At 43.3% G+C, this 72,089-nt stretch overlaps 1 protein-coding gene across 1 annotated transcript; it reads left to right on the top strand.

Moving 5' to 3' along the window:
* Positions 1–35,495: 35,495 nt before the first annotated feature.
* LOC308169311 (uncharacterized protein) lies at positions 35,496–69,951 on the top strand (the record flags this gene model as incomplete). The annotated part of the gene is made up of 3 exons (XM_080543997.1): positions 35,496–35,772; positions 37,560–37,679; positions 69,932–69,951. 3 exons carry the CDS (start codon positions 35,496–35,498, stop codon positions 69,949–69,951), a joined length of 417 nt encoding a protein of 138 aa, XP_080400123.1.
* Positions 69,952–72,089: the final 2,138 nt, after the last annotated feature.

Here is a 72,089-nt window from a genome sequence, read left to right as displayed (position 1 = left end):
CAGACATTTTACCCTTTAGTATGCCCCTTTGAATTAATGTATTCTGTAAAGCCTCTACTACGTCCTGTTACTTTGCTCTGCCTTTCACCACCTCAAGCTTAACCTCATAATGTTCAACAACCTTCCACAGTTGTTCCTTTGTTAATCGTACCAACCCATCAACCGACGGAGCTTCCACAAACTCCTCAAAAACATCCATAACTCAATATAATCAAATAACCAATATTAACCAACCCTAACAAACGGGAATCTCCCCTCCTATTACAAACTCCTCCTATAAACTACTCCCATATCAGCCATAATCTTCAGCCCATTTAAAGCGAGTAACTGTGCACACATACAAAACAGAAAAGTAACTAACATACTTCGTAAGAGCTGCCCCGCATCTAACTCAGCAATGACTGACTAACCACTCAGCTAGTCTTCAGTGCGTTCACATGCAACTCTTCCACCGGGCAAATGCCTGGTGGCGCCCCCGCGTTCAACACACCAAAAATAACAAACAAAAACAATAAACAAGCGTTAAGCGCTTCTCCTCCTCGCACGGGGGTTCACGTATAGCTCTGATGGTATCTAAACCACCCGCCCTACCTATCCTTCTCTGCTTTGCATAGAACACAGCACTCACCAAACTCTATCCGAAGATCACAGCCAAGACCAAGAGTTACGTCCTTGTCAGCACAGTCGGACGGCCAGCTCCCCCTCGTCACCAGCACCCAAACCAACATACCAAATACACTAAACAATACATTACATCCAATCCAACCAAAACCCAATAACTATAACAAATAACCATGCGAGTCTCCCAATATAGAGTTGGACACATCCAACAATCCAATCCCGAATATCAACTATGAAAAGGGAGAGAATATTGCTCTCACCAAATTCACTCCCGGACGAGCACCCAATTTGTTACGCTTGCCTGGCTCTTGACAAGGTGACAAAAAGGGAGACGACACATGGATAACAATAATAGGAGATTTATTAAAGAATATAATGTTTAAATGGAAATAATGATAAAGAAAATAGTAACAACAACCAAAAACGGCTGCTGGTCGACAAAGGAAGAGAGAGAGCGAGTCCATCAATTTGACCCACTCTTAAAGTTCCTGGGACAATTAGGATGATCACCCCCACCTGTGCCCATCTGGAACAAAGAGAGAAGGTCAACAGGACAACAGATGTATAGCGCCCACTATTGGTTCAAGTGTGGATCGTCACAATTACAATTACCAATTGTGGGATTTCTATAATCATCAAACTGAACAAAGGGGATCTGTGCTGTCTTTTAATTTAAAATCCGTACCAATGTTAAAACACAATTGTCCATAATTACTTGCTCTTTCACACTCCCTAATCAATACAAATGATCATGTTAGAAAATAATTAAAGAAGTTATTATTGCAATAAAGAATGGCAATGAAATAAACCCAATTATTTTTTATTAGCCTACATTCTGGTGAAGAGGGAAGTTTTACTGCTCTTCTCTGTTGGAGGAGAGGAGTCATCTTTCCCTTTGAAATAAACCCAATTCTTTTCTATTAGCCTACATATGCTGGTGATTATCATTATCATCCAGAGCATTTGAACAGGCTGGATATAACTTCGGAGCCTGTTCTCTTCATCCTGGTGAAGAGGGAAGTTTTACTGCTCTTCTCTGTTGGAGGAGAGGAGTCATCTTTCCCTTTGAAGGATGAGAAAGGAGGATGGTATCATCCACTGCATTTGAACAGGCTGGATATAACTTCGGAGCCTGTTCTCTTCATCCTGGTGAAGAGGGACGTTTTACTGCTCTTCTCTGTTCGAGGAGAGGAGTCATCTTTCCCTTTGAAGGAAGAGAAAGGAGGATGGTATAGGTGTGCAGCTTCTTTTCTTTTTTTAAAACATCAATTCAGTTGAATGTGCAACATTTTTAATGGAATAGCACATGGGGCTATATTTATAATCTTGACAGAGCAGTGGTTTACTTACCTGTAGAGGATACAGGCCTGGAAGAGCTTTGAGGTTTGCTCTTCATCGATTTCGGAGGACTGCCGTCTATTTTCTTGGAGCCCTGAATGTTGAGAAAAGGTGCAAATGGAAATGCCATACCTGTTGCAGCTTATCAATCCCAATAAAGCAATGCAATTATACAAACTAAAATACTACACATATGAATATAAATGTGTAATTCTGTATCAATTAGTTAAAGACAAGGCAGTGTTATCAATTGACATTTTGAAAGATATACATTCAGTATGTGTAATATACCTTCCAGCGAGAGAATAGTCTTCCCTTCCTTCCTTTCTTGGCTGCCTGTGCTGCACCACACGCACCAAGAAGCTCCGTCGTCAATGACGTCTCCAAAACATTGACAATTGCTGGATCTTTGGACTCAGCCGCCATCTTGAGGCCTTCCTCACCACCGAACTGTTGCACAAGCTCCTTGTGAACATCCATGTAGATCTTGTGGATGTCCAGACCCCGAGGGTAGGCCTGAGTCCGTGGGATGCGTGACGCTGCGCAGAAGTCTGAGAGGACCGACGCTGTGACACCTCTGCTCTTCTCACTCACGTCTCTCGCAGATGTGGCGGGAAATATATTCACCAGCAGTTTGGTGCAGATCCCTCGCACCAAGCAGCCATAATCCTCCTTGTCAAAGTTTGGCAAGACATGGGAAGGGGAGGGGCCACATACCCTCATATCTGGTGACACATAGGCAAGGCGAGGTGAGTTTATTTGTAGCACATTTCATACAATAGAGGCAATTCAAAGTGCTTTACATACAGCATTGAACAATACCAAGAGGAGGATAGTAAGAAAATATATATATGTGTTACGGTACATGTGGGAATACGGTACATGTGGGAAAACTAGGGTTAGGGTTAGGGGCGGAAGTGAATCGGTGCCTCCTGGAAGCCTTTAAAGATAGTGCCTAGAGCAAAAATAGATCATAGAAGACTTCCTTTTGTGTACACAATACACAATGCCGGTCGAGAGAGGACACTGGCGTTTCGCGGCTTCTCCGCACGAAATCTAGATATACTTGCCGTATACAGAGTACATTGTCCTACAAAGACACTTAGATTTAGATTTAGTCATCTAAAAATGAATTAGACCCCTATACTTTCTTTTATTTATTTTTTTATTTTTATTTCACTACTCTTTTCAGTTTGTAAAGCGTCTTTGAGTGTCTAGAAAAGCGCTATATAAGTCTAATGTATTATTATTATTATTAGAATGCATTTTAAGTTATCATTCTCCATCTAATATCTTGAACCTTAAAACACATTTGGGTCCTTTTTTAGTGTTAGCATGTTGCAAGTTGTAGCTGTAGTGTAGATGTATATAAACATACCATCCTTCATCTCCTGAGAGAGTTGGTCGTGCTGGAGCAGTGCAGACATGTCTGGGCCTTCAGTCTTGTCCAGAATGTTCATCACCCCTACACGGTCTTTACTGAGGCGGAAATTGAAGTCCCCGAACCAGAAGACCTCATCAAAGTGGGTGGTCACATCAGCTGAGAGACATAGAACACAGTCGGACATTAACACTGATGTTTCCACGCAAATACCTTGTTGTTAAAGGTTGTTCAGAGAACAAACAGAGCAGTCCCCCTGACTTAATTAGCCATGGACTATGACATTGCAGTAAGAGTAATACATTAGCACTCCCTTTCCCTGTAAAGAAACACCAGAACACAGTTTAGTCTGTTTATTTATTTTGTGTTGTTTCAATATTAAGAATGGAAAATTATGTTTATTTATTTATTTTGTGTTGTTTCAATATTAAGAATGGAAAATGATTAGTACTGTGGATACTGTAATTTATGTATTAATTCATGGATTATATAATGTAAGTATTATTGTTCTCACTTGGAAGTGAGGGATAGGGGTAGGACAGGATAAGCTGAGGCTTCATCCTACTCCCTTTCCAACAGTGATACCTGTACTTTTCCTTATTAGTTTTTTTTATTTTTAAACCATTGTTCGAAATAAAGATTCATTCATTCATTCAGTCTGGTCTACTTACAGGCTGTGGAGAGGTCAGGGTGTGTGTCAGGGCGGCATTTGGGAAGAGCAAGTGTTTTAATGATCTTCTTGTACTCCCGGATCCTCTTAGACACTTTGGATTTTCCGGCTGGAACACATGGACATGAAAACAAAAAAAAGCTCAACAATGCTACAATGCTACATCATCTAAAGACAAATCACTTAATCAGTACAATCATACTTAGGGCAGCACTCATCATGGCTGGATGACACATACTGGCTCCAGAACAGCTTCTTTCACAGCTTCTTTCAGCACCCCACCCCCACACCCCATGGGGTAAACTGACTATCAGTACCCCCCCCCCCCCCCCCTCCACACACACACACACACACACACACTGCGGACAACCATTTTAGCCTTGAGACTACTGCTGGTTGCACCACACACCTGGTCAATGTGAACACTCAATTACCCTTTGCACTACTGTTGTTTACAAGTACTACCATTGCACATACCATTTTTTTTGTTGCACAGTGCACATACTCTTTTTGATATAGCCTTATACACCATACTGTACATAGCTACCATAACTGTATATAGCTTACTACTATCCTCTCCTGTCTATACCTCTAACTACCGTACTGTACCTATCACTATGACTATCATGTTTTATCTATTAGATGCAAATTTCGGTCGCATTTTGTTGTCTGGTACTTGACAGTACCAGACAGTATGACAGTAAAGTTGAATCTAATCTATAAAAAAAAAAAGGAATGGGCTTTCTGTTCCCTGTTTAGAATCCCATGTCATGCAATGGCATCTCTTCCTGAGCAGAACTGCATTTCCCAGAGGCCTCTCTTACAGGTAAAATGGGAGGCGATGAAGAGGAACGAAGTTCCGAAGAAAGTGAGACCAATCCCCAGAGCCCCTTTGGTCTTGATCAGAGGGACGACCCGCGTAGTGACTGTGGCATGCTCCGCCTCTGCCAGGGACACACACACACACACACACACACGCAGACGCAGACGCACACACACACACACACGCACATACACACACACACACATGCAAACACACATGCAGACACACATACACGCACACGCATTCACGCACGCACACACACACACACACGCAGACGCACACGCACATACATACACACACACACACGCACAGTCAGACTATGACACTAAACAAATGTGCATTGTAGCTTGATAAACGTGTATGCACAGTAGTAGCTAGACAGATCATGTTATATAACATCTGCAATGTCAATGACACTCAATGAAACATTCTATCTGACACAACATTCTCTGGACCGGACCTGTGCAGAGCCAGGCGATGTCCCTCCTGATGAACACGGTGAGGTACAGAACTCCGTGGGCGGCGTCGTGGAGCAGCTCGTAGCACGACCCCAGAACCTCCTGGAGACGGGCCTCCCACTGCCGCCTGTGACACACACACACACACACACACGCAAACACACACACACACACACATACACACACACAGGCCCACACACGGACACACACACACAAACACACACAAACACACACACACATACACACACACACACGCAGACGCACACACACGCACATACACACACACACACATGCAGACGCACATACACACACGCATTCACGCACACACACACACACGCAGACGCACACACACGCACATACACACACACACACACATGCAAACACACATGCAGACACACATACACACACACGCATTCACGCACACACACACACACACACACATGCAAACACACGCAGACACACATACACACACACACACGCCCACACACGGACACACACACACACAAACACACACACACAAACACACACACACACATACACACACACACACACACGCAGACGCACACACACGCACATACACACACACACACACATGCAGACGCACATACACACACGCATTCACGCACACACACACACACACACACACACACGCAGACGCACACACACGCACATACACACACACACACATGCAAACACACATGCAGACACACATACACGCACACGCATTCACGCACACACACACACACACACACACACATGCAAACACACGCAGACACACATACACACATGCACATGCACACCTCAGTTTTCACAACACTTAACCTCATTGTTATGACGTTATAACTCATTAACATAATCATGCCATCTCATACACACCTGTTTGGACATCCCTCCTGGACTCCAATGATGTACAAGTCTTGAGACTCAGACTCAAACAAAAGATCCTCTAGGTTGTTTGGAAGTCCCTGAAAATGACACATGATTTACTGTTGGTTTGGTAAATGGACCTCTCATGTCTACCTAGTGCCAAAACTGTGGGACGAGTAGCCGAGTCCAATTTTGCTCGAATAATAAATAAAGAAGAAAATGTACAATACTAATAAGCGCTGCTTGCTACTGCAAGCACACTTAATAACACATTGACCCTTCACCTTCTCTCCCTGCATGTTCCACGTGGCGATGTAGACGCCCAGCCTCCTCTCTGGGAGGTAGCGGTCCAGCACGTCCGCCCCCAGCAGCGCACCACCGCCCTGCACACTGCGATGGGGGAAGTATAGAGAGCAGATTTGCATGACCTGTCTAGCCATACACTCAGTGAAGCTGTTTACCAACTTCAAATACTCATCAATTAATCCAAGGTGGTTGACAACTTTTATTAAGGCCTACTCCTGATTAAGACAATAATAATAATAATAATACATTAGACTTTTCTAGACACTCAAAGACGCTTTACAAACTGAAAAGATCGAGTAGTAAAAATAAAAATAAACAAAAAATAAATGTGATGTTTATGTTCCCTCTCAGAAGGTAAACAGAGGCGATTCTCAAATGGACAGTGCTTTATCTACAAACTCCAATTCATGACTGTGAATCCTACAGTATTCTGGTGAACATATTGGATGACTGAGTTTATGTGTAACCAAATGACTTACCTCACTGTCCCTGTGCCATCACCTGGCTTGCCAATGCTCTTCAGATATCTTGTAGATATCATCTTCACTTCAAGTAGATATGCATGTATACAAAGAGCATGCGTTTTATTGGTTATTTCGTTTTGTGTTTACAAATGACATATCGAGTTATCCTGAGGTTCACGGACCATGGTGACGTCAAAACTGTCTTGCGCCTTTGTGATGTCATAGGCGGATGACGGCATACTAGCATTGGTAGACTATACATAGAGGTGAAACCTGGGATCACGTCAGTTAGAAAATAACATTTGATGCCTGTTTATAAGCTTCCAGCTAGTAGTTGATGGCGATTAATGCGGGGTACACACATAAGGATTTTCCGATTTTCGGATCTCTGAAAACGACAGAAAACGCCCAATTATCAGACGGATCTTAACATTTTCCTATAACAAAATCCTGTGGTGTGAGGTGTGTTAAGAGTCAATTCTCTTATTTGTGCAATCAACTCTCAATTAATTGTGCGATCAACTCTCCCGACAACCTGCTCGGAAAATGGGCTTGGGGAACGACAGATTCCAAACTCTCTAGAGCCAAGTCAGAAATCTCACGTGAACCCATCCTTTTAATATTGCCTTTAAATTACAAAATAATTAAATTAAGATTATATAATGATTAAAGCACTTTGAGCCGCAACGTTTGCAGGAAAAGCGCTATACAAATAAAGTTATTATTATTATTATTATTATTATTATTATTATTATTATTATCTAACGTAGTACCCTGACTGACCTGTACGAGACAACCATGTGCGACAGGGCAAATAAAGTGCTGAATAACGAAAAGAAGAAGTCAGCTTGCTTCTTGATTGGCGAGCAGGGTTGCCAGATGGGAATGACATTTTCCACCCTAACCACAGTCTAAAACCGCAAATTCCACCAAACAATCTGGCAACCCTATGGTTTCTGGTCGGAAGTATTGAAAACATTTCACATTTACGATTGCCGGCCACGCCCATTTTCCGAGCAGGTTGTCGGGAGAGTTGATTGCACAATTGAAGAGAATTGTCTCTTAACACACCTCACACCCCAGGATTCTGTTATAAGAAAATGTTAAGAGCCATCTGATAACCGGGCGTTTTCTGTTGTTTTCAGCCATCCGAAAATCGCTGAAATCGCAGAAAATCCTTATGTGTGTACCACAAGCCGGTTTTTCATGTTTTTATTTATTTATTTATTACATTTATATAAATATATCAAATAGAAATACAATTAAACGGTATGGAACAGTATGAAAACTTCACATTTTCAGGATGAAGTGTGTTTTTGTCCTGTCCTGTCCGGTTATTAAAGTGGGATGAAAAGATTCAGCGAGGCAGATCGGGTCGGAGAGGGGGGGGTGTAGAGTTGGAGTTGTTGAGAGATGTGACACTTAACGTGACACTTAATGCTGCGGCCAAAAAATACCAAGGTTTACAGTTGCACATAATAACAGTGTAGTATTTTCTCTTCTGATTCCTTCATTTTATAAGAAATGTTTTAATCTCAAGGTTCACATACGGTGATCCATGCCAGAGAAAGACTTCACTCTGTAGAAACCTTAGTCCAGTTCACAAATATTATTCTGATTACAGTTTATATTGACTGGAAACAATATGATGATTGGAAATGATAGGTAAGAAGAGAGTATCTGTAAAAGCACATGTTAGAAACAGATCAGCCCTGTAAAGGGTTAACTGTTCCAGGGAGAAGAGCTATATTGGGTGGGGAGGAGCATTTCAACGTCGTTTGCTGAAATGAAACTAAACTGTGGAGACACCTAAAGTGTATTGTGGACGAGAGCAGACTGTCAAACTCCTGAGAAATCGTCCTCAAACAGGCATCTATCACACTTACAGTATAAAGGAGAGAGAGACAGCATCTACACTCTCACAGAATCACAGACAGGTGAGTTGAGAGACTTACATGGACATGTCATCATAAACTATTGTGTTCATGCTCTCACGTGTTGTGTTCCCGCCTAGTTTTGTTTATATAGTCATGGACAAAAATATTGGCACCCCTGCACGTCTGTCAGATAATGCACCACTTCTCCCAGAAAATTGCTGCAATTACATGCTTTGGTATTCACATGTTTATTTCTTTAGTGGTATTCCGCCCTGCAGCTGTGCTGCGACATTCCAACACTGCACAAGATGCTTACAGTTATTGCTGTAGAACTTGTTACCTTTCAGAAGGACGCAACAAGGTGACCTCACTGACAACTACAAATAGTCTGTTTTAGTGAGGAATCAAGGAAAAGAAGCAAACATACGATTTTTATGTAATTTTCTCTCGACTAAAAGAGAATAGTAAGGTTAGCTGCTAAATGACTTTTTGTAATAGTTGGGATGTTTGCTCAGAGATGTTCCATTTACGTAGAGACATTGTTTGAGCAGATCCTCAAACACACGGCCCCAATTAAATGAAACTTGTCAAATTAAAAAAGCAAACATGATTGTGTGGGGCAAGTGTCCAAACAAATCTGGACCCTACTGCCTAGCATACTGCCCTCTGCCAATCCTACCCCAATATGAAGATAAATGGCATCAGTGTAGGTAGGCAGATGACAGCCCACTGACACTGCTGGATCATAATAGACCACAGGCTCCATCATGGTGGAACGCTCAGAAAACAGGTGCCAAAGCGGTCCGTCATAGGATTCAATTTCTATGAGTTTTTTTTCTTCTTTTTAATAAGCGACTTCTTACCTTGTGAGTTTCCTAGACTAGAACTTTACATTTGAAATGAGTACTATTAGTAACGGTTAGTTAGGATCTATGAGAGCTCATTATTTCAGACACTACCCCATCCCTTCATCCAAGTGAATTAGGAGCACTATCATTGCTAAAGGAAAATCCAGGCTTATTTTTGTTAACTCTCGTGAGATTTATCAGAATAAGCCTGGATTTTCCTTTAGCGATGTTGATGGAACGCCCCCCTGGAGGAAGAACAACACAGACATCTCCCTCATACATCAACATGGATTTTAATATCATTTAGTTTCAGATGAACATTCCACATTTTATACAAAATCATTAGAAAAACGTCATGACAACCTCTGAACCCCGTCCTTCTTCAGCGGCTCCCGCCGCCTCACACCAGAGGATCATGGGAAATCATGCATCTGGACGAGACCCAGCGGACCTGCCCCGGCCTGAGTGGCCAACCAAACTAGAACCCAGAGTTAAAGCTAACCCCGAGTTTGCTTTTTTTAACGGTTAAATCCAGCTGCATGGCGTGATAAGACGATTAGTATTGAGAAATAATCAAGATAATATTCAAATTATCAAGCGTTGTGATGATTTCGAGTAGGACTCTCAAGCACACCTTCTTTCTGATTATTTTCATCTGTATATCTGACGAGACTATTGACAACCAGGTGCCACCTGAACATACACAGTACCATGTCAGAACACCATGCATGTTTCTCACAGTACGGATCAGACGCAAGTCTGATTGGTTACGTAGATTAAAATAGTGATATTGTTGTTAAATCAACCAATGACTGCAGGCCTCAGAGAGAAGGGGGGGGTGGGGGTGGGGCGTGTCCACTGAGCCTCTATCTGATTGGATAAAGTGAGCGAGGAGGAAGCTAATGCTAACATATGCTAATGTACATGCCCTGCATTCACACAGTCGGTAGCTCAGCCGCTCCCCCCTCAGCCTGATGTCAGAAGCAGAAGAAAGAACATTCTCTCAGAAACAACATCAGAACACGACTGATGGAACACACCAGCATTCTCACAGGGAGGACAGAGAGAGAGAGAGAGTGTGTGTGTGTGTGTGTGTGTGTGTGTGTGTGTGTGTGTAGGGGGGGCAGAAGGGACAGACAGTCTCTCTCTCTCTCTCTCTCTCTCTCTCACACACACTCACACACTCACACACACACACACACACACACACACACACACACACACACACACACACACAGCTTTAAGATCAAATAACTCAAAATCGACAGCTTTAATTAAGCTAGCGGAGGGGTCGGCTCTCTCTTACAGCCGTAACCATGACGATGAGCAGAGAGGCACTTACACGTTCATCATCACTTCCATAAAACACAGAGGGGGGTATGTATGCATGTATGCGTGTGTGTGTGTGTATCTATGGTGTGTAACTGAATAAAGCGGTAAGCTTCTGACAGGAGACCCGACACGCACGCTTGAGCGGGCATACAAACACACACACACACACACACACTTCAAGCATGTTTTCTAGCGGTCTACTCTTGGCACATGTACATGCAAAGCTACAGGTTGGCCTGCACAGGTGGCCTGGGGGGGGGAGAGAGAGTTAAACTGGGTAGAAGGAGAGAGAGGGAGAGAGGGGGGGGGGAGATAAGAAACATACATGTATACGTACAAACGGACAGAGACGCAGAGAGAGGCTAGGACGCTGAGCGTTTAAATAGCCCCTCGCCCCCCCCCCCCCCGTCTTTAATCCCGCCCCCCCCCACACACCACTCGCGTCACATGTTCATAGCAGCACCAGAGGAGCCCTCTGATTGGTTGCCGCGGGCGTCAGTCGGTCTCCAGGATGAGGGGCGGCTGCTCGTTCTCCTCGTCCAGCCGGAGGTCGCTGAGGTCGTCCTCCAGGCGGGCCCCGCCCACCGCCCCCTGCTCCTCACAGTAACCTAGCAACAGAAGGTCAGGGGGTCACCTTCGCCTCCGTCCATCGAACCAATGGAATTCACCATCAAAAATGGGGGGAAATGATGACGGAAATGCTGGATTTCATTTATTTATTTCCCCCTCGAATGAGATGAGAAACTACGACTATGTGACCGTACAAGTACTTTGGAGTGTGTGTGTGTGTGTGTGTTTACCTTTAGTCACGGCAGTGCTGTAGTTCTGTGCCACCAGTGGGCGGTCATGTGACCCCTGCTCCAGGATCTCATTGGGCGGCTCAGTGCTGCCATCTAATCTGAGGACAGAGACACAGACAGGAGAGAGAGAGAGAGAGAGAGAGAGACAGGAGAGAGAGAGAGAGAGACAGGAGAGAGAGGGAGAGAGACGAGAGAGAGACACAGACAGGAGAGAGACAGGAGGGAGATACAGACAGGAGAGAGACAGGAGAGAGATACAGACAGGAGAGAGACACAGACAGGAGAGAGAGAGACAGGAGAGAGACACAGACAGGAGAGAGACACAGACAGGAGAGACACAGACAGGAGAGAGACACAGACAGGAGAGAGAGAGGAGAGAGATACAGACAGGAGAGAGATACAGACAGGAGAGAGAGAGACAGGAGAGAGATACAGACAGGAGAGAGACACAGACAGGAGAGAGAGCGACAGGAGAGAGACACAGACAGGAGAGAGCGAGACAGGAGAGAGACACAGACAGGAGAGAGAGAGACAGGAGAGAGAGTCAGGAGAGAGACACAGACAGGAGAGAGAGAGAGAGAGAGACGGGGAGAGAGAGAGACACAGACATGAGAGAGAGACAGACAGACAGGAGAGAGAGACACACACAGACAGAGAGACACAGACAAGAGAGAGAGAGAGACAGACAGGAAGGAGAGAGAGATGAGAGAGTAGAGAGAAACAGACAGACAGAGAGTGAGTGAGTGTGTGGTAGGGGTCTTACAAGAATTGTTGAGATTCACTCCAATATTAGAGGTGTAACAATATACACAAAGTGAGCATGTGGTGAGTGTGTTACCTGTGCTGTTTCATGAGTGTGTGTGTGTGTGGTGAGTGTGTTACCTGTGCTGTTTCATGTGTGTGTGCAGGGGCGCCGCTAGGGGGTGGTAAGTTAGGACGATTCTAAGGGCCCAGCACTGACAGGGGCCCATGAGAATCATTTATTTTTATTTTTATATATATTATATTTATAAATAATATTATTATTATTATTATTATTATTATTATTATTATTATTATTATTATCATAAGGACGTTAATGTAGCCGACTTCAAATTATAATTCTATGTATTAAAAAAAAGTCACAAAAGAAACAAATTATGAGTTTAACAAAATGAAGCCTTATTATTTATTTATTTATTTATGGAGGACAGCCAGATTGGAAATGCATCAAATGTACGTGTGCGTGCGTGGACGATGTCGTGAAAGGCAAAGCCAACGTCAGGGTCTCAAAAGAGAAAAGTAAAAAAAATCACTAAAAACAGTGGTTTAGTGATCTAATCACTGCGCGGATGATCTAGTTAGCTCGCTATAGCTAATTAACATTAACTTCAAGTATAGTTAACTTACAGTGCACTGTCAGTATAATTTCAGTTAAATGTATGAGATGAGTGCAATTTTGGTCCAAATATAGGTTATTAGAGCTCAGTGAATTTGTATCCAGCAGCTATGCACTCTTGCTATAACTAGCTAGCTAACTAGTATAATGTTACATGCTAATGACGTCATGCACAGATGCACCTCCCAGTTGAAGGAGAAGGAGGTGAGCGGTAGGAGTTTGGGGTTAACAAACATATTTTGAATATTTTAATGTATGCTGCATTACCATGCAAGCATTGAATACAACTTTAGCTAATATTCATATTTAGTTAATAGTTCTTCCAGTAATTGCAATAACATTGACCACTGGCATCTTAATAATATTGTTTGCTAGCTAGATAACATTTAAGTTAGCTAATCTAGTGTAATGTATGCATTACTATGTTAATACTATTATAGGACATCTTATGAATTATGTACCTATGGATACTCCATGCCAGGGCCCTCTTCAAGCAAGGCAGCCAGAGAGGAGAGCAGAGGTGGGGGGGTAGTGGTGGTCTAGTAGTGGATAGTGAGTTGGACTTGTGATCGGAAGGTTGCGAGTTCAAATCCCGCCTGAAACCACACCACTACTAGTGTGCCCTTGAGTAAGGCACTTAGCCTTCAGTTACTCCAGGGGGAATGTCCCTGTAATTCGTAATTGTTTGGATTAAAAGTGTCTGCTAAATGGCAAAATTAATTAAAATTAAAAAAAATAAAAGGTAAAGAGGCAGAAGAAGAAGAGCAAGAAGTAACAAAGGACAATGACAGCCGCACAGCAAGTTGGCTTCATCACTAGATTTCAAGGATCTTATTAAAGATTTAGCTACTAAGAAGGCCCCGCGTTTAGCTTTGATTTGATTTGATCTCTTTACTCCTATCTTGAATCGTTGTGCATTAGGCTAGATATAGTTTTTAGCTCTCCAGGTATACTATTCCACAGTACTGCCGCAGTGTAAAAATAAAAATCTTCCCATTTCACTATTCAATTTCGCTGGCACCATGTCTGTGTTGCTCCCTCTTGTATAAGACACGTTTGTCTTTGTGTGAAACAAGCAATGCTGAGTCAGTAAATATCTCTGCTGTAATTCTTCATTGATCTAATCCTGACAGTATTATGGCCAACTGATCTTTACAAGATCTACATTTATTTAGACACAATACCACCCCATTAAAATTATATATTTTACTTTTTGTGTGATTTATACTTTTATAATTGGGTTCCAATCTTCATTTAATTATACTTTTGTCCTTGTGTTGTTCATGTCTTAATTTAATAAGTTAAAGAATGTTGAGATTTCTTTGCTGAATTGTTGATTCCTGTATTAACTGTAATTTTAAATTACATTTACAAAAGATGTCCATCATTGGATTTCTTGCAGTGCATCAATAATTCATCAACTTCAACTGGGTTTAGGTTGATGGGTGGTTTAGGTGGGGGGGGCCCAAAATGATATTCTGTCATGGGGCCCAGAATCTCTAGCGGCGCCCCTGTGTGTGTGTGTGTGTGTGTGTGTGTGTGTGTGTGTGTGTGTGAGTGTTACCTGTGCTGTTTCATGTGTGTGTGAGTGTGAGTGTTACCTGTGCTGTTTCATGTGTGTGTGTGTGTGTGTGTGTGTGTGTGTGTGTGTGTGTGGTGAGTGTGAGTGTTACCTGTGCTGTTTCATGAGTGTGTGTGTGTGTGTGTGTGTGTGAGAGTGTTACCTGTGCTGTTTCATGAGTGTGTGTGTGTGTGTGTGTGTGTGTGTGTGTGTGTGTGTATGAGTGTGTGTGTGTGTGTGTGTTACCTGTGCTGTTTCATGAGTGTGTGTGTGTGTGTGTGTGAGTGTGTGTGTGTGAGTGTTACTACCTGTGCTGTTTCATGAGTGTGTGTGTGTGTGTGTGTGTGGTGAGTGTGTTACCTGTGCTGTTTCATGAGTGTGTGTGTGTGTGTGTGTGTTTCTGTGCATGGGTGCATGTGTGTGCATATGTGTGTGTGTGTGTGTGTGTGTGTGTGTGTGTGTGTGTGAGTGTGTGTGTGTGTGTGTGTGTGTGTGTGTGTGTGTGTGAACATTTGTTAGGTTGCCAATGTGTTCCCTCTTTCACCAGCTGCTGTCCTAGGTGTATGTTATAGCCTAGCTCTACTGCATAATGACCCTATGGGTGGGGTTTAGACACATCTATAAGACATCTCTTTTTGCTCAAATTCAATGGGTTGCTAGGGACTGTGCTGAGTATTTCCCACCCACTGTCATTGAGACACTCAGTTGTGTTTTGTCTGTATATCCAATGTATACATGGCAGATTAGAATAATATCCAGTCTTGTTAATTTGAGGAAACATTTAATTTAAAAAGTGTCTTTAGTTTGCAATGAATGTATTGTGATTACTGCATCAATATCAGTGGAAAACGGTCCAATAGTATCTATATCCGCGTTTTAATAGACATTTTATATTTCGAGCTTTTATTTTGAAATCTCCGAAAAACCGGAAGTTCATTTAAGTCTTCTAGTGACTGCATCCTGGTCGTGAGGAAGTTGAGCAGGTTAGATTTGAACGGTAGTGTATATATAATAATATATATGATATTATAATACTATACTATAGTATTACTATACTGTTCCTAATCAAATGTTCTATCAACGTTTCAATAGACATGTGAGCTTTTATTGTGACGTTTCCTCCAAAGCGGAAGTTGTTGTAGTAACAGTTCTTCCTGGTCGTGAGGAAGTTGAGCAGGTCGATCAGAACAACTTTAGAAACGTGGAGGTTGGTGAATATCGCATGAGCGCAGGTAAGAAAGATGAGCGTCTCTGTAATGCAGCTGGTTCATTCACCTGAAATGTCCATGATGCTCTAAGTTACATAGCTGCTATGTGCTGAACTGTTGAGATGGAGGAAATGAACCGCTATGTGAAAGTGTCCGTGTAGGTTCTCTGGTGGAAGTTGCGCGTTCATTCCGTTTGTTGACAGTAAATAAACCTCCTCAGTCTGGACTACTAGGAGAATGACTACACTTACATGACTGGAGGCTATATTATATAATAAATGTCCACGATGCTCTAAGTTAGACCAATATGTGCCGAGGTTTGATCTGAAGAGATGAACCGTGGTTCTGTCTGTATGGCTCTCTGGGGGGGCTGATAACAAAGCAGTGCTTTCCCGCCCAGAAGCTGCGCGTTTGTTTACATGAAATACAATATAATTCTATAAACAAACCATATAATAGTTAGCTTGTTTACATGAATCTCTCAGAGTGGTGTTTTAGAAGAGTGGCTAGCTTGCTACTTGTGTTTAATAGTTAGCTTGGAGTATCAGACGTTTTGAGAATAACACATGACAACGGCTCATTTAAGAGCCACGAACAAAGCATGTGTGTGTGTGTGTGTGTGTGTGTGTGTGTGTGTGTGTGTGTGTGTGTGTGTGTGTGTGTGTGTGTGTGGTATTGGTGGTTGTTGGGATAAAATCTGTCTGACTTTCTCAAACATTTTCTTCTGTCACAGACTGGGTAAAGCAACAAGCCTTCATTGTCTTGACACATGTAACTGCATCAGAAAAAGCCATATATGCCTATATTTATACGTATATGTTATATTTATGTATTTTACTATTTTATGCCCCATTTTCTGGTCACACATCAAATGATATAGCAACATACTTGATGTGTGTGTGTTTTATCCTAGTAACAGTGAGTGTGTTCAGGTCCTCCCTGTCAGTGGCGCCGGCAGGATTAGATTTCATAGTACGTACGCACAGAAACGTAACAAAACTTTGCAGACTAGCCTACAATATAGGTTGGATGGTTGTATCACCTATAACGCGCTCTACACAGAGCGCAGCAACACAAACATTAACTATAATACATATGGACATGTATGTTGACACATGTAAGACAACATCTTCCAAAAATTAGGGATGCACGATATGCATTTTTTCCAACCGATACCGATATTTACCCGCTTCTCGTGGCCGATAACCGATACCGATACCGATATTATTATTATTAGTTTATTTTTTCTTTCCTAGCCCCAGGGGAGCTCCCCCTCCCAAATTTCGTTGTTTGGTACCTGTACTATATCAATGACAATAAAGACCATTAAGATATAATTTCACAGTTGATAACCTGTAGTTCATGCACACCTGAAGGTAAGAAAGGCTATGTAGTGAGCAAAGATTGATGATTTAATATTCCATAGTGATCTCACCAAATCTAACTTACATCACTATTGTTAACACAACAAAGAGAACACTTCTGACTCTTCAAATGTTCATTTATTATTTCCTCTAACAAACTAAATCTGTTATAGACAGTGCACAATGCGTTTTTTAGCCAAGATCTGGCCTCCTTTTATGAAAACAAAAAAGGCTCACCTAAGAGTAATTAGATGCGTTGTGCGACCTCATCATTGTCCGAGTCTCTCCTAGGGTCATAGCTGTAACATACTGTGTGTTGTCTCACTACACCACACTAACACACTGATGTGATTCGCTTTCTGTATCCGTCGTGTCCCAACGGAGTTGCCGTAGGTCGCGGCCAGCAACCAGAAATAAACTACACATTGTCTACAGTAAAGTCGTGTCCGTGTCTGTCAAGAACATTACAATAGCGAGCAGCGGTAAAGCTGTCAATTCCCTTGTCATCCAGTACCGGGAAACCGATGTCAGGGCTATGTGGCACTAAGTCCGCCCAGCATGGTGTCTGTAAACCTGGAGACATGTCCGCGTTAGACTGTGATGGCAGCGGATCTTCTCCCGACAGGCTAGCCATGCGACTTAGCCGTCAGCGGAGAAGTTTCTTGGGGAACACTGCACAGTGGATACACTCATCGGTAGAGATAACAGCGGCCTGGTCGTGGATTAATCCCAGACACGCTGCGCACTTAGAGTGGGTGTCCCAGCTAGCCATTTACGTCTCGGCTGTGCTAGATCCGCTAGCTGTGCTAGGTCCGCTAGCCTCAACGTTAGCCATTGCTGGCTAGGGGTTGTAGGCTAGCTGCTAGCAGGCCTCGCTACTTCACCCGTTAGCTTGTCAGCTATCAAGGGAAAACAGAGGGGCCAGGGGAGGGATATTACTATCTACCCGCTACAAGATGTGTCGTTGTGTTGTAACTCGTAGACCTTTGCCCTCCTCTCCGAACTTTTGTCGAACATGTGTTGCAAATTGCAAACGCAATATCTGCCTCAGAAACTGTGAAGAATGTCCACACCGGGGAAGGCATGTTTCGCTCGCGTCTCGTCAAAACAAACTGCGTGCCTGAGTGCGGAAACCGGAAGCAGAGCGCGGAAACCGGAAACCGGAAGCAGAAATATTTCCGGCTTCATAATATCGGTTAAATATCGACTAAATTTTATAAAACTGATAAATACCGATAAACATTAATGTCCCATTATCGGGCCGATAAATATCGGTGCCGATAATATCGTGCATCCCTACCAAAAATGTATTTTTTTAATGGTGATTAAGTCGAGCAGAACCCAGTTTTCGCACGTTCTATTACCAGTGGGTGGACACCCTACATTATGGTGACGGGGCACCCGAAACACAGATGAAAACATAGCCCAGGTGACAGCGCACCTAACACATGGGGAAAATATAGGGCCTATTTGTGACACTGTGACAGCGCACCAATACATAGGCTAGCACCAGTACATAGGCTAGCACCAGTACATAGGCCAGCACCGAAACGAGTTTTGCACTGTCATGTTCAGAGCCAGAGGCAGCACATACCACCACATCCCTCTGCTGCTGTGTGTCATAGGATCCGTTACGAGGACGAGGTAGCGGGCCTAGCTACATAGCTTGCTACCGTAGGGGGCTCGTCACCGTGTAACTGTTGTTTATTATATCGAGTGGGTACTTCAAAACTTCAAGTTGGTGTTATGAAAAAAAAAAACTAAAACTAGATATTGTTGACACAATAATCTTTCACTTTACGACCCCTTTGAGTCAGCGGGTGGTTCGCACATGCAGCCAGCTCCCTATGTCCACGTGAGGCAATGTCCGTTACCATGGGAACATGAATGCTGTTTCCTGATAGGCTGAAGACGTTCCATAGAATCTGGACGTTCTGCTGCAACTGAACACGTAAAATCGCTGGCAACCCCGGCGCTTGGTTGCGGCGCTTAGATGGACACTGGCCCCGGCAATGATAGCCTTCCCTGCTTTCTCCACAGCCATTGGATAAATCAGATTTTAGAAAAGCGTTTTAGGCAATCAAAATGAAATATGCGGGACATCGTCCCAATTTGCGGGACGCACCAAAAGTCGTGAAAATGCTGTGCAGTGACTAGGGATGGGACGATTATCGTGTTTGTCGTTAATCGCGATAAAAACACCCGCGATAACTTAATCGTGGAGAATTTTAATTATTTAAATAATCGTCATAATCGTATGTTATAAATAAATTGTAATATAATTGCGTTTCCTCACATGAGCCTCGCGCGAATATCCTCACATAATTTGTCTCGCGCTATTGTTCAGCCTGCATGGGTAACGTGACTGTCAAGTCAGCCTTGTCAGTCAGTCACTAGGTAACGTATGCTAGCCTACTCACCATGGCTGCATCGGCCCCTTGTCCATTGTATCCTCCAAATAAAAAAGTTAAATCTGATGTGTGGAACTACTTTGGCTTCACAAGTCAAGAACGCCAGGATGAAGAGCCAACATGCCAAACTTGCTGGAGGAAAGTGTCTGCCCCGTGGGCAAACACGTCCAATTTGCATGTGCATCTCCGTGACCGTTACCCTGCGTTGTACTCTGAACTCCAGGTAAAATGAGCCTTGCTTTACTAGTTAGTTAACATAGCAAGTGACTGTGAAATTCATCTGAATGCTCGTTAGCAACATTATGCACTGTGTGAACGTGCAGATAGCCTGTAGCTATCCTACTGTATACCTGCCCAGCTCACGTCACGAAAGTGTCCTTATCTAGCCAGTCCGGACAACGGACAGCTCTCAAATGGATTGAAATGAATGGATACGGATAGACAACGGGTGTGTGTGGCCATAGCATCCTATCCAGTAAAAAATAAATTTCAATGTCATAGAATCCGTTCGAATAGTCTCAGTGAAAAACAAATCATACAGTGAATTAACATTAAGTAGACAGAGCATCTTTGATTACAGCTTGTGCAAACGTGAACAAAATAATGACAAGGTTGAATAATAGAAGTAATGAATTAACACTAGGAAAGCCGTGAGGTGTTAAACAGTAGGGATGCTCCGATCTGGATTTTTGGGGCCGATACCGATCACCGATTTTTTCCCTCAAGATCAACCGATACCGATACCGATTTATTTTTAAATACATAACTGTAGGCCTACTGACTGGATAGCCTACATATTTTTTGCTTTTTAGACAAAAGTTTTGATCCATTAGGCACCAAGCAAACGCAGACCCATTTTTATGGCATAGTAAAGGTCTGGCCTATCACCCAGTTAGGGCCAGAAGCCCAAGTCAGTCGATATGGCTGTATAAAATACATCATAAACGTGGCCTTCATGGTTTACATACTGTTACGTCCTCCTATGTTTTCTGTTCAGTTATCTGTCTTCCCCAGGAAAAAAGAAAAAAAAAAATAATCGGTTTTTGCGATCGGCCATTATTGCCGATCACCGATCGAGTCATTTGGAGTGAAATCGGCCGATTTAAATCGGTGGCCGATAAATCGGAGCATCCCTATAGCCCTACAGCACCAGTGAGTACAAAAAAAAAATCGACCTTTGCACTCGATCAAATTTCAGGACCCTCCTTTCATGACTTTTCCTAGATATGTGCGTTCTACCACCCAGCATCTTTACATTTTCAAAATCGAGTTAGTATAAAGCGATTTTGCAGTATTTCTGTATGTGTCTGTGTATTTGCCTTGGAATTCGGCTGCCATCTTTTTCTCCAAGGCTGCAATTCTCTTTTATATCAGCAGAGGGAGCAAGGACTCACACACACACAAGGGGACACACACAAGGGGCTTCAGTGGATAAGACTGATATTTGTAAACATATATAGGCTAAATAAAGCAATAGGGATACATAAGATATGTATATGTACAGACAGTTATGAAAATTATAAACTGTACAGTATGTCTCCCAATCCCTTCAGTCGTTTGAAGTGCTGCCTGTCTATAGTGCTGCCTGTACTCATCAACGTATATTATAAAAATATATATATTTATAATATTGTATATAATGTCTTTTTTGTATATCACTGTAGACCACAGTCTCACTCACATATACACAACACATAACACAACACTGTTGTGTATAATAATAATAACTGTAATACACAACAGGCAAGATGGTTGTAGCCTACATAGATACACAGATTAATATTTGTACACTCGTTTTCGAACATTAGATAGTTGATTTTGGCAACATTGTAGTAGCCAATTGCAGAGTGTATTAATAATTTTGTTTGTTTATATATGTTTATGTAGTGTATATATAACAATATATATGATATTATAATACTATACCAGTGTTTCCTCCAGGAATTTTTACATTGGTGGCGGATAGCCCTGACCGCGCGTGCGATATTTTCGCACGCTTTTTTTTTCCCTTTTTTTTTTTCAACACAACGACCTCATTTCAGCCAAAACTAGAGGATGGCCAAAAAAATAATAATGAATATACAGAATACAGTGTTTCCTCCAGGAATTTTTACCATGGTGGCGGGTAGTGCTGACCGGGCACGCGCGCATCGCGCGCGCGCGATTTTTCGCGTGCACGCGCATGAAACGCGCACGCGCGCTCAAAACAACGACGTCATTTCAGCCAAAACTCGAAAATAAAATGTTTTCCTGTAAATTAAAAACAAGGGTAGTCCGTCCGTCCGTCCCTCTCTGGAATGGAATGGAATGGACTTTATTTGTCATTGCTACAGTACAGGTACCAGACAACGAAATGGTCCATTAAATAAAATGACACGGTTCAAATGTTCACGCCGGCAGTCCGGCTCTCACACATACTGGCAGCGTCCCGGTCTGACTTAGCTCTCGTTTGTGCACGGCTTTCTTTCTTTCCTTCCTTCCTTCCTTCCTTTATGTGAAGTGGCCGGTCCCGGGCACAGCTGCCTCGCATCCGCTCAACGAGCCCGGCGGTTCGGTGCTGCGCTGATTAGCGGATGCGGGACAGCTGTGTGAGCGGATCGCTCCATCTCTCATCTTGATGAAGATGAATGATCTTTATTGTCATTGTAACAGGTACAACGTAATTTAAATGAGGAATCACAAAACAGTTTTGCAAGCGCGTCGCTTCGCGCTTGTGGGTGTGTCTAGCGCTGTGAAGGTCTGAAAAGCGGCCTAAATCTTTTTTTTTTTTTTTTGGTTGAGAAATCTGCATGGTGGCGGAGGAAATTCCATCGTGGCGGACCGCCACGATGAAATGCATGTAGAGGAAACACTGGAATATAAACGTGTGACTGACAGTCACATACACACACACAAAGATCATCAGCTATAATATAATACGAAGTAGGCCTACATGAGCACAAAAGCGGCTAACGTTACTGATTAACTGTTTACTGTAGTGCAGAGAGATGGTAGTCGTAGGCGGCGTATCAAATGACAAAGCTAAACGTTTAATGAAGGACATGAACGATTGTCAACAACACACTCAAGCAGTAAATAGAACAGTCTAAACAACTTGGGTACTACGCACTCAACTGCGGATGGAACAATACTCTCAACCTATAGTTCCGTGCGTGAATTATGTCAACCCACCACCTTACAGAAGTAAAATCACAGTCAGATGGAGCATTCGGTAAACAGCTGAGTATCAGCTGAGTTAAAGAAAACAAACTCTTACCTTTGATGACACCCACATCGGCCCTGTTTTCCCGTACTTCTCCCGTGTGTCTCTGAAGGTCCAAATGTTCCCTGAATTTTAGCTGCATGTTTTTCCAGCATGTAATTCCGTTGTCAATAAAAAAATCGTCTCCCCTTCTTTTCCCCTTGACAATCCTGTGTCGTTGCTAAAGTGACGGCACATAAGAATAGTTTTTTTACTTGCTAATGTCTGCTGATACACCAACACAGCTAGCCGATGCTGATGGCTCTCCCGCTGTAGTTGTAGTTGTAGCTGGTGGTGGTGGTACCCCGCCATAAACGCTGTTAGCTGATCCACCACCTAGCTTCTTTGGTCCTGCCAGCCATGCAGTTTCGGGTCGCTCATAGCCACTGCTAGCTTCAGCAATGTTTGAAGTGTCTGGGACATCTTTTTTCTTGAAAAATCCATCCATCTGTCGCTGTTTTCGTTTAATTTTTCGAAGAAGCTCTCTGGACTGCAGCTGCTCCCGCGTTAGCATTAGCATCCATTTTTTCTTCTCCCTTCTCACCGTCACGAGCTCAAATGACACTTGTCGGCCGATCTTACTCTTAACACTCACTTACAGGACTTCTGACACCATGTCCTGGGGGGTATTCCATCAACGTCGCTAAAGGAAAATCCTGGCTTATTTTTGATAACTCTCGCGAGACCTATCAGAATATGCCTGGATATTTTTAAGTATAATAATAGATATAATACCACAGTTCACATTTAGACCAATCAGGAGCCCTTGTGTCACGTCGTCAACTGAATGTCATTAATCTGATTTTGGATCAGCGGTTAGAAAGAGATGGGCGTGGATTTAGGTGCACTTTTAGTCAACATCCATTATAGCGCTGATCTAGGATCAGATATATTTTAATCAGCTAAAATGTTCAGATTTTTTTATTTTTTTTTTTGGAGAACTTTTTTTGTGGACTGAATCAATTCGTGGCGGAGGAAATTCATTCGTGGCGGCCCGCCACCAATAAATGCATGTAGAGGAAACACTGTATACTATAGTATTACTATACTGTTCCTAATCAAATGTTCTATCAACGTTTCAATAGACATGTGAGCTTTTATTGGGACGTTTCCTCCAAAGCGGAAGTTGTTGTAGTAACAGTTCTTCCTGGTCGTGAGGAAGTTGAGCAGGTCGATCAGAACAACTTTAGAAACGTGGAGGTTGGTGAATATCGCATGAGCGCAGGTAAGAAAGATGAGCGTCTCTGTAATGCAGCTGGTTCATTCACCTGAAATGTCCATGATGCTCTAAGTTACATAGCTGCTATGTGCTGAACTGTTGAGATGGAGGAAATGAACCGCTATGTGAAAGTGTCCGTGTAGGTTCTCTGGTGGAAGTTGCGCGTTCATTCCGTTTGTTGACAGTAAATAAACCTCCTCAGTCTGGACTACTAGGAGAATGACTACACTTACATGACTGGAGGCTTCAAATAGTTACAAGATTGACTTGACACTGGACGAAGACTAACAAGACTGTTAGGAGATTGTATGTGTCTGTAGGCCTACTGATTGTATCCCTTTCTAACTAATGTCATTTCAGAGTGTTTATTTCAATCTTGCAAGAGGAGCTTCTGTACAGTCAACATGGTGCCGCATCAATATGCCGACAGCCCTCCCTGCATGTGAATGCTCTCCGCTTCTCTGTCTAGGTACATGTGGGAAAACGAGGGTTAGGGTTAGGTGCTACGTCGACTTGGTACATGCTGGCATGTCTAATCCTATCCCTAACCCTAACCCCAACCCTAACCTTAACCCTAGCACCCTAGCACCTAACCCTAACCCTAGTTTTCCCACATGTACCGTCTTGTCAGCTCTCGCAGAAATCCGCTAATAAACTGTCGGCATCGTGGTCCGTCGGCACAGCGGGTGGGCCCCAGTCAACATAGGGTTCCAAAGTACAAAGCCCACCTCTCTATGGGGTTGGTTCATCTTCTAGTTTCAACATTCAGTTCTTGTACAACATCACGTGGGTACAGATAACACAGAGCATAACTATTTCACTTTAGCCTTGGAGAGAAGGGAGTGAGAGTCTCTCTTTATCTAGCACCTGCACTTTTAGTCACATACCATTCTTGTTATTCATCCAGTCTTCAGTGAATGATAAGATCATCATTATTGTATAAAATACATGTTTCTCCCCCGCCAGCTGGTCAGCGCAGTAAGGCTGCCACGATTAGTCGACTAGTCACGACGACGTCGACTACCAAAATCGTCGCCGACATATTTGGTAATCGCCGTAGTCGCATGTTTTTTTTTAGCTGAAATAAGCGTTTTTTTTTTTTTTTTTTTTTCGCCTAGCACCAGGGGAGCCCCCCCTCCCAAATTTCGTTGTTTGGTACCTGTACTATATCAATGACAATAAAGACCATTCATTTCATTCGATAAGCATTCGTTTTTCTTCCCTGAAGCTGCCACTGGCTAGCGTCTCCCAGTGTCTTTGATGTACATGCGCAGTGTCGGTCATCCGGGGCACACGTGACTTCCCCGGAAAAACAAACAGAGAAATGTCTTCCTGTCCTCGTACCTCTAAAGTGTGGGAGCATTTCAACCACAACGTTGAAAAAAAGAATGTAAAATGTAAAATTTGCAAAGCTGAACTCGCTTATCATGGCAGCACGTCTATGATGCGCGAGCATCTAAAAAGGAAGCACGTTGTGGCAGATGACGAGGAAGACGATGGCTCGTCTCGGTAAGCTAGTTAGCTTGTTATTGGCTAACGATATCGTTACGTTAAAAGCTAAAAATGTTAGCTTGTTATTGGCTAACGATATCGTTACGTTAAAAGCTAAAAATGTTGTCTTAACGTTACAGTGCTAAGAAGGCGCGTTCTACTATGAGATGAGTGAAGCAAAGCAAAACTTTTGTACTCTGTACAAGTATTTACTTTTGTTTTTGTATTCTTTTGGTTGCCTAGTGCCTAGCCTACCTCATTTTACTCAGCAGTTTGCACCCTCTACTACTCTTTACATTACATTACATGCAAGTGATGCCAGAAATAAATCTGCAAAGTTCATAAAAATATCTATTTTTGAGTGAACAATCATTTTAATTGTCTTTATTTTTAGTTAGCACATGCCTACAACAACAACTAACAACTTCAAGCTAAATTTAGAAGCTGATTTAGAAGATGCTAGCTAAATAAGAGCGATTGAGTAATTGTGCGATAAGCTGTAATTTATGATCCGATTAGTCGACTAATCGTTAAAATAATCGGTGACTAGTCGACTATGAAAATAATCGTTTGTGGCAGCCCTACAGCGCAGTCTGTCAGCACGCGTCCCGCCACACCATCTGGCTGCTTTGGCCCATTTTTCCAAATCTGTCAGTTATTTACAACTGACTGCATGTTATAACAGTGTAATAACAGTGTAATAACCAAAAAACACAAAATCAGAATTAGATTTGACATGTTTTTAGTAAAATAGATACTGTGATTGCACATAGACAACATATTTATCATGTTCAATTTGAAAGTATAAGTGTAAAACATCTGTCCAAGAAAGTTGGTGAGCCCAATGTATACTTCTGCGTAAAATCGACGGCGTAACCTATGCCGTAGCTTGCGTAGGCCCGCCGTAGGCTACGCACCTCTCCAAAAATGTAACTACACGGCAGTGCCTACGCAACCGTAAGCACTGTGATTGGTCCGCTTGGTAGCACATGATTCCGACTCTCTCGTAGGCCAAAATGCGGAAGCCATGACAGAAATGTCATTTACTTTTTTTGTAATTACTTATTAATAAAGATTTGAAAAATTATGATAACCATCCTATTATCTTAGTTTAATGTCATTTCAATGCATCATAGAACTTTTATTTACAACAAGCGTAACAAAAAAATAATCGCAATTATGCCGCTATGAGTACACCGTTCCAACGGAGCGCCCTATGGAAGCGTCAGGCACAGCCTTCCTATAAGGAGCGCGATTCACATTTACGAGATACAATCCTGTTTATTTATAAATAAATGAAATAAATATATAAATATTTAAATAACCACGGCAAATGTAAAAGTGCACCAAATCACAGCCCTGCAATCAGAATGAACCATGTAAAATGACTGTTCAGTGGCACGTTATTACAGTGATAAATTGCTCCTATCCGAGGCACAGAGTTACAGCTCAAATCTAGACTTCATAAAATAACATCAGGCATGACTAATATTAAGGAGGAAAAACAGTGGCTGTGTGCCGTGCTGACACGCGCCGATACAGCCTGGAAATACAAAGCGGTGATTAGGCCTTCCTCAAACCTCATCGTCAGACATAAAATACAGAAATAAACAAACATTTACTAAATAAATAATAAACTCCTCACCTCGCGAATACTTCCAAACTCTTTGGTCTCGCTGATTTCAGTCACATCAGGTAGGCCTATATCTAATCAGTCAAGATAAGACTTTGAGTTGGAGGTAAATACATTAGCGGACATTTACTAAATAAATAATAAACTCCTCACCTCGCAAATACTTCAAAACTCTTTGATCTCAACACATGGGCTCGACACCGAAAGCTTGCACGGGAACAAACGTGAGTTCTGAAGTCTCCCGGGACTTCCCTTATAGACTTTAGCCACATTTGGCTCTGAACACCTAGGTCCTAGTGTCCCACAGGTTACATACATTTATCTATAAGAACTGTGATTGGTCCGCTTGGTAGCGTCTAGGGCTGCACGATTTGGGCAAAAAAATCGAATTGCGATTATTCTGACAGATATTGCGATTGCGATTTAATTTGCGATTATTATTTTTTTAAAGAAGTTTTTGTAAAGTGCGGCCATATCTCCGGCTAGGAAGGTCGTATCAACGTGCAGTTTGTTTGTACGTCTTCAGGGGACTTAGGAGCACAAATTGGCTCCCGTCTCTAGCAGCCCCACAGCCCGAGTTACGAGTGAAAGAACTAAACTTACATGAAACTTACGTTGGGTTGCTTTTAGGGCTGGGCAAACGATCAAAATTTCTTTTTCGATAATCGCAAGAATTAACGATCAATTATCGATTAATTGATAAGCTTTTTTTCATTTTTGATTTTTTTTTTTTTTTTAAATAAAAAAAATAGGGCAGAAATAACAATAGGGCAGAAATAAATAATAAGCATGTTTTCCTTGGGGAAAAAACTTTATTTGTGTTGCTATTGCACACATTCATTCATTCACATTCAAACTAGACACTACAGTCAGATAACAATCCTCTTAAACAAGGCAGTGAGTAGCCTAAATTGTTTTACTTAAAAACACATTTTACGTTATAAATAAAAATATAGAAAATAAGTAACTCACCATAGGAGCAGTAAAAAACAGTTACTCACAAATAGGAGGATGACTGAAAACGTTAGTGTCCTTAAAAAAAATAAATCCAATTTATTAATGATTATCGAGCAAAATATGTTGTGATCGATCAATTATCGATCGTCGATCATTGATGCCCACCCCTAGTTGCTTTAAAGTCAAGCTTCAGTTTAAGATTCACTGTGTAATACATGTGATGGAGCATTACTAACCTGACTCAGATGGTTTGTTTCACACAACCATCTAGGAAAGCTTCATTGGAAGCTGTTTGGAAAAGGGCGGGCACTTTAAAAAATACTTTGCATTGGATGAATCTGTCTATCATGGACTCATTTCAGAGAGCATTACCACATGATACCATCAAACTGTTAACTGCTCTAATTCTAATGCAAGGATGAGAACTTAAAAAATATGAATTGGAACAACATATTTATTTTATGGTTTTCTCTCGTAAATGCGGAAGTCATGACAGAAATGTATTTTTTCCCCCTGTAATTACTTATTAATAAAGATTTGAAAAATTATGATAACCATCTTATTATCTTAGTTTACTGTCATTTCAATGCATTATAGACATAGACACAAGCATAACAAAAATAAATTTTTTGATCGCTATTATGCCGCTATGAGTACACCGACCAACGCGACGCGGACCGACCAACGCAGAACTATAAACTGGGAGAGCCCTTGCGTAGGCTACGGCGTAGCCGCACGTAAATTTGACGCAGAAGTATAAATTGGGCTATTTTGGAAAAACAGGCCAAAAAAAGAAAACTATGTACAGGCGTTTTTTGAACACTCTCCTCTCTGGCTGAAGACACAGGCCTATGTCACACTGTTGGGCCTCTGGCTGAAGACACAGGCCTATGTCACACTGTTGGGCCTCTCTGGCTGAAGACACAGGCCTATGTCACACTGTTGGGCCTTTGTGGAAATCCCTGAAACAAGTAGTGCTCACATTGCAGATTTTGCACCGTTGTCGCCCCTCGCTGGCTAACAGTGTAATAACAGTGTAATAACAGTGTAATAAAAGTGTAATAACAGTGTAATAACAGTTTACTTAGTGAACAATAAAGTGTGATTGCATAAATACAACATGTTTAGGCTGGCGAATTGGTGACCGGCTAGGAGCATCACCGGCACCAGCATCTCCACGGCCCTGACTGAGCCTACGGCCCCGCCTGTTCTCTGTCCCAGCAGAAGACGTCCTAAAAATAGATAATGAGAAAATGAGAAAGTTAAATCAATATCTGTTGTCGGCTATATTTACTAAAACACACACACTGTTGAGGCCACTGCAAGTTTGAAGATATTAACATACCTGCAGTTGAAAAAATATGTGCCTTCCACTTCCTCCCAGTGTGTTGTCAGACTTCCACACACACACACACACACACACACACACACACACACACACACACACCTACACCTACACAGACACACACACACACACACACACACACCTCCACCTCCACACACACACGCACACACCTCCACACACACGCACACACACCTCTACACACACACACACACACACCTCCACATCCCCCCTCCACACACACACCTCCACATCCCCCCTCCACACACACACACACACACACACACACACACACTTCCACACACACCTCTACACACACGCACACACCTCTACACACACACCTCTACACACACACACACACTCCACCCACCCCCTCCCTCCCCACACACACAGATTTCTACCTAATGCTAATAGCCCTGTACGCTAGGTAGAGGTATTCTACCTAATGCTAATAGCCCTGTACGCTAGGTAGAGGTATTCTACCTAATGCTAATAGCCCTGTACGCTAGGTAGAGGTATTCTACCTAATGCTAATTAAGGCTGCCACGATTAGTCGACTAGTCACGACGACGTCGACTACCAAAATCGTCGCCGACATATTTGGTAATCGCCGTAGTCGCATGTTTTTTGGGAGCTGAAATAAGCGTTTTTTTTTTTTTTTTTTTTTTTTTTTGCCTAGCACCAGGGGAGCCCCCCCTCCCAAATTTTGTTGTTTGGTACCTGTACTATATCAATGACAATAAAGACCATTCATTTCATTCGATAAGCATTCGTTTTTCTTCCCTGAAGCTGCCACTGGCTAGCGTCTCCCAGTGTCTTTGATGTACATGCGCAGTGTCGGTCATCCGGGGCACACGTGACTTCCCCGGAAAAACAAACAGAAAAATGTCTTCCTGTCCTCGTACCTCTAAAGTGTGGGAGCATTTCAACCACAACGTTGAAAAAAAGAATGTAAAATGTAAAATTTGCAAAGCTGAACTCGCTTATCATGGCAGCACGTCTATGATGCGTGAGCATCTAAAAAGGAAGCACGTTGTGGCAGATGATGAGGAAGACGATGGCTCGTCTCGGTAAGCTAGTTAGCTTGTTATTGGCTAACGATATCGTTACGTTAAAAGCCTTCTTACATTATTTTACGTTGTCATCAAAGTGATACTTATCAAATAGCTAAAAATGTTGTCTTAACGTTACAGTGCTAAGAAGGCGCGTTCTACTATGAGATGAATGAATGAATGAATGAATGAATGGTCTTTATTGTCATTGCTACAGTACAGGTACCAAACAACGAAATTTAGGAGGGGTGGCTCCCCTGGTGTTAGGAAAGAAAAAAAAAAAAACTTTTAAAAACATCACAAGAAGGGAAGGAGCTGGTTTACATAAATAAAGGCTATGTACACTATCCACTATACTATACTGTACAGATAGACGACTAGGGTTGTCATATTGCACAATAGATGAGTGAAGCAAAGCAAAACTTTTGTACTCTGTACAAGTATTTATTTTTGTTTTTGTATTCTTTTGGTTGCCTAGTGCCTAGCCTACCTCATTTTACTCAGCAGTTTGCACCCTCTACTACTCTTTACATTACATGCAAGTGATGCCAGAAATAAATCTGCAAAGTTCATTAAAATATCTATTTTTGAGTGAACAATCATTTTAATTGTCTTTATTTTTAGTTAGCACATGCCTACAACAACAACTAACAACTTCAAGCTAAATTTAGAAGCTGATTTAGAAGATGATAGCTAAATAAGAGCGATTGAGTAATTGTGCGATAAGCTGTAATTTATGATCCGATTAGTCGACTAATCGTTAAAATAATCGGTGACTAGTCGACTATGAAAATAATCGTTTGTGGCAGCCCTAATGCTAATATCCCTGTACGCTAGGTAGAGGTATTCTGAAGTAAAGCTCAGTTTACATGTAATGTAAATTCGCTAGAACTAACGTAACATACCCAGGTTCAGAAGAAGAAATCGGTCCGTTGTCGTCCTCAACGAACCTTTTGGGTGGTTTCGTTACTCTTGATGTTCTTCGTGACATTTTTCATATATATATTTACAGAAATTCACAAAAACTCACAAAACGTTTTAAGATACCAATGCTAAATACTGCTAAAACACGACTCGCACAACGCCGCTTCTCTCTCCCCGCTCTATTTTTTAAAGCCCTGATTCTATTTTTAGTTCTCCTGACACGTGGAGCACTGTGCTTTCTTTTTTTGGCGAACTACCGTAATTAGCCTAAAACAGAAAGGACGAGCAACTTCTCTGCTTTCAGAAACTGTTTGAATTTTTTAGATTGGGCATATAGTTCATGAATTACATAGTTCATGATAGTTCATATATGCATATAGTTTAATGAATTACGAAGGAATTTTGGTTTGAAGGAACTAGGGGTTCGAATCGCCCTCCACGGTTCGGAACGCATGTGTACCGCGGATCAATTGCAAAATGTTAACAAGTAATAATATTACTTAATATCTTACTTAATATCTCTTGTAAATCACAATGTAGAGTTGCCATGAAAAGATAGACGCGACAGTTGCGGGCTTTGTTTTACTCTAAAGCGCAATGATAGGTTGATAATGCGAAAGAAAAAGAATCCGTTGTTTGCTCACTACACGTGAAGCTGGGAATCCACAACAACAAGGCTGCGTTCGTAAATCCGCTCTGGAATCTGATCAGCGTTCAAGGAACGCCTCTTGTCCAATCAAATTACTTGGTCCCTTTATGACGTCGGACCCAGTGTGCGCTCCGGCGCTCTCAAAGCGAATTTACGAACGCGGCCCAAGTGTATCATGTTACGTTGTTCGGCGGAGAAGAACTCGAAATGCCTCCCTCGTCATTTAAATCCCATGTATGGGAGCACTTTGGCTTCTCTGTCAACTATGGCGGGAGGCACGAAAAAGGTAGCTCAACAACTTCTGATAATGTAGGCATTTTTTTCATACCATGTTCAAAATAAGGGTTCACTTTATTATTTAGTTAAAAGTGGCATAAAACATGTTTATTCATCTGCTTTAAAGAGCCCAGTGATTCACTGCTGCAACCAGGCGCCTCCTCCCTCTCCCCTATCATTTAAATTGAGTGTATTTCAGTATAATTATGTAATGTTTGAGTGTAGAATATGTTATATATATATTATATATATGTATGTATATATATATATATTACCAGTTTTGACATCTTGAATGTTGTTGGTTTTTGTCACATAGTAAAAGTGGTGTTTTTACAGAATTCAAGAAAAAAGCAGTTTTTATAAAAACAAAAATGTTTTGTGTTGATCCGAAAAATGATCCGATCCGTGACTCAAAAACCGTGACACGATCCGATCCGTGAGTTAGGTGATCCGTTACACCCCTAGAAGGAACGCTGTAAAATCCTGTCTGCGCCAACAGCTCCGGTTTGGAAGGGTTAAGTGTCTGGTTAGAATGACAGGTGGAGGGAGTAGAGAGTTAAGTGTCTGGTTAGAAGGGTTAGGTGTCTGGTTAGAAGGGTTAGGTGTAGGGATGCTCCGATCTGGATTTTTGGGGCCGATACCGATCACCGATTTTTTTCCTCAAGATCAACCGATACCGATACCGATTTTTAAAAAAAATACATAACTGTAGGCCTACTGACTGGATAGCCTACATATTTTTTGCTTTTTAGACAAAAGTTTTGATCCATTAGGCACCAAGCAAACGCAGACCCATTTTTATGGCATAGTAAAGGTCTGGCCTATCACCCAGTTAGGGCCTGAAGCCCAAGTCAGTCGATATGGCTGTATAAAAGACATCATAAACGTGGCCTTCATGGTTTACATACTGTTACGTCCTCCTATGTTTTCTGTTCAGTTATCTGTCTTCCCCAGGGGGAAAAAAAAAAAAGATCGGTTTTTGCGATCGGCCATTTTTGCCGATCACCGATCGAGTCATTTGGAGTGAAATCGGCCGATTTAAATCGGTGGCCGATAAATCGGAGCATCCCTAGTTAGGTGTCTGGTTAGAAGGGTTAAGTGTCTGGTTAGAAGAGTTAAGTGTCTGGTTAGAAGGGTTAGGTGTCTGGTTAGAAGGGTTAGTTGTCTGGTTAGAAGGGTTAGGTGTCTGGTTAGAAGGGTTAGGTGTCTGGTTAGAAGGGTTAGGTGTCTGGTTAGAAGGGTTAAGTGTCTGGTTAGAAGGGTTAGGTGTCTGGTTAGAACAGGGCTCTACGCTAACCTTTTTCACTAGGAGCACATGTGCGCCTAAATGAAAAATGTTAGGGGCACACAAAGAAATTTAGGAGCACAGCAATTTTTTTTATAATAACACATTTTTATTAGTGATTTTGCCATTTTTGCACCAAAATCACACATTGGCCCATGCCTACAGCCCTACTAGACGCAGAGGATATCAGTTGTCCATATGCTTTTGTATGTTGGCCGTCTGGCACGCTTAGAGGTCAGCCAGCGGTCCACGGCAGGAGTGTGATCGAAGTCCTCGACAGAAGGCCCCTCCAGGCTGATCCTCATCAGGTCTTCGGTGGTGGAGACTCCAAGGCTGCTTCTTGTTGAATTCTTAATGCGGTTCTGCGCAGAGAAGCCTCGCTCACACTGGGCGGCTGAAATGGGCAGCACCAGCATAAGCTGCACCAACTCCAGTATGTTCTAGGGAAAATATGATATCTTTCAATTTCATTTAACTCTTACCATTAACTTATTAAAACCAACAACAGATGGATACCATACATAACCACTCAGTACTGTTGGTCTACCTTGTAATCCTGCCTGTAGGGGTCCTTTGTCAACATGGTCTCCCACAGGCCACTGTAGGACTTGTTCTTGAAATTGTGGCTGACCAGGATTTTCAGTCCCTGCCACTCGTCCTGGACCGCAGCCTTGTGGAATGTGGGACTTGTAGTTAAAAAAAAAAAAAATATTGTAGTGTAGTGACCGCTCGTTAGCGTGCAAAGTATTCAGAATTCACGGCGTGTGTTGACTCAATCACCCAGGCTGCTTAGTACGCATGCAGAGAGTGAGAATAAAGCGCACATGATTGTTTTTCTACCGGCAAAGCGACTACATCGTCCAGTTATTTCCTTTCCTGCCTCTCCTTCTCTTTCTCCTTCTCCATTCTCCGATTGCACCCTTTTTTCTTTTTCTCCTCCTCCGCTCTCTCTCTCTCCCTCCCTCTGCGGGGCCACGTGAGCTATAAGCACATGGCTAGCGCGCGGCCAGTGACGTCACGCCCCCCTCCCTCAGCAGAGCGAGAGGGAGACACACAGTGAGCGTGCTGTTCAGCTGCTGCTGCTTGCTGCACATGGCCAGTAGAGTTTGCCGTCAATAGTGGGCTGAAATCTTTCACTCGTGAATTATTTTCCCGGTTCGCGCAGATTTATTTTTAGAATAAAAAAAAATAAAATAAAAAATAAATATCTGTACTCGCACAGTGTGCTCGTGAATTTATTTCTCTAGTCGCACAGATTTATTTTTAGTCGCAATTGCGAGTGAAATGGTCGCACTGTCGAGCCCTGTAGAAGGGTTAGGTGTCTGGTTAGAAGAGTTAAGTGTCTGGTTAGAATGACAGGTGGAGGGAGTAGAGAGTTCACTGTCTGGTTAGGGGTTGTTGTTGGTATTGTTTGAGAAATATACTCTTCACTGTTTCTGCTTCCTTTGTTTCCACTGCACAGATCCACCTCACAGCCCAGCTACCATGTCTGACCCCAGGTCCACACAGTCCCCTGGTTCTGGCTGTGGTTCTCCAGCCCTGGAAAGCACACACGGCCGATGGATGGTGGCAGTGAAGCTGGAAGACTGCAGGAAAACACTCAAACTCAATGTGGCAATTAAAGAGGAGGAGGAGGAGGAAGGAGGAGAAGAGAAGAAAGATGTGATGGTGAAAGAAGAACAGGAAGAAAGGGGAGAGGAAGAAGAGAAGAAAGATGTGATGGTGAAAGAAGAACAGGAAGAGAGGGGAGAGGAAAAAGAGAAGAAAGATGTGATGGTGAAAGAAGAACAGGAAGAGAGGGGAGAGGAAGAAGAGAAGGAAGATGTGATGGTGAAAGAAGAACAGGAAGAAAGGGGAGAGGAAGAGGAGAAGGAAGATGTGATGGTGAAAGAAGAGGAAGTAGAGGAGAAAGATGTGGTGATGGAAGAGGAGGATGAAGAGGACAAGGATGATGAAGATGATGAAGTTGGTGAGGATGATGAAGATGATGAGGATGGTGAGTTCATGTTATGTATTTGGCGAAGGCCAGGCCAGGTTAATGAGTAGATCAAAGGGCGCTGGCAGATATTTAGGCTGCATTTACACCGCAGGTCCAAGTGACACAATTCTGATTTTTTTCTCACGTTTTTTCTCATATGGCACAGATGGGTTATGTAACATGCAGGTGTAAGCAGTAAACAAGCACATTGACTCTGATATTCTCAGATCCCATTCAGGCCTCAATCTCATGCCGGCCGATATGAATCTGATATGTGTCATGTCTACTGCGGTCTCAGCAGGCAGGTCGCATATACAGTGCTGTGAAAAAGTATTCCCAATTCCGTGTGTTTTTGCATGTTTGTCACACTTAAATGTTTCAGATCATCAAACCAATTTTAATATTACACAAAGATAACCTGAGTAAATAGAAAATGCAGTTTTTAAATGATCATTCCATTTATTGAAGTCAAAGAGTTAGGGTTATACAGGTGAATAGTAGCAGGGTTATACAGGTGAATAGTAGCAGGGTTATACAGGTGAATAGTAGCAGGGTTATACAGGTGAATAGTAGCAGGGATTCAGGGTTTCAGGGTTTTTCCTGCATAGAGAATTATGAGGCGGCCGCCTCCGTCATATTTCTTGCCGCCTCCAGCTCTCGTCAAAACTCTGACAGTCGTATTTTCGACAAGCGTTGCACTCTGTGGATTTCTGTCATTTCTAACTGCAATTGCGGCATTGCGCCCATGTGGTGGCGGGGGCACTATTTAACCTTAACCCTGGTGGCGCTGTGCTGCAAATAAGCTTAGCTTTGGTGTTTGCTAGTGAAGACAAAACAAGGAACCAGCCAGCAACATGTTGAGCCCTGGACTTGCGCACTTGTCACTTTGTCAACTGTCAGAATAGTATTTTAGGTCGAAACGTTATTTCATATCAAAAATCCCGAAAGTCACATTAGTTGGCTTGCTGTTTCATTATCCAGAATGACAATTTGAGTCTATACCTGCGTTAGTCAGTGCTCCTTCTAATGTATTATTTGCAAAATGATCATCATTCATTCACACACATGCCCATGTTGGCATGGGTTCGAATCCGGTCCATGCCCTGCTGATATACCCACTCCTCCTTACTTTCCTGTCCTATCTTCACATCTTCATTTTGAAGTCTGTCAGGGGTTTCAATTGCTGAAAAGTTGTATTAATCAGACAGTCAACAATAGGTTTTGGACTGACATGGTACTACTGTCATTAACAAGGACTAACAAACTTTCTCTGTCATAACCTCATTTTGTGGCAGAAAAACCCTGAGTAGACGTTTTTGATGACGCGATCAAACAGTGCAATGCTGTTCTTATTTATTTATTTATTTTCAGTTATTGTGCTTTGTTGGTAAAGCCTTATGTCTTCTGGAGTGTTCAATAAAAGTGATCAATAGAAGTTTTCACAATTTCTTTCTTTGAAAAGCATGAATGAAAAGCAACATTTATTTAATGTATCCAATGGTACAAAAATAAATGAAAAACTGCCGGTACGCATTCAGTATTCGGCCAAATGTTTCCTTAAATTCAGCTTCGGACAAGAAATTTCAATTGTGTGCATCCCTTTTTTTATTTAAATGACACAGTTCTATCAAGGATGGAATATTACAGGTTTCCATTACAGGTATCCTAACACTCTGAACACTTCATGTTCCCACAGCGTGTGCAGACTCCAGAGATGTGGTGTTACTTCTGGCACTGCTGAGTCTATGGAAGCGGCACTTGTTCTCATGTTGTTTCTAATCCTGTATATGTTCCTATTCTTACAGGAGAGAGCTCCAACCCAGACTCAGACATGGAGCCCAGCTCCACCGCATCAGGAAGCCATAAACAACACAGACGGAGGAGGAGGAGCTCAAGACAGAAGAATCACCACTGTTTAGATTGCAGTGAGAGTTTCATTTGTCCAACTCACCTTAAATCACAACCACAGACTCAAGGAGGACAGAAGACTCACTCTTGTCTTCAGTGTGGAAAGAGATTTGGTTGTATGAGCAAACTAAAGAGCCATCAGAGAATTCACACAGGAGAGAAGCCATTCTGCTGCTCCCAGTGTGGGAAGAGTTTCAGTCGCGCAGGTGAACTAAAGAGACATCAGAGAATACACACAGGAGAGAAGCCGTTCTGCTGCTCCCAGTGTGGGAAGAGTTTCAGTGAAGCAGGTGACCTAAAGAAACACCAGAGAATACACACAGGAGAGAAGCCATTCTGCTGCTCCCAGTGTGGGAAGAGTTTCAGTGTAGCAGGTGACCTAAAGAGACATCAGAGAATACACACAGGAGAGAAGCCATTCTGCTGCTCCCAGTGTGGGAAGAGTTTCAGTGAAGCAGGTGACCTAAAGAAACACCAGAGAATACACACAGGAGAGAAGCCATTCTGCTGCTCCCAGTGTGGGAAGAGTTTCAGTGTAGCAGGTGACCTAAAGAGACATCAGAGAATACACACAGGAGAGAAGCCATTCTGCTGCTCCCAGTGTGGGAAGAGTTTCAGTGAAGCAGGTGACCTAAAGAAACACCAGAGAATACACACAGGAGAGAAGCCATTCTGCTGCTCCCAGTGTGGGAAGAGTTTCAGTGTAGCAGGTGACCTAAAGAGACATCAGAGAATACACACAGGAGAGAAGCCATTCTGCTGCTCCCAGTGTGGGAAGAGTTTCAGTGAAGCAGGTGACCTAAAGAAACACCAGAGAATACACACAGGAGAGAAGCCATTCTGCTGCTCCCAGTGTGGGAAGAGTTTCAGTCGCGCAGGTGAACTAAAGAGACATCAGAGAATACACACAGGAGAGAAGCCGTTCTGCTGCTCCCAGTGTGGGAAGAGTTTCAGTGAAGCAGGTGACCTAAAGAAACACCAGAGAATACACACAGGAGAGAAGCCATTCTGCTGCTCCCAGTGTGGGAAGAGTTTCAATGTAGCAGGTGACCTAAAGAGACATCAGAGAATACACACAGGAGAGAAGCCATTCTGCTGCTCCCAGTGTGGGAAGAGTTTCAGTGAAGCAGGTGACTTAAAGAGACATCAGAGAATACACACAGGAGAGAAGCCATTCTGCTGCTCCCAGTGTGGGAAGAGTGTTAGTCGCGCAGGTGAACTAAAGAGACATCAGAGAATACACACAGGAGAGAAGCCGTTCTGCTGCTCCCAGTGTGGGAAGAGTTTCAGTGAAGCAGGTGACCTAAAGAAACACCAGACAATACACACAGGAGAGAAGCCATTCTGCTGCTCCCAGTGTGGGAAGAGTTTCAGTCGCGCAGGTGAACTAAAGAGACATCAGAGAATACACACAGGAGAGAAGCCGTTCTGCTGCTCCCAGTGTGGGAAGAGTTTCAGTGAAGCAGGTGACCTAAAGAAACACCAGAGAATACACACAGGAGAGAAGCCATTCTGCTGCTCCCATTGTGGGCAGAGTTTCAGTGAGGCAGGATCCCTAAAGAAACACCAGAGAACACACACACTAGTTAATACGACTGCTCCCAGTGTGGGAGGTGTTTAAAGGTGGCAGGAGCCCTAAAGAAGAAGGGGGGGGGGGGTCTGCTGGCTGCACCATCATCTACTGTATGTACATGTGCTTGTTGATCGGATCAGGGAGAAGGTTGTGTCACAACATGAGCCTTTTCTATATTATTTTCTCTCAATTCCTCCTGTCCTCTCCTCCTACCCTCCCTTCCTCTCCCTCCGTCCTCCCCTCTCCTCTCTTCACTTCCTCTCCTCCCATCCTCTCCTGCCTTCTTCTCTTCACTTCCTCTCATCTCCTCCCTTCCTCTCCTCCCCTCCCCCTTCCTCTCTTCCTCTCCCCCCTCCTCTCTTCCCTTCCTCTCCTCCCTTCCTCTCCCTCCTTCCTCTCCTCCCTTCCTCTCTTCACTTCCTCTCCTCCCTTCCTCTCCTCCCTTCCTCTCCCTCCTGGAGAGTTAAGGAGGAATCAAGGTCGTAGGAGTTGAGATGTCCTTGTCCCCTCCTGCGTCATGTGGTCACCGCCCCTTCCACCCAGATGTGGCCTTGGTGTTTAGAAGCCGAGTGTGACTGAATACTGGTATGTTGTTATGTTTGCAATAAATCCTCCTAACGTTTCAGCTGGAAGACTGAGATGTCTTGTTCCATTGCTTATTTTAATTTATTAGTTTCAGGACCAGATTCTCAAAGGGATGTTTCTGTCTGTTCCCAGCTGAGTGACGGTTACTGACTCTTGGTCTGATGGGATATGTTGTTTTTCTTCATTAACACACTGTAAGAGCTGAATAAAATAAAACAAAACATGTTGTCACAGTTTGCACAACATAGCTCATAAACAATATATTTAACAACAATATCCGTAGATATCAATCAAATCGATCGAACCATATCCATAGACAGCTCACCAATAAGCATGACACCAAGGGCGCGTTCGTAAATTCGCTCTGAGAGCACCGGAGCGTCCACGTGACTGCCTCTTGTCCAATCAAATTACATGGTCCCTTTATGACATTGAAACCAGTGTGCGCTGCGGCAAATTTACGAACTTGGCCCAATAGTTACAGTTTTTCTCAATTGCTTTGGTGCATTTCTCTGATCAGAATTAAAATTCTCATAACTGTTAGTTCAACCTCCACAACATTTAGTCATTTGTGCACATCATAGTAGCAGTTTCTCATTCCAAACAAATTGCAAATGCTTTTGGACATGCATTTTTTTTTTTCCCTTCCTAACACCAGGGGAGCCACCCCTCCTAAATTTCGTTGTTTGGTACCTGTACTGTAGCAATGACAATAAAGTCCATTCATTCATTCATTCATTCATCAATTGCTTTCATACAATTCTCTGCTGTTTTATAACATTATCATTTGCTTATGTCATGTCAGTCAAAATGAACTATACATTTCTTTATCATTTCTTCCTGAAAAAACAATTTATCTCTGGTGAACCTCAGCTTTCACTGATGAGGAGGAGTGTGTGAAGCATTAATTGTAACCAATGATAAGCCTCTTCTCCAGTCATTCAGAGCTGAATCCCATGAACCCTCAATTGGCAAGCATTATGAACCGAGCAGGACATAGTGTGTACCATTTTGCCAATACTGTGACACAGAAATGGAAGGTCAGTATCGTGGAAGAGGGGTGAGGATGCGGGGAGGGGACAAAACGGGAAGAGGAAGAAGAGGCCAAGTGCATGAAATTAGGGCTACAATTGTGGACCATGTTGTCAATCACGGCCTCACGATGGCTGAGGCTGGTCGAAGGCTGCAGCCAAATGTTGGGAGAACCACTGTAAATTCAATTATTCAAACATTTAGTCGGGAGAACAGGTGTGTATATTGGACAGTTATTCAGCACTAAATCTGCACTGCACTACTGTCATTGTGTCATACATGAAGCTTACAGTGGGACAAGAACTTGTCACATTTTACATTTAGACGTACAGCTTTACTGCAGCATAGATTTACTGTATTGTAGTGTAAAGTAGTGTTACAGTAAAGATTTGCCATATTTACAGTATGGTACTGTACTGCAGCATTTTACAAGTGGGAAGCACTGTTATTGTACACTACAGTAATATGGTTAAAGCAGTATATCTCATGTGTACTGTACATTACTGTAATTTTACTCTGTACCACATAGGATTGCAAGACAACCTCGCAGAGGTGGAAAAGGGCCTCTTTTTACTCGACAACAAGAGGAAGCCATTTGTGCAATGGTGATTGCGAACAATGCCATAAGGTTGAGAGAGATACAAAGCGCTGTTATAGAGGATGACCGTTTTTCTCTCTCTCTCTATTCTGGGATAAAGCGTGTACTGGAGCTGGAGGCCAGGGAACCGCTGCACACATTCATATACGTTGATGAGGCGGGTTTCAATCTGGCAAAAGGTAGAAGGCGTGGAAAAAATCACATTGGACAGAGAGCAACCATTCCCAGGCCAACGAGGAGGGAATATTACAATGTGTGCAGCCATCTCAGAAAACGGCGCCCTCACCCATATACCCTGTCTTGGTACAGGAACGTCTGGATGTGAATGAATGATTTACAGTTCTCTGTATGTTGTATGTTCCAATTCAGTTCCAATATGTACTGCAATATTGTTTACAGTTGTGCACAGCTCTGTTTCTTATGTTTGTTGTAAATAAGTTAGTATTTTTCTTTTGCACAATGCTGTGAACAAATTAGAATTGCAAAGAGCATATGCAGTAAAAATGTGAAACATACGTATTCAGTGTCTTGTACTCATTTACCTCACTAAATACAGTAATGTGTAACCCATTTCAAATGGCTGTGCAAATAGTGTATAGTACTGTCTTGAGCATTTTCAGGTAGTGTCACCAAGATCTGACTTTTTTGCATTGGAAAACACTTACAGAGTGAACTGTCATAATGAAAACACGACAAAGCCATTTGACTATCTTGTTCATAAACAATGGTGTCAGGACTTTTCATTTTGATGACACTGACACTTTCATTGACATGAATACTTGCTTTTGAGGAATGAACTATCCATTTTGAGCAAGTGAAACGCTTTTGCAGGTTATCAACTAGGTTTTGCAGTTTGTACTAATTGTTTTGAGAAATGCACTAACTGTTGTGCAAATGTTAATAGTGATGTGAGAAATGCACCAAAGCGACTGAGAAAAACTGTAATAACACCGTTGCTAGGTTACAGTGTTACTATAACACCGTTGCTAGGTTACAGCTGACCTTACAAGACACTGCTAACGTTAGCATGTTAGCCCTAACCCTGCCATACTGTTCCTAATCAAATGTTCTATCAACGTTTCAATAGACATTGGAGCTTTTATTGTGACGTTTCCTCCAAAGCGGAAGTTGTTGTAGTAACAGTTCTTCCTGGTCGTGAGGAAGTTGAGCAGGTCGATCAGAACAACTTTAGAAACGTGGAGGTTGGTGAATATCGCATGAGCGCAGGTAAGAAACATGAGCGTCTCTGTAATGCAGCTGGTTCATTCACCTGAAATGTCCATGATGCTCTAAGTTACATAGCTGCTATGTGCTGAAGTTGATATGGAGGAAATTAACCGCTATGTGAAAGTGTCCGTGTAGGTTCTCTGGTGGAAGTTGCGCGTTCATTCCGTTTGTTGACAGTAAATAAACCTCCTCAGTCTGGACTACTAGGAGAATGACTACACTTACATGACTGGAGGCTTCTCATAGCAGTGTTTCCCCTAGGTTTGCTGCCTTGGGGGGGTGGCATGGACCCCCCCCCCAGGGGTAAGACCCTGCCTCATACCAGCGTCATGTCCAGGGGTGTACTTGTACATTAAGCCGCCTCACGCTACGGAAACAGGAGATAGGCTCCTGCCCTATGGGCCATTAGGCTCCAGAACCATCGGTTCTCAAGGCTACTTACTTGACTGTGGTCTTGACTACCTGTCCACTTTCTCACCTGGTTCTTGCTCTCTCTCTCTCTGGTGTGCCGACACCATCCTGCTCTCTCTCTCTTTCTCTCCCTCCCTATCCTCCTCTCTCCCTTTTGCTGTCAACCAAAAGGTAAAAAAAACAGCCAGAGTATTTATAATCTAATAAGAGGCATAAATTGATCCATATCAATTTATAACATAATTATAATTGAATATTGGATTGCTGTGGGCAATCCAGTCAGATAATGTCATTTTGACTTTACTCTCTCACCTACTCTCTCAACTATAAAAAAACTGACATTTCCAATGCTTCAATCAACTGTCCATGTACTGTAAATATGCCATTATGGTATTACCATGAAGCCCAACTCTAGCAGAATAAGAAAGATAGTATATCTACTTTGAGTAAAATAATAAAGTGCCTCCAGTTAGCTCTTTAGCTGGCAAGTGTGCAAGGAGACTAGCTCATCTCATCACCTCTGAGCTAGCTAGCTTGCTAGTTCTTTGACACTATTTACACTATGGAACTAGAGTCAGACACTTTCTAGTCACAATAATAACGACCAATTTTAACCAACTTTCTCTGTCAGAACACTCAGCAATTATATTTGCTAACGTGTCAACTTGCTTACTTTCAATCTGCAGACATCACAGCCGGCAAAAACTCTCGCGTCTCGCGCGCACACTTGCACACAATCTTGTATTATTCTCCAGCGCTGGCACAGCGCGAAGTGTGGAGATAGGTCTGGCTATGCGAGACTACGGCGGACTAACGTTACCAACGAGCCTATGGGCTTGCCACTCGCCAGATTCGGGTTGGTTGCGTTTAAAAAACACGGATATTTGCCCCGCGGTGGCGTAGCGGTCTAAGCACTAGCCACTAGTGCAAGCTGCCCACCGGGGACTGGGATCGAATCCCGGTCTCGCCAGACCCGGATATGGCCAGGGCACACAGGGAGCGGCATATTGAGCGGCCGCTCCCGAGGGCGGTATAGGACTATTTCCGGACAAGGATCCGTCGCGCAACACCGCCCCCTGGGTGCCGGAATAACGGTGTCGGGCTCGAGGAGCCAGTCAGCTAGTCTGCCTGGCGATCTCCTCTGGGGCTGCCGGCTACGGGGTCGGGCGGCGGATCCTACGCAATAGGCAGGGGATAATTGGATGCTAGGTTGGGTTCAATTGGATACCAAATTGTGTGAAAAAGGGATAAAATCTGAAAAACAAATGTAAAAAAAAAACGCGGATATTTTAGCCTGCTTGTCAGATGTTTGGTGTCTCCGTCAGTAATAATTCCTCTTTCTTGGGGGGGCGGGGGGTTCCGTTGGGAGGGCGGCCCGCCCCCCCAAGGCAATTGTAGGGGAAACACTGAAGTACTAATAAATGTTCTTTTCTCATGTAAAATAAGGGCTGCATTTAAATGTAAAGATACATAACAGAGCTTTTGAAAAATGTGCATCTTAAAATAAAGTGCTTAATTTTTGAAAAATAAATTTAAAAACGTAATATAAAGTGTAGCTTGAGTTTCCCTCTCTCTTCTGTTTTGCTAGCATGTTAATATTTCGGTTTCCCTTGTGGCTGATGATGCTGACGTAGGTATCTGTACACCTACATAGGTACATCGCTATCGGCTTGATCTTTTCACAAAACTCTTATTTTTGTTTCCCCTCAAGGAAGGTTTCAGCTACCACTGATGCACTCCTTGACCGTCAGTAAATGTGTTTTATGTTGACGCAAAACGCAAACAACTTTAAGGGAACATTCATTAGCACGTTGTTGGGCAGTGAATGAATGTGTTTGAATTCTGGTGGATCGATCATATTGGGCTCTGTATCGTGTATTTTCTCTGTCCTCGGTTCAGATTTGAGTGTGTATGTTTCTGCTCAAAAGATGGGTTTAGTCTCGTAACGCTTTACATTGCCGCTTTTAATAATCGCCATGGTCTCCAAACATATCAGACATACAGGGTTTAAACTGAACTGCCCGTGGGAAGAATGAACATGTGAGAGTCTGTCCATTCTTCATTAAACAAGGACAAAACAGAGATAATTGTATTCGGTAAACCTGACAAAAGATCGAAAGTCAGTGCAAAACTTGATTCTCTCTCTAAACTAAAAAACAGGTCAGAAATCTTAGTGTAATTCTAGACTCTAAACTTCAACAGCCACATGAACTCGATAACTAAATCAGCCTACTATCACCTGAAAAACATAACAAGAATGAGAGGTTTCATGTCCAAATAAGACCTTGAAAAAAACCTCATCCATGCATTTGTTTCGAGTAGACTTGATTATTGTAATGGTCTACTAATAGGCCTATCTAAAGGGGCTGTTCGTAAGCTGCAGCTCATCCAAAACGCAACTGCTAGGGTCCTAACAAAAATTAATACGTTTGAACACATTACACAAATCCTGAGATCCCTACACTGGCTACCAGTCTCTCATAGAAAATGGTCTTGGACCAAAATACATATCAGATCTCCTCCCATCCTATATTCCCGCTAGGCCCCTAAGGTCAGCTGAGACTAATCAGCTAATAATTCCAAGAGTAAAAACAAAACACGGTGCAGCAGCTTTCAGTCACGCTGCTGCATGCTCCTGGAACAAACTCCCTGAAGAAATCAACAGGCGCAAACCCTAAACATATTTAAATCTAAGCTGAAAACCTTCATGTTTTGCAGCAGTTATGATTAAAGACTTCTATCAATGTCTTTTATCCATTAACTATTGTCTTATTAAATGTTTTATCTATTTACCTCTTATATTTGCTTTTATTCAGTCGTTTTTATTTTCTTGCTATGCTCCTCTTGCTGTATTTTTAAATAATGTATGTAAAGCACTTTGAATTGCCCTTGTTGTATGAAATGTGCCATACAAATAAACTTGCCTTGCATCTGGCAGCATTGATTTTACAGCAGTGCAATGACCCTCACCACTATACAACAAAGACTTACCATCCGTGTCTTCAATCTCCACTTCTACTTCGACCTCTTGTTTCACCATCACTCCCTCCTCCCTCATTTCTTCTCCTCCATCTTCTTCTTTTACCATCACTCTCTTCTCCTCCACTTCTTCTTTCACCATCACACCATTCTCCTCTACATCTTCTTCCTCCAGCTTCACTAAAACCACCTCTGGACCCCACTGTGTAATTTTCAGGGCTGGAGAACCACAGCCAGATCCGGGGGACTCTGTGGACTGGTTCATACATGGTTACATGAGCTGAAGAGGACCTGCAGCTAGAAACAATGGAGGCACAAACAGTGCAGAGTCAATTATAAATGACAGCCAACCAGTTCACTGAAAGCCCATCTAGACTGACAGGACATGTCCTGCAAATGCAATCATCTAAGGATTACTGATTGCATTTCTTTGTAATTAAAGGGTCTGGAAAATAGACATTAAACGGTTCCAATTGTATTTTGTGTCCAATACTTTACACAAGAAAAAATGACAATAATCTTCTAGTTAGGCTTAACTTCCTGGTCAGACAGAGGGCTGTATGGGCGTGGACTTTGCACGCTTGACTGGCAGCTCCCTTTCAAGCAAGCTTGCTGCGTTATCATACATGACATTCATCTATTAGATGTGCTTATAGTTCTGCCCTTTAATTACCAACTGTTTAGCTGCTGCTGAAATGTACTGAGCTAATACAATGACTTGGCTAAGATTATAGTTATGCACCTGGCAATATAATTCATCATATCAATTCAATGACCACCATTAGCATACTGTACACCTGGCACCCTATGGTGAATTATTGAACCAGGGTTCGACAGTAACGCTTGCCCGGAGTAAAGCTGCATGCACACCAGGTCATTGCGTTGCACCGGAAGTCATTCATCTCAATGGGGCAGTTGCGTTGATCCGTTGCGTTGCTCTGCATTGCGTTTCTTGTCCGTCAGGGTGCGGTAATCAGTCAAAATATTTCAGCTTTTGCGTTGCGTTGGATCCGTCAAAACAACCGGAAGTAAACCGGAAGTAGTTTCTTGACCAGAGCTTTCACCTCAGATGTAAAATCCGCCATTGGCGAAAATCTTTAATTTGGCTCTACAAGTGTTAATATGTCATTTTATGAAGTTTTTATATGTTTTCAGGCGAGAAAGTAACCATATATATTCACAAAATGTGTCCAGTTTATCAAAATAACCCGTTTATATATCTGATGTTAACATACTGACTGTGTCCGCGAATGCTATGCTATTGTTATGCTATCTGAATGGTGTACTAGTTTTCACTGAATAAATCGCGATTTCTTTCAAAGAAGGTAGCAGGTGTTTATGTCCATGTCAAGGAGAAGGTACGACTTGTATGACAGTAGTGTGATTAGGACATAAGTTGAGGATATTAGTCTACCTCTGATGCTAACTTGTATGGCATAGTGTTTGTGATGCTAACGGCGCCATCTTTGCTATCTCCTCCGGACATATATATTACCGCTGTGTTGTTGCGTCTGCATCGCACGTTGACGTACTTCAAGCCCATTCCACCAGGTTGCGCCAGAACGGTGGGTCACGGTCCGCGGTGTGCACGAAGCGTAAGTAAAAAATTCACCGGATTTGTTTGCGCGAGCCCGACAACGCTGCTGGATCCTGGATATTTTTACCTGTGTGCAGGAAGAACAACAGACGGCGCAGGCGCCAGACCAGACTAGATGATCGTGGAATGAATATATTATTATTATGCCGTCTGTTGTTCTTCCTGCACACAGTTAAAAATATCCAGGACCAGCAACAAACCCGGCGATTTTTTTACTTGCTCCGGACAAGCGTTACTGTCGAACCCTGTGAACACAATAGGCTACTTGTGGACAGGATTCACAGCATGTGTATGACTTACTGATCAGTTGTGCCACAATGGTGTTGTCCTCCTTTTCTAATTCGCTGTCGTATTTTCACAATATCCGCCATGTTTAGTTTCTTCCCACACTGGACGTAGCACTGGCGCATGCGTCAAGCAGAAGCATCCATCATTGCCCAGATGGGGAGTTCACAGTGCAGGGAATCCTACGAATAAAGATGATCAAATTACAATATAAAAGTGGGTAACATTACTATCACAAGAAAAGAGGATATTACATACCTGGGCTCCATCTTAGAGGCAAATCTTTCCGGAGATAAAATGGCAGCAAAAGTAATCAAAAAAGTTAACCATAGAACTAGATTCTTGTACAGGATATCCTCACTTGTCAGTAAAAACACACTGAGGACCCTATCAGGAGCTCTCATTCACTTCGACTGTGCCGTAACATCATGGTACTATAGAACCACAAAGGCCCTAAAAACAAGACTCCAGACAGCCCAAAATAAACTGGTTAGGCTTCTGCTAGGCCTCAACCCTAGGACACATCTAACCGCTGCTCATTTTTTGAGCCTTGATTGGCTACGAGTAGTTGACAGAGTGCAGCAGCTTGCACTGGGCCTGGTCTTCAAGATACGCTACACCACAAAGACACCCAAGTACCTGTCAACATACTTCCGAAAAGTGAACAACGTCCACACATACAATACCAGAGGAAGCTCCACGAACCACGTTCAACCGCGTTGCACCACAAACAAGGGGTTAAACTTGTTTGCAAACTATGCAGTAAAAATGTGGAACGCCCTTCCTATAATCTTAAAGGAGTGCAAAACACTGCCCACCTTCAAAACCACTCTCAAAAAACATTTACAGGAGGCTGCAATCCGTAACTGGACCCTCTAAATCAAAAATCAAATTAAAAGACTACACCCCCACCTGGACTACCCTCTATATATTCTTGTTGTTTTGTTGTTATGTCTCCCACCCCCCCCCCCCCCCACACCCGAAATACCCTCTGCACATACTAGTTGTTTTGTCCCACCCCCCTACCTGGTCTACACTCTGAGCAAACGCAATGTTATTATGTCGCCCCCCCCCCCCTCCCCCCCGCCTAAATCTACTGGTGTTTTTGTACCCCCCCCCCCACCATGACCACACACTGTACATACTTGTTGTTTTGTCCCCCCGCCCGAACTACCCATTGTACATATTATATGTCTGTCCCCCTGCCCGAACTACCCACTGTACATACTTTGTGTTTTGTCCCCCGCCCCCACCTGTGGTGTATGTCCCCACCTGTCCTACCTGCTGTACATACCTTATGTTTTGTTGTATTGTTCTTCCCATGTTGGATGTATGTTTATCTTGTAGATAGTACTAGTTATTTGTCTGTATTATCTTGTAGATAGTACTAGTTTTTTGTCTGTCTTACATGTAACGATGAATTGAGAATCAAGGACCCCAATTGAAATAAGCCAGTGGCTTTCTTGGGTTTTTATCCTGTTAGTTGACCTTGTATGTAATATGTACTTTCATGTACCTACTTCTGCAAATCTTCTAATAAAGTTTTCAATCAATCAATCAATCAATCAAAATATTAAAACAAGAGTGAAGAAATGTAATCAAAACATATGTTATGTTATTTTTTTACCAGAAGTGGAAAACAGTAGCCAAGCTATATGTAGGTCCATATATACATATATATATATATATATATATATATATATATATATATATATATATGCATTTTGGACATTTTAGCTGTTTACCAAAACATATTCAAGTTGCAGTTATAGAATGCATATGGCCTTAAAGTGCAGACTAAATACCCTCTTTAATTTGATGGTATTCACATCCAAATTGGAGGAAGGGTCTAGGAATTACAGCTCTTTAATATGTGGCCCCCTCTTTTTCAAGGGAAAACAGCTGGCACAACAGCGGCTATACATCCTGAGAGTCCTCAGGAAGGAACACAGCAAGCAGGAGATACTGGTGACCTTCTACCTCGGCGCAGTGGAGAGCATCCTCAACTACGGCATCTGCAACTGGTTCTCCAGCTGCACAACCGCGGAGAGAAATGCGCTACAGAGAGTCGTGAGAACAGCCCAGAAGATCACCGGCGCCCCCCTCCCCTCTCTGGAAGAGCTGTACAACACACGCTGTCTCAGGAAGGCCTCCAAGATCTCCAGGGACCCAACCCACCCTGGGTACGAACACTTTACCCGGCTGCCCTCGAAAAGGCGGTTCAGGACCATGGCCGCAAGGACAAACAGACTGAAGAACAGCTTCTACCACAGGGCCGTCCAGGCCCTGAACACAGCAAAGACCTAGGTTCTGGGCCCTGGACAGTCTGGACGGATTGATGGCAGCTGCTGGTCTGAAAAAATCAGGTGTAGTGCTGAGGCACAAATATGTACATTTCAAGCCTGCAAACTGCGACACTTTAAATAAATGTGCAATAACACTATTGTGCAATATGACAACCCTAGTCGTCTATCTGTACAGTATAGTATAGTGGATAGTGTACATAGCCTTTATTTATGTAAACCAGCTCCTTCCCTTCTTGTGTTCTTTTTAAAAGTTTTTATTTTTTTCTTTCCTAACACCAGGGGAGCCACCCCTCCTACATTTCGTTGTTTGGTACCTGTACTGTAGCAATGACAATAAAGACCATTCATTCATTCATGGAAGAGCTGTACAACACACACTGCCTCAGGAAGGCCTCCAAGATCTCCAGAGACCCATCCCACCCTGGGTACGAACACTTTGCTCGGCTGCCCTCGAACAGGCGGTTCAGGACCATGTTCGCAAGGACAAACAGACTGAAGCTCAGCTTCTACCCCAGGGCCATTCAGGCCCTGAACACAGCAAAGACCTAGGTTCTGGGCCCTGGACAGTCTGGACGGATTGATGGCAGCTGCTGGATTGAAATCAGGTGTAGTGCTGAGGCACAAATGTGTACATTTCAAGCCTGCAAACTGCGACACTTTAAATGAATGTGCAATAACACTATGTGCAATATGACAACCCTAGGGTACATAAGGTTGCAGAGAATAGGAAATGTTAGAATAGGTATAGCATAGCATAGAGTACAGCACAGTGTTTTATTTGTATAGTATAGTGGATAGTGTACATAGCCTTTATTTATGTAAACCAGCTCCTTTCCCTTCTTGTTTTTTAGTTTTTTTCTTTCCTAGCACCAGGGGAGCCCCCCCTCCCAAATTTCGTTGTTTGGTACCTGTACTATATCAATGACAACAAAGACCATTCATTCATTCATTCATTCAAATGTCCCTCCCGCCAAATACCTCCAACCCACACGCCCAATCACAGCCCCCCACCCCCCACCATACAGGACCCTATGGAAGGAGCAAATAGATTAGCCTATTGAGAATGGTTATAGTTTGGTCCCAGCATGAAACATTGTCAGAGATTGCCTGATGCCTGTTGGCAATCCAGTGTTCCATGCTGGCTATGTCTATATAGTCTAATATCCACCTCTGCGTGGTCAAGAAATGGGGTGACTTCCACCTGCAAGCAATAAGCCTTTTGGCCGCTGTTAGGCCGGCCAGCCAGATGTGTCTTTGTTTGATGTTTAAGTCTAGGGTTGAACTGTCATTTAACACTAGGAGAGCCGCGGATCGCGACCTTATTCCATCGCGATGAGGTGTGCTTCAGCACTATGATAGTTTAACATAGAGAAGAGTGTACTGACGCACAAAGATCGCTGGAGGGCGATGTCACGCAAGAAGCGTGAACACGCAACACACCGCGGGGGAAACCCGATCTCTTTGTTCATTGATCGGAGAGCCATCAAGCCTTTCACACATACTTCCAAGTAATTTTCTTGGAATCCCAAGCTGTGTTGACCAGGTATCTGTAATGTTCACATTTATATATAACACTAATAAATATAGCAATAAAAGACAGCGCTGTAAATAGTGTTATTATTGCACAATTGCACCCACAACGTGCTATTGCCGTCCGGAGTTGATCAGCTCCAGATTGAACCAAGGTTCTTCGCTACAGAAACATTTTCACACAATGACAAACATGTGATGCGTTTTATATTATATTCTTTGATATACCATACATATATCTGCCATATATCGTACCTCCGTTTTATATTGAGAAATATTATGATAAATACATATAGGGCGGAGCTATGATATGTGGTGTGTGGCTAGATATTTTCATGTAGCACTGTGACTGTGCCTATCTGTGGATTATTATTTATAAATAGTGGTCTGGGAAGGTGGAGGTGAAAATGGTTACAGAAACACACCGTTGGGACGTGGTGCAGCGGGGGAAACCCGATCTCTTTGTTCATTGATCGGAGAGCCATCAAGCCTTTCACACATACTTCCAAGTAATTTTCTTGGAATCCCAAGCTGTGTTGACCAGGTATCTGTAATGTTCACATTTATATATAACAGTAATAAATATAGCAATAAAAGACAGCGCTGTAAATAGTGTTATTATTGCACAATTGCACCCACAACGTGCTATTGCAGTCCGGAGTTGATCAGCTCCAGATTGAACCAAGGTTCTTCGCTACAGAAACATTTTCACACAATGACAAACATGTGATGCGTTTTCTATTATATTCTTTGATATACCATACATATATCTGCCATATATCGTACCTCCGTTTTATATTGAGAAATATGATGATAAATACATATAGGGCGGAGCTATGATATGTGGTGTGTGGCTAGATATTTTCATGTAGCACTGTGACTGTGCCTATCTGTGGATTATTATTTATAAATAGTGGTCTGGGAAGGTGGAGGTGAAAATGGTTACAGAAACACACCGTTGGGACGTGGTGCAGCGGGGGAAACCCGATCTCTTTGTTCATTGATCGGAGAGCCATCAAGCCTTTCACACATACTTCCAAGTAATTTTCTTGGAATCCCAAGCTGTGTTGACCAGGTATCTGTAATGTTCACATTTATATATAACAGTAATAAATATAGCAATAAAAGACAGCGCTGTAAATAGTGTTATTATTGCACAATTGCACCCACAACGTGCTATTGCCGTCCGGAGTTGATCAGCTCCAGATTGAACCAAGGTTCTTCGCTACAGAAACATTTTCACACAATGACAAACATGTGATGCGTTTTATATTATATTCTTTGATATACCATATGTAACAGAGTTGGGAATGTATGTTTAGTTGTGGTGAATGTAGATGAGTTTCGCCGTGCTTGAGCAGCCCTGGTTGTTGTTAGAGCCCCCCTTTGGAGTTTGGGTGTACTGCAGGTCTGCGCGTTCTTTTGTCCTTCTCTTGTTGCCGTACTGACAGTGGTACCAGAACATGGCCGCCATCTTAATGGGTATGTGCGTGATGTAAAATGCTCCTCGTGTTTTGTTGTTTGTATGGAGAATCTTGTAATGAAGGGTGAAAATGTTGGTGTAGTACTGTGTTGTTTGTTTTTACATGTATTGTGATGATGTGATGTATTGTGATGATGTGAAACAGAACATTTATTGTATGTTATTTTGAACGTGCAGATTCACAAGCAGACCAGAGAAGAATTGTGTTCTATATGTCTTCTCTGCAGGTATGTTGCTCCACATGTTGTTTGTAATTGTTATGTGTAATGTTTGAGGGAAATTTGTGTTCTTTCTGTGAACAAATTATCCTGATGTGAAATATACATAGACGGTGGTACCAGAACATGGCCGCCATCTTAATGGATTCACAAGCAGACCAGAGAAGAATTGTGTTCTATATGTCTTCTCTGCAGGTCAAATAAAAGAATTGATTGAAAGAAGTTTGGCTGTTTGACCATCGTTACACTGGTGCCGTGACACGTCGATCTCAAGATCAGCTGAACGCCGATCTCCGTGGATGCTGCGTGGATGCCAGGTCTTAGTGTGATAGATCAAGTGTGGTCAGAGTATTATAGTAAATGGTCATTCAGTCTGAGGTCTGTGATTACATCAGTTTAAAAAGTGCTTTGATTGTTTTGTTTTTTATGCCCTGCTGTAACTTTATATATATTTTTTAAACATTATTATTATTATTATTTTTTTTCATTCAGTAATATTACACAACGCAAGTCTGTACCACTATGGCTCAGAGGCCAGGTTTTAATGATGAGATTTTTGCCAGTCCAGTGTTGCCTATGGGGAGGGGTGCATGGGGGGCATGTCAGAGCAGAGCAGACAGTGCTGTCATCGGTGGGTTGAATAGTAGGGAGGTGGGGTGTTCCCAGTTGTTTACTGACAGTGGTAGAGGCACAGGGTCAAGTCAGGACCCAGGTTGTGCTGCTGTCGGGCAGTTTACAGGGGAGGCTCCTCCCACATCCACACCCAGTGTTAATGACACTGAAGCTCTTCATCACCTTTCAGACATGATGGGTCAGCTAGGTGCTCAGATTGGCGAGTCCATTGTAACCAAGTTAATTTCAGCTGGTGTAGTTCACTCAAGTAGTATGAGCAGTGCACACCTCAACTGCACATCGCCTCCAGATCCTGTAACTGATCCTAATGTTGTTAGACAGGAGGTTCCGCGCGTTACTGTGAATGTAAAATCAGACAGGGAACCACCAATGTTCCGAGGTGATAGTTCTGATAAGTGTTCAGTCCAGGACTGGATTGACATGTCTAAAGCTTATCTGAGAAAGCAGAAATGTCCAATGCATGAACAGGCTGAGGAGATACTGGCAAGGCTGATGGGTAAGGCAAAGGATGTCGTGAGGGTTGGTTTGCGTAGCGATCAGACACTTGATGTGAAGCAGAACCCTGATCTCATCTATGATATCCTTCTCAAGTACTTCAGTGATGTGTCATCATGCCTCCCGTTGTCAGATTTCTATGCCACTCTACCCAGACCCAATGAGAACCCTGTAGACTACTGGTTGAGGATCAACAAAGCAGCTGATGTAGCTGGTGAGGGCCTTCGCAGACAAGGTAGGAGGATGGAGAACGTGGGTGAAGAGGTAGCACGGATGTTTGTCAGGCATTGCCCGGACTCTGGACTATCCCGTATTCTGGAATGCAAGGCTATTGAGGAGTGGAGCTCACGAGACATACAGTTGAAGATTGATAATTATCAGAGAGAGCTGAGAGCCTCTGGCAGGACCGGTAGTTCTGTGCCATTGAAGAGCCATGCCACCGCCCTCCACACTGTGCAGTCTCATCCAGAGCCTTTGATTCAGTCTGTATCTGAGCAGTGTTCCACCCAGTACCCCCCTGCTCCTGCCCATAGTCCAGTGTACCACTCACAGTGTCCGCCTTCTACCCTCATTCCTTCCCAGGACCATGCTTTAGGCCAGCTTCCGTGCCCCTCCTCCGCGACTGCTGTGGCCCAGAACACTCAGCAATCTGAAGACAGGATTCTTGCTCGCATTATGGAGAGGCTGGAGCAGATGATGGGGAAAGTGCAGCAGCGTGACAGTGCTCCTCGTGGCGGAAGATACCAGGGTGGCGCCCGTGAGAAGGCCTGCCGAGTCTGTGATGACAGTAGACACACTACCATCTCACACTGCATGTCAGAGAAGCTGTGCTTTGTCTGTTTAGCCCCAGGTCACACAAAAGTTGAGTGTCCCACCAGGTCGTCCCGAGCACCTCAGCCTCAGGGAAACTAGGTGGCCTGTATTCAGAGGGAGAAAGTATAGGTCGCCAAGTAAACTCCAATTGTGAGGACGAATCTAGTGCTGAGACAGTGTATATAGCTCTCAAAAGCTCAAGTGATAACTCTGAAGATATTGTTTATCAGAATACGCATACAATTAGTGGTAGTGACAGCCTTTTCTACACACCTGTGACAGTTGGTAATACAGTGACTCTAAATGCTATGCTAGACAGTGGGTCTATGGCTTGTACAATGAGTAAGACGGCAGAGGGAAAGCTTAGAGAGGTTGGAGTTGCTACAGAGCATAACCAGTTCAGTTCAAATGTGGTGCTTGTTGGCTGTGGTGGTCGCCGTGTCAAGCCTGAGTCAGCTTTCAACGTGGAAATGGAGGTGTATGGCTGTAGGATTATGGTTCCCACTCTGGTAGTTGAAGGCCAGCATGATGAGTTGATACTAGGCACCAATGTTATTAAATATATCCTCCGGCAGTATAAGCAATGTGATGGCTACTGGAAGGCTGTGTCTACGCCCTGTCCTGCTGGCGATCCAGAATCTGAACAGTTTCTCTCGATGCTCGCTGGTCTGAACCGTTGGCGAGGTGACGTCATACCTGACAAGATAGGCACAGTCAGGTGCAACTCAGCCGTGTGTCTTGAGCCTGGTCAGGAGTACCTGATGTGGGGCAAGCTACCCAAGTCCACTATTGTGTCTCCTGGTAGCGCTGTGATGACAGAGCCCACATCGTGTCTTCTTCTTCTTTCGTGTAACGTCAGAGGTCCAACTCGGTGTCGCGTAGCCATGCCCGCATCTCTGGTTCTAGGTCGAAGAGGCTGGCTTCTGAGGGTGGTCTATATAAGGGGCAGATGGTGATTATGTGGTCGGCGGTCTGCTCTGGGTCACCGCACTCGCATGCCGCACTGTCCGCCAGGCCCCACGCCTTCATTGATGTTTTAAAGCGACCGACACCAGTTCGTAGACGGTTCAGTGTGGTCCATTGCCGGCGTGGTAGGTCGTCTCCTCCAATGGCGCCATCTCCTGGGTCCCAGATGTAGCGGTGGATTCGGGAGGGCCCGGCTGACTCCCACTCCTGCTTCCAAGCTGCTGCCAACCATGCATCTCTGGAGATGTCCTCAGAGGTGGAGTTGAGCATGGCTTGTGCTGCCTTGTTGTAAGGGTGGCGGGTCTTGAGTCGGCTTGGAGGTGCTGGTGTTATGGTGGTGTTGTGCAGGATGTGCCAGTCATGCTTTTGTGCCTTCCTGGCCAGGACGAGGGTGGCAGCCTCCCGTCGGAGGCCGGCCGGTGCTATTCCCGCGAGGACTGGCAAGAGGGACACAGGGGTAGGCTTCAAGCATCCAGTTATTATTCTCAGGGAGGTATTGATAGCCACGTCGACCTTTCTCGCATGAGGGCTTCTGCTCCAGACTGGGGCGCAGTATTCCGCTGCAGAGAAGACCAGGGCTTGGGTGGATATTCTTAGCGTCTTAGCGGAGGCTCCCCAGGTTGTACCAGCAAGGCGGCGGATCAGCGCGGCCCTGGATGTCACTTTGGCCTTGACTTCTTCCAGGTGTTGCTTGAAGGATAATGTCCGATCCAGGCGCACTCCAAGGTACTTCGTGTCGCTCAGCTCCAAGAGGGGTTCTGGTGGCCAGAGTTGTTACTCCTTTGTGGGGAGACGGATGGGTTCCATTGAAGCTGATCAACTCGTCCGACAGGCCCGTCTTGGTAAGACGCAATGCTAAATTGGCCGACGTCTTCTCCTGCATTGCGCTCGAGGACATGGATGAGACCGGACCTGCTGAGGTCCCACTACTCAGTTGCTGTCAAGTAACCCCGTCCAGTGAAAATGCGGCCCGCACTGTTGATGAGGAACTGAAGTACATGGGATTGAGTGGGCTCGACATACACTCCTGTGACGTGTCTGAACAGTGTAGAAGCAAGATGGCTGACCTGGTTGTGCGCTACAAGGACATCTTCTCACGCCATCACCTGGATTGTGGAGAGGCAAAGGGCTTCATACATCGCATTCACCTCTCAGATCACAGGCCATTCCGGCTCCCATTCAGACGAGTGCCCCCCAGTCAGTATCAGAAGTTGCGCCAAGTACTGAGTGAGATGGAGGAGAAAGATATAATCAGGAAGTCAACCAGTGAATATGCATCTCCGTTGGTTCTTGTATGGAAAAAGAACGGAGATCTCCGTATCTGTACAGACTTTCGCTGGCTGAACAAGAGGACCCTGAAGGATGCTCACCCTCTCCCTCACCAGGCCGACTGCTTAGCTGCACTTGGAGGTAACTCCTTGTTTAGTACTATGGATCTAACCTCAGGGTTTTATAACATGCCACTACACGAGGATGACAGAAAGTACTCTGCCTTTACAACACCTATGGGCTTGTATGAGTATAATCGCCTCCCGCAGGGCCTCTGTAATAGTCCTGGGAGCTTCATGCGTATGATGACTAGCATTTTCGGAGACCAGAACTATCTGAGCTTACTGGTTTATCTGGATGATTTATTGGTGTATGCCCCTGATGAGAGGACAGCTCTGGAACGCTTGGAGATGGTGTTCAGTAGACTGCGTGGTCATAACCTGAAATTGGCCCCCAAGAAGTGTTTTTTTCTCCGGAAATCCGTCAAATTCCTCGGCCACATAATTAATGACAACGGTGTGTTGACTGATCCCAGCAAAGTTGAGAGCATCGCAAAGATGACAAGTGCTGACCTGATGGAAGCGGATGGTGTAACCCCCTCACAGAAACGAATCAGATCTTTCTTGGGGATGATCAATTATTACCAGCACTTTGTGCCTAGCTTCTCCGCTATTGCAAAGCCTCTCTTCTCTCTGTTGACGGGCCAGAAGAAAAAAGGGAAGGTGAAACAGTCCAAACAAAGGTCACAAAGCAGGAAGTTGAATGTTACTGACTGGACCCCCGAAACGGAGCAGGCTTTCCAGAAGCTGAAAACGGCGCTGGTTGAGACGGCTGTCCTGGCTCACCCTGACTTCAGCCGTCCCTTCATGCTGTCAACGGACGCGTCCCTTGATGGCATCGGTGCTGTCCTGTCGCAGATCCAAGAGGGTGAAGACCGAGCGAGGCCAATCGCATTCGCCAGCAAGTCCCTCTCTCAGTCTCAGAGAAACTACCCAGCCCATCGGTTGGAATTCCTAGCCTTGAAGTGGAGTGTCTGTGACAAGTTCAGCCATTGGTTGAAGGGGCATGATTTCACTGTTTGGACGGACAATAATCCATTGACTCATATCATGACGAAGCCCAAGCTGGACTGCTGCGAGCAACGATGGGTGGCTAAGTTAGCGAGCTATAACTTCGACATCAAGTACGTGCCAGGCCCACAGAATGTTGTCGCTGATGCCTTGAGTCGTGTGCCTTTCGTCAAGCAGAGAGTCAGTCACAGATTACTTGAAGAGCCCTACAAGAATCTCCTCTCCGAAGTCCAGGATGTGTCGAGTGCTTCTGTACAGGACGCCTTCCGGTCGTCCAATGATAGTGGTGACACTCCACGCCAGGCAGAGAGTTACGCTCAAAGTGTCCCATCACCTCTGCATGTCCACGCTCAGTCTATGGAGATGGATGAAGTGTCTGTTGTTCTACAGTCATATGACGATCTGTGGGAGGTCGGAGCAAGAACGCGCGCTGTAGCAGTCTTGCACCATTTGCCTCAGTTAGTCCCAGGTGGTCAGGACTCACTTCCTGCTTACAGTGAGAAGGAACTCCGGGATGAACAGCTCAGAGACAGAACTCTCTCTCGAGTCTTGTACTATGTGGAGAGACATCGGAGACCCTCCAGGAGAGAGAGAGGTAAGGAATCAGTCACAGTCATGAGGTACCTGAAGCACTGGGAGAAACTTGTTGTGAGCAATGGGATACTCTACAGCAGGGGTAGGCAACCTTTTTGATATGAAGTGCCATTTTTAAATTTTCTTGTTAGTCAGTGTGCCAACCACAATATCAACATTAATTATGACTCGACATCAAACCAAACCAAACAGACCAACAGATCTGCAATTTTATTCCACAACATGAACAACAATTTTCAGCAAAGAGCTATGTATGCAAAGCCATGTATGCTAAATAAACCTAAAAATGTAACTAACTGAAACTTGAACAAAATTACCAACATAACATCTAAGACAACTAAACGTTGTGATGCGTAGCACAACTTTAAGCAAATTGGAGCGCTCAATTTCTACCAAAGTTGCTAACTGCGCTCCCTATGGTTATCATTTTAATAAGTAGGCCTAACTGGAGGGTGATTATACAAGGGTCTTACTTGTATGAATTATAATTTATATTCATATAATTATTTGGTTATTACTTACATTTTATTCTTTTATTCCAACCACAACAAACATATATTTTTTGGGGGTTGCAAAGAGCTATGTATGCAAAGCCATGTAAACAGTCCTAACAATCAATGTCGTGATCCCTGGCCCTGTTTTCCTTAGCTCAACTCCATTATCTGGGGGTGGTACTTGGTCACTTTAAGTTGCACACAATTAATGCAACCGCTCCCCTCTGTTTCCCGACCATGGCAGGGGCACCATCTGTTGTCACTGCAAAAATCCTGCTAATGTCAATCCCTCGCTCCACAAAATGCTCGATAAGAACTTTAGCGATGTCCTCACCTTTTGTTGTTTCTGGCATTGGTTTTAGGCAGCAGAGCTCCTCCCTTACAGCAGAATCACAGTATCTTGCTATGACAGCCAGACGTGGCATGTCATTCACATCTACGCTCTCATCAAGTGCGAGGCTAAACACCGTCGCATCTTTCAAACCAACGGTCTGCTGCGCTTTCACGTTTTCTGCCATTTCTCCTATTCTTCGTTCCACACTTCTGTCTGACACTGGGATGTCTTTTATTCTTGATTTTATTGTGTCTTTGTTTGATAAGCCTTCAAACAAAACATCTGAGCTACAGAGGAAAGCCTCCTTAATATATTCTCCATCAGTGAATGGCTTTCCACGTTTCGCAATGCAATGAGCAATGCGAAAGCTTGCTTCAGTTGCGTGATTTTTAGCAGTGGCAAATGCTTTAAAGGTGCTGGCCTGCTTCCCATACCTTGACACAGCACGTCTTATTGATTCGGCCTTGTCTGCTTCATCCTTGAACGACTTGAGTTATATTGATACAAGTATCGAATCGAATTCAGAATTTTACTTTGAAAATTGGCGCCAGAATACGGCTCTCGTGGAGTGGATGAGACTAGGGCTGCATTCGTAAATTCGCCCTGAGAGCGCCGGAGCGTCCCAGAGACTGCCTCTAGTCCAGTCATGTCAAAGTCAAATACACAGGGGGCCAACATTTAAAAATGGTACAAGTGGAGGGCCGGGCTGGTTCAATGTTATTAAAACTCGCAATTATTGCACATATTGAACCAATACCAATAACACAGCCTATATTGCACTTAACATTAATCATTACATTAAATTAAGTAAAACATAAATAAAATCAGTTGCAATATTTTCTCAAGGCTCTTTCAGTAATACATTGAAAACGTTTTATTTTTTATTTTTTTTAACAGGTAAACAGCTAAATGTAATTTTCATTCAACGCTCAATGGAAAGATAAATGCAAAAATGAAACAGCATGCATTAAAAACAAATCAGTGTGCTGCTCCGATCCTCACCAATGACTGTCTTCTATAATAAAATTTGAAAAGTTAGTGCAAACTTGCAAAAGTGCAAAACAGTTGCATTAATTTCTTAGGCAACATGTCCCTGGGTCCATTCAACTGGAGAAAAAAATAATAATTCCCTTCAAAGAAATATCAAGTCCAAGTCCTTTCTGCTCACTTGTCTGAGGCTGAGCCCGATACTTGGTGTCTCATCTTGAGTACAAGTTCATTAATGTTTGGGGTCAGGCTCTGAGCTGAGGAAATCCTCAGGATTGAGTTCAGATGTTCATCACTAAGACGACTCCTATGTGATGTTTTGTTTAGTTTCATCAACGAAAACAGTAGTTCACACACGTATGTGCTGCCAAACATAGACGGCGTGCGAGCAACTTGGGTGCGCAGCTCAGGCATTGTGTCGGGGATGAAACGAGCAAACTCAGCAGCGCCACGGACTCATATTTTGCCTTCAATGTGTCATTACACTGGAGCTCAATCAGCGCCATTTGGAGATTTGCTGGTGCACTTTCCACATCAACTGCAAATGGATTGCTGAGCAGTTGAGGCCTGCTTTTTTGGGCTTCAAAGTCGGAAAATCTCCGCCTGAATTCGGCAGCAAGTATGCCGAGTTTGTCAGCAAACTGTACTCGGGAACACTCGGGAACACTCGGGAATTGACGGCGATGTTTCGGCCTCCACTGTGACTGTGCTGCTGCTGCTCATGACGAGTACTGAAGTGAAGAGAAGACGCGGGGTCGCGCTCGCTCGCGGGCACTCGGTACGCGCCAATGCATCTTGGGACTTGTAGTATTATGGTGCTGCGGGCACATAATACTGCGGGCCGGTTTTAATAGTAATTAAATATCATCCCGCGGGCAAGAGAGAACTCATTCACGGGCCTGATCCTACTTGGTCCCATTGTGACATTGAACCCAGTGTGCGCGAATTTACGAACGCGGCCAACATAAAAATAAAAATAAAACATTCTCCCATTCTCGCACTTATTGATTAGCTGTCGCGTGCCACTGTTTAAGCTGTCGCGTGCCACTGCTGGCACGCGTGCCATAGGTTGCCGACCCCTGCTCTACAGAGTCTCGAGGGATCAAGTCGTGAAGTCAAAACGCCGCCAGTATGTGGTTCCTGAGTCTAAGAAAGTTGAAGTTCTGAGAGGTGTTCATGACCATGCCGGCCATCAAGGTCAGTTCAGGAGTCTTGGCTTGGCCAGACAGAGGTTCTTCTGGCTCAACCTCGACAGAGACGTAAGAGACTACGTCCGTAACTACCAGCGGTGTATTGTCAGTAAGACTGTTGAACCTGCTGCGAGGGCGCCTTTGCAGAGTATCACATCAACCAGGCCACTTCAGCTGGTTTGCATTGATTTCTGGTCAGCGGAGGACTCAAGGAACAAGTCAGTTGATGTGTTAGTTGTTACTGACCATTTTACAAGAATGGCCCAGGCATTCCCCTGCAAAGATCAGTCAGCCAAACAGGTGGCGAGAGTTCTATGGGACAAGTTCTTCTGCGTCTTTGGGTTCCCAGAACGTATCCATAGCGACCAGGGAGCTAGCTTCGAGAGTCAACTAGTGAGTGAGCTGCTCAGAGTCTCCGGTGTCAGAAAGTCGCACACAACCCCGTATCACCCGATGGGTAACGGTAGTGTGGAACGTTTCAATAGAACTCTCGGTAACATGATCCGAGCGCTTGAACCAGAGGCAAAAATCAACTGGCCGAGGCGTTTGCAAACTCTGACGTTCATGTACAATAGCACAGCGCATGAGTCAACTGGCTATGCACCTTTCTATCTGATGTTCGGGCGTACTCCTCGTCTCCCTGTCGATATACTCTTCCGGACAGTCCTGAATGATCCAGCTGTGGTCAGCTATGACAAGTATGTGATGTCTCTCACGAAGGATCTGAGAGAAGCTATGGTCATAGCCCAGGAACATGTCATAAAAGAACAGCACCGTCACACAGAGCTCTACAACAGACGAGTGAAAGGGCCCACCATTGATGTCGGAGACCGTGTGCTGTTGGCGAACAAGAGGGAGAGAGGAAAGAGAAAGGTGGCTGACCGTTGGGAGTCTACTGTATACACTGTGGTGGATAGGAACTCTGAGACTCACACATATAGGATACAAGACACTGTCACTGGACGAGAGAAGGTAGTCCACCGTAATCTATTGATGTTGGTGAACTTTCTGCCGGTGTATGATACGAGTGTGATCTCTGACCCAGTTTCATCCCTCTCTGCTGTTCATACATCAAACGAGCCAAGTGACATGTCCGTGTCGGAAGTGGAACAGGATTCCTTGCCTGGGGAAGTGAGTAGAGGAACCGCGTTCGAGTCGGAGAGAGTGGATTCCTGTCCTGGGAGTGAGGGAGGGGAGGTTGAAGACATGGAGTATGGGGGAAGAGCTGTTCGGGAGAGGGATGTTCCCTTGACTGTTCCAGAGCCCAAGGATCCCAAGGGAAGAACCCTGGAGTGGGTCACCCAGTTACCATTCCCTGACCACTCACGGACAGAGGCTACTAACACTGTAGTGTCTTCAGTCTCGTTTGCCCCTCAGAGGGTTCCCGAGCAGATGGCTGAGGAGCAAATGGTAGATCAGTCCATTAACTCTGATTCTAGATTTGTGGTAAGCACTGATGATTGTACTGATGTTTCTGGTAACACAAATCAGACAGATGATGCTAGTGACACACAGCGTACTGACACTCTAGCTTCTGTCACACAGTGTGAACATCCTAGTACAGTCACACAGGTCAAGTCCAAGTTTGGTCGCCTTATCAAACCAGTTGACAGATTGATTTATACTATGTCAGGACAAGACATTATCCAAGACACTAAGTCGAACATTCGAGCTGTTTGTAGGTCAGTGTTCCAGGCTTTCCACAGTTAGATAAGCCGAAGCTCAGTTCAGTGCATGTATACACTGTGCACACTGACATCCTATGACATATAGGTTTGTTCGTTATTCTGATTGTTTCATAAGAGGTTGTGGCCTCTTGAAGGCTAGTAATACACAGTGAAAAAAGGGTCTTGTGGGGTGTAGAACGCATCCTACCGCCAGTAGTTGGTTGGAGAGATAGTTTACCTCTCTTTCCACTTCATCCTTATAGGATACTTTTCAAGTTGGCTGTCCTGTCCTTTGGCGGCCCTATGTAATAGTGTAAAAAGTTAAAAGTAGTATTTAAATGTATAGTTGCTGCTCAAGGTTGGCGAAATTCAGGGGAGGTGGGTGTAACAGAGTTGGGAATGTATGTTTAGTTGTGGTGAATGTAGATGAGTTTCGCCGTGCTTGAGCAGCCCTGGTTGTTGTTAGAGCCCCCCTTTGGAGTTTGGGTGTACTGCAGGTCTGCACGTTCTTTTGTCCTTCTCTTGTTGCCGTACTGACAGTGGTACCAGAACATGGCCGCCATCTTAATGGGTATGTGCGTGATGTAAAATGCTCCTCGTGTTTTGTTGTTTGTATGGAGAATCTTGTAATGAAGGGTGAAAATGTTGGTGTAGTACTGTGTTGTTTGTTTTTACATGTATTGTGATGATGTGATGTATTGTGATGATGTGAAACAGAACATTTATTGTATGTTATTTTGAACGTGCAGAATCACAAGCAGACCAGAGAAGAATTGTGTTCTATATGTCTTCTCTGCAGGTATGTTGCTCCACATGTTGTTTGTAATTGTTATTTGTAATGTTTGAGGGAAATTTGTGTTCTTTCTGTGAACAAATTATCCTGATGTGAAATATACATAGACGGTGGTACCAGAACATGGCCGCCATCTTAATGGATTCACAAGCAGACCAGAGAAGAATTGTGTTCTATATGTCTTCTCTGCAGGTCAAATAAAAGAATTGATTGAAAGAAGTTTGGCTGTTTGACCATCGTTACACATACATATATCTGCCATATATCGTACCTCCGTTTTATATTAAGAAATATTATGATAAATACATATAGGGCGGAGCTATGATATGTGGTGTGTGGCTAGATATTTTCATGTAGCACTGTGACTGTGCCTATCTGTGGATTATTATTTATAAATAGTGGTCTGGGAAGGTGGAGGTGAAAATGGTTACAGAAACACACCGTTGGGACGTGGTGCAGCGGGGGAAACCCGATCTCTTTGTTCATTGATCGGAGAGCCATCAAGCCTTTCACACATACTTCCAAGTAATTTTCTTGGAATCCCAAGCTGTGTTGACCAGGTATCTGTAATGTTCACATTTATATATAACAGTAATAAATATAGCAATAAAAGACAGCGCTGTAAATAGTGTTATTATTGCACAATTGCACCCACAACGTGCTATTGCCGTCCAGAGTTGATCAGCTCCAGATTGAACCAAGGTTCTTCGCTACAGAAACATTTTCACACAATGACAAACATGTGATGCGTTTTATATTATATTCTTTGATATACCATACATATATCTGCCATATATCGTACCTCCGTTTTATATTGAGAAATATGATGATAAATACATATAGGGCGGAGCTATGATATGTGGTGTGTGGCTAGATATTTTCATGTAGCACTGTGACTGTGCCTATCTGTGGATTATTATTTATAAATAGTGGTCTGGGAAGGTGGAGGTGAAAATGGTTACAGAAACTCACCGTTGGGACGTGGTGCAGCGGGGGAAACCCGATCTCTTTGTTCATTGATCGGAGAGCCATCAAGCCTTTCACACATACTTCCAAGTAATTTTCTTGGAATCCCAAGCTGTGTTGACCAGGTATCTGTAATGTTCACATTTATATATAACAGTAATAAATATAGCAATAAAAGACAGCGCTGTAAATAGTGTTATTATTGCACAATTGCACCCACAACGTGCTATTGCCGTCCGGAGTTGTTAAGCTCCAGATTGAACCAAGGTTCTTCGCTACAGAAACATTTTCACACAATGACAAACATGTGATGCGTTTTATATTATATTCTTTGATATACCATACATATATCTGCCATATATCGTACCTCCATTTTATATTGAGAAATATTATGATAAATACATATAGGGCGGAGCTATGATATGTGGTGTGTGGCTAGATATTTTCATGTAGCACTGTGACTGTGCCTATCTGTGGATTATTATTTATAAATAGTGGTCTGGGAAGGTGGAGGTAAAAATGGTTACAGAAACACACCGTTGGGACGTGGTGCAGCGGGGGAAACCCGATCTCTTTGTTCATTGATCGGAGAGCCATCAAGCCTTTCACACATACTTCCAAGTAATTTTCTTGGAATCCCAAGCTGTGTTGACCAGGTATCTGTAATGTTCACATTTATATATAACAGTAATAAATATAGCAATAAAAGACAGCGCTGTAAATAGTGTTATTATTGCACAATTGCACCCACAACGTGCTATTGCCGTCCGGAGTTGATCAGCTCCAGATTGAACCAAGGTTCTTCGCTACAGAAACATTTTCACACAATGACAAACATGTGATGCGTTTTATATTATATTCTTTGATATACCATACATATATCTGCCATATATCGTACCTCCGTTTTATATTGAGAAATATTATGATAAATACATATAGGGCGGAGCTATGATATGTGGTGTGTGGCTAGATATTTTCATGTAGCACTGTGACTGTGCCTATCTGTGGATTATTATTTATAAATAGTGGTCTGGGAAGGTGGAGGTGAAAATGGTTACAGAAACACACCGTTGGGACGTGGTGCAGCGGGGGAAACCCGATCTCTTTGTTCATTGACCGGAGAGCCATCAAGCCTTTCACACATAGTTCCAAGTAATTTTCACCTTAGGTTTTTGTGAACGGGACGATTAGTTTACCACGAAACAAGGAATGTAAAATCAAAAAACAACGCATTACATTGGCCGTCCTATGAAAATTGACAGCGCTGTACATAGTGTCATTCAATGCACAAGCACGTAATTTCAAACGATTTTGGTCGACAGCGAAATACATTATCAATATCTTATTATCAATTGTCAATATTCTCTCCCTTCTTCTCCTTACTTTCCTGTCTGTCTTCACTATATCTGGGACTGCCCCACTCAGAAATATCAGTTCGTTATATCTTTGATGATTACAGGCATAATCATCGCCGACATCATTTTATTTGATGTACACATTTCACGGCAAGAGACAGTTTATTCACCCAACAATTGTTTGTTCACTGCACAACATGAACACAGTGAGGATTCAAACAAACAAAATAATTAATACACTCTGCAATTGGCTACTACTACAACGTGGTCTACAGTGATATACAAAAAAGACATTATATACAATATTATAAATATCCGTTTGTTATATAATATTCGTTGATGAACTACTTTGCTGCGGTACCTATGTAATACCACACAGCTTGATAGGTACATACTGTGCAGTGTATCATTCATAACTGTACATAGGCTACACATGGCTCACGGGGGTTCGTTCGTTTTGTTTTGATTGCATAATGTGGCTGTACACTTGTAGTGTAATGTAATGTTATTGGTTTATATATATAAACAATATTATTATATACAATATTATTTAGTAATAATATTGTCAGCCAGCCCCTGCAACTGCTCACGGGGGTTCGTTCGTTTTGTTTTGATTGCATAATGTGGCTGTACACTTGTAGTGTAATGTAGTGTAATGTAGTGACAAATAAACTTGAGGCTTGAGTGATCTCACAGGAGCGCGTATAGCCTCTGACTAGCAGGTCTGACTATAGGAAGAAGATTTTGTGTGCAGGAAGAAGGTCTTTCTTGTGATTACATATTCATAGAACAGAATATTCTGGGAATTTTTGAAGATGAGTGGAAATTATCCAGGCATACTACGGACGAACACGGAGAGACAGATATTTCAAGGAACATTTTTATTTACTTGCAATGTTCACGTCAATTATTCCAAATACAAAGTATGGTAACAAATAAACACCAATATATAAAAAAGGGGACACACACTGTGTAAATATAGAACAGTCAGCACTTCCAGCACACCGTTGCTGGCTGTGTGCATGTACCACAGACAAATCTTCCACACGACTGGCAGATCTTGATCGCTTTGTTCCCATGACACCTGGCGCCTAGGGGTGTAAATCACCAGCTTCATCACGATACGATATTATATCGATTTGTTTGTATGACGATACAATGTTTGACGATATCACAATGTCAGTCACGATACGATTTCGATTCGATTCGATTCAAGATCGATATGACGATATGATCGATATGACGCGATATCATATGCCAATCTAACACAATTATCAACTCACAAAAACAACTAGAATATGATTTGACCATTTTATTTGTGAGCTCTTCCAGGTATCCAGCATTTAAATCATATTGTATTATACAGTATTCTTCTGTTACAAAAAGAAAAATAGACCCGTTCACTAGTCTCACAAACAAGAGATATTCAGCTTTAAAACATTAATGTCCTATGAAACAAAATGGCGCGGCCAAGCGATGTCCCCCAGACAGGCGAAGGCGCTGTCCAATCCAGTTGAGAAACTGGACGGGGGCGGGGTGAGCGCGGCCGCTGCAGCGAATGGAATTCCAAAACAAGCGCACCTCAAGCTAAAAAGCGAAAGACAGGACTTTCCTCGTGACTTTTTTAGACGGATTTGGTAGAGGCAACTCATATATAATGGTGACAGTCACGCAGAATGTGCCATTTCAAAATAAAGGTGTATCTTTAAGATGACGATATAGATCGATGTTTTTACATTGCGTCGATGTAATCAGATCGTTAGTCAATGAATCGATGCATCGATGTGAATCGATGTATCGTTACACCCCTACTGGCGCCTTGACACTTTTTTTTTTTCACCTGTGGGGGTGTAGGTGGCCTGTCGAGTTGCAGTCGCCTTCTCGCTGCTGGTGTAGAAGGAAGCCTTGTCATTACCAGTGGCTCACACAGCTCCCCTGCTAGCTTATGAATGAATTGCTTCCTGGTTATACTGATGCCCATGCACTGGCTGTACAGAATGTGTGCATTAATTGCAGCCATGTCCAAAATGTTGTAAAACACAGCTACAGGCCAACGGCGGGTCCCTCCTTTTACTGTATATTTCCTCGTCATCTGGTCCAGAACATCAACACCGCACTTAGTGCTGTTGTAGTAAGCAACCGTTTCGGGCAGTTTCTTTGGGCCATCATCAGTATAAACGGTTTGATGCAGTGTGCTGAGGAGGCAAACATTTTTTTTAGGTTTCGCCTGGTAAACTGTGAGTGTGGCTTCTCCAGCCCTCAGCACCTTGCTGGAAAATCTTTCAGTCTGTGCCCGTGTACATGGGGGCAACTCCCGTCTGATTTTATTAATTGTGCCAACAATTGTGGTTTGTTGGGCCAAAAGGGTGTTTGCCAGTGGCAAGGAGGTGAAGTAATTGTCTGTCGTGACATTTCTTCCTTTGCCCACGAACGGCTCCATCAGACGCAGCACAACATTGTCTGATAACCGCTGACCGGCCGGCCTGCTTGCATCTTTCCCTAGGTAGGGATGTGCGTTCAACATGTATTTGCTGTCGACGTCCGCTGCAACCCAGAACTTTATGCCAAATTTGTCAGGTTTATTGGCCATGTATTGTGTGAAACGACATCTTGCTTTGGTCGGGAACAACTGTTCATCCACGGTGATGTTGTCACCAGGTGTGTATGATGCAATGCTGTTTTTCACAAATTTATCAAACATTTCTGAAATCATGGCAAATCTATCCACCGGAACGCGGGCGGCTCGTGTGTTCTTGTCGTCAAAGCGTAGATAGCGCATGATATCTCGGAACTTCTGGCGACTCATTGTGTCCTTGTAGAAATCGACTCCGAGATGTGATGACCAGCAGTCATCCATCCTCACGGACTTGGCATAATAAACTCCTTTGAAGTAAAGGAGACCCACGAATGCCTTTAGTTCGTCCATTGTCAAATTGAACTTCTCAGCATTACTCCGGTCAGCTTCTGCCTGAGTGTACTTTAGAATCTGTTGCCACATTTCCGTGTCAATCAGACACAGTAGACTGCTCAACGGACTTGTAATGTTCGATTTGGCATAACGTGTCGGGCCTGGAGCTGTCTTTATGATATTGGCCTGTCGTTCTCTGCCTCTCCGAGCGCCTGGGTTGCGCTGTGTTCGGCCTGGTTGCTCAGTCCACACTGTGCCGTCTCGGCCCTTCTCTTTCGTGGCTTCACATGCGTCCTCAGTGTCACAGTCGCATTCGGAAGCATCTGCGTCTGATTCAATGACATGATCGCCTGCTGCCTGTAAGACACAAGAAACTATTAGTTGAACGAATGAATGGTCTTTATTGTCATTTAGGGTAACAAGTACCGTACAATCTACTATAGAAACACTTGCTGTACGCTATGCTATAAATAAGGAATAACTTTTCCTGTAAACATATAAATATCCTATCTTTTCCTATCATAAACCATTTCACTATGCTGTAAATACCCTAACTTTTCCTAAACCTTATGTAAACATATAAATATCCTAACTTTTCCTATATAAACCTTATGTAAATATGGGTTGTCCTATTGCACATAAATATCTTGACTTTTCCAAGATAAGCCTTATGTAAAAACATTTCACATTGTTTTAATGTAATTATGCACAGAAAAACAATAGCCTATATGATGCAATTTGGGACAGTGTTGTTATCTTACCATGATAATTCGCTCATCATCTCCTGATCCTCCATCGGACTGATCCGCTTGCACGTCATGTATGAATGCTAAAACCTCATCAGGTTGCCAATGGCGTCTCTGGAACTCTGGACGACTCATCACAGCAAAAATAACGAGGAGGTGTGCTCTCTAGACTGTAATGCAGGCTAATTTATAGGAATAGGTGTGTTCATATGCAAACATACAATGGAGTTTATTTGTCATGTTGATAGGCTATAGGGGGGATGGTTGATCATTTCTCGATCGGTTCGCCTATGTATATCACCATATTTTTCAATATAAAACGGAGGTCCGATATATGCCAGACATACTCGAAAGTAATGCATTGTATTTTACAAGGCGGGAAGCTACATGATGGCTTTGCGATCGTTACCATCAACGACCAATTCAAAAACCCATCAACATTGGAATGTGTCCATTCACATTTGAATCAACGTCGGTCAAAATGGGGCCAGATGGCCAGTTTTCAACATGGAACGTTTCAATCATCATGCAGCTACGCACCAAGTCTCGTGACTGTCCAGTGGTGTACTGTTCCAGGAAATAAAGCCTGTCTGGATTGCTACTTGTCTTGTCCTCAATACAATGTTCAAAAGCACGCATAAAGGGTAGGAAATTCATTGGGTCTCCATCAAATGTATTCATTTCCCTCACAGGAAGTAAAGCAAGTTTCTGCTGAGTAAGAAGGATATCAGCGATGTCATGTTTTTGCTCTACATTGGACATGGTGTCTTGATTGATAAGATTATCCATTGTTGACTGATTATTCATTGTTGACATTTGATCATGTTCTCTTTTACTGTGGAATGTGTTAGTAGGCTTTGGATGCTCACCATATTTTTCAATATAAAACGGAGGTCCGATATATGCCAGACATACTCGAAAGTAATGCATTGTATTTTACAAGGCGGGAAGCGACATGATGGCTTGGCGATCGTTACCATCAACGACCAATTCAAAAACCCATCAACATTGGAATGTGTCCATTCACATTTGAATCAACGTCGGTCAAAATGGGGCCAGATGGCCAGTTTTCAACATGGAAAGTTTCTGCTGAGTAAGAAGGATATCAGCGATGTCATGTTTTTGCTCTACATTGGACATGGTGTCTTGATTGATAAGATTATCCATTGTTGACTGATTATTCATTGTTGACATTTGATCATGTTCTCTTTTACTGTGCAATGTGTTAGTAGGCTTTGGATGCTGCCTTTGAATAACAACCTTTTGAAGTGGGGTTTTAGGCACTGTTCCTATATTAGCATATTCAACCGGTGATTGTTCAAG

The sequence above is a fragment of the Nansenia antarctica genome, assembly GCF_963989245.1.
Source record: "Nansenia antarctica genome assembly, chromosome: 13".
Taxonomy (NCBI): Eukaryota; Metazoa; Chordata; class Actinopteri; order Argentiniformes; family Microstomatidae; genus Nansenia; species Nansenia antarctica.
Note: the sequence above shows the minus strand (reverse complement) of the source record. Positions and strands in the feature narration are given on the sequence as shown.